The 60,948-nt window shown below is 32.6% G+C and overlaps 2 protein-coding genes and 1 long non-coding RNA gene across 3 annotated transcripts; 2 read left to right on the top strand and 1 right to left on the bottom strand.

The window, feature by feature from the left end:
* Positions 1-14,748: 14,748 nt before the first annotated feature.
* On the top strand, positions 14,749-29,715 carry LOC115874914. Its single transcript, XM_030890212.1, has 3 exons — positions 14,749-14,919; positions 27,489-27,591; positions 27,799-29,715. Exons 2-3 carry the CDS (start codon positions 27,492-27,494, stop codon positions 29,640-29,642), a joined length of 1,944 nt encoding a protein of 647 aa, XP_030746072.1. The 5' UTR covers positions 14,749-14,919; positions 27,489-27,491; the 3' UTR covers positions 29,643-29,715.
* Positions 29,716-32,552: 2,837 nt separating this feature from the next.
* Positions 32,553-50,775, bottom strand: LOC115874884 (gustatory and odorant receptor 22). Its single transcript, XM_030890183.1, has 7 exons — positions 50,723-50,775; positions 50,180-50,311; positions 49,877-50,114; positions 47,438-47,780; positions 40,409-40,622; positions 39,895-40,039; positions 32,553-32,682 (listed from the first exon to the last, which is right to left on the bottom strand). The coding sequence occupies exons 1-7, from the start codon at positions 50,773-50,775 to the stop codon at positions 32,560-32,562; spliced, it is 1,248 nt and encodes a 415-aa protein (XP_030746043.1). The 3' UTR covers positions 32,553-32,559.
* A 637-nt stretch (positions 50,776-51,412) lies between these two features.
* On the top strand, positions 51,413-52,692 carry LOC115874915. The gene is made up of 3 exons (XR_004048924.1): positions 51,413-51,701; positions 51,753-51,860; positions 51,913-52,692. It is a non-coding gene; the product is annotated as an uncharacterized LOC115874915 (long non-coding RNA).
* The last annotated feature ends 8,256 nt before the right edge of the window (positions 52,693-60,948 follow it).

Raw genomic sequence — 60,948 nt, forward strand, 5'->3', positions numbered from 1 at the left:
CTGCCGCGCCACCGCTCGATTGAGGAGGCCCAAAAGATGGTAAAATTATTTTTATTTTAAGGAGTCATGTAACTTTTTGGAGACACCCTGTATAATTCTATATATTTTTATAAAATGCTTTCAGTTAACCTACATATGCTGCCAAAATTTCATTTTGATATAAACTACCGTTCTCCTTGGAGCTTCCGCGGCGTATGACAGGCACCACCCTGTACTATTAAATATACAGGGTGGCGCACCTCAATGGCCTCGGTTGATTATACCAAAACGGAAAAATGTTGAAACAAAATATTTTATGGGGATATGTGAGAAGGCAATGTGCGCAATTTAAAATTATTTTGAAATGTACAGGGTGTGTCAGAACTAACATCCATGCCAAAGTTATATTTTTTCTTATGGAACACCCGGTATTTTATTTTATTTTTTGGATTCCTGGGCCCAAAAAAGCCATTTATTATAAGGGTTAAATATGTTTAAAATCATTGGTTTTTGAGATTGTTATACTTAATTTTCGCCGAGATTTTCGCTTAAAATTAAAAAATCACCAAATGGAGGAAAATATACGCTATTGAATAAAGTTTATATAAATCACTTTACCATAACAAAAATCATGGCGCAAGATATTCAGGTGGCATTTCACACATTTATCTATTAAAATCGAGATTAAATAATAAACTTGCGTAACATGTTATACGAGATAGCGTTTCAGAATTATTAATACGCAATACGCTACGCAGTCAACTTATTCCTATCGCGCGGATGAGCGTCTTCTTCACTCTTCCTTCGGCCAGGGTCTAGCGACGCCGCCGAAGAGGAATCGGCCTACGTTTGGCTTAAACAGGTTGGACACGGTGGAGTACGATATTGGCGAGTCTTGAATATTTATAAAAATTTGCAAAGTAAAATATGTTGGAAAAATAATTAATCCCATACATATATAAAGCTCAAAGGGTTTTTTGTTGCATCCATCCCGCCGGAAACCGCTCTACCAATCTTGATGATTCTTTTTTAAATGAAAGGTATATATGTGTAGATTTATTAAGTGAAGATGTTTTTATAGTACTTAATGGCTATTTCTTTGTGTAAAACGACTAAATACTAAAACATACTCTGAAAACACCTACACAATACCTCAGAAATAAATTATTTGTCATTGTCAGTGGTGTGTCAGTTAGATTTATATATTACGTTTTTAGATATTTTAGAGTGACATCATGCAGCCAGCTTGGATACATAAATATTAGCACAAAGGTTCGTTTAAACGACATTAATGAATTTGAGCTACAAAGCGATTTTAGAAATTCATCCTCTTTATAGAGTAAAATTATCTCGGAACAGTTTGTTGTATGAAAATTCCTTACTATTTGGTCTAGAAGAATGAAATCCTACAAAAAGAATTAGAAGAAATTTTTGAAATTCATCAACCAAATGGGTAAAGTTAGTAAAAATTTATATAAAACTTGGTGACCTCTGGATTATACACATATATACACATAAAAATTGGCACAAAGGTAAAGCGAATTTATGAAATTTATACCCTTAGGGAGTAGAATAGGAAATGAAAGTTGGCTGTACGAAAATGCAATATTATAACATTATAAACCAGACAGTATAAAATTTTATACAAGGGTTTATTTAGTGACATCATAACGAAATATATCTTCCTCAATTATCCTTCAAAGAATAAAAAATAACCTATAAAGAGAGTATTAGTGCTCTTAATAAATAAAAAAAGATGAAAAATAAAAAACATCTATGCTCACTAGCTCTCTATAAAGAAGTAAAAAATTACATTTGATGATTAAGGTTTTGTTTTTGTTAGGACACTTCTTAGAGTAGTCCCAGACTTAAAAACAGTTTTAATTTTATATTGCTTAGCTATTCGCCTAACCTTCTCCGATGTTCCTGTTACATATGGAATCGTCAAGAGAGAGAGAGAGAGCATCCTCCTCAGGCTGGCGTATCAATGAGTCGGACCTGCAATTGGATATAATTTTGTCTGGGGATTTTGCAGATTAACCATTCTGAAGCAAATCGGTTCGGTTTTAATATTATTTAGTTCAGAATTCAGAGATTCTTGGTCACTGCATATTATAGCGATTGCTCTATGACATAGTGTTTTAATTATACCTCTTTTGGTTGCTTCAGAATGGTTCGACTGATAATTTAAATATTGTCCCGTATGTCTTGGTTTTCTATATACAGCGGTGCTAATGGATCCATCGCTTCTACTGACAAGAACATCCAAAAATGACGGGCAGAAGTTTTTCTCTTTCTCAGTCGTGAATCTGATTGAGTTATTTCGTGAATTAAGATGATTAAGAAAGGAATCCAACTGAAACGTTTAAAACTCTTTTAGTTTTAACTAGAGCAAACTATATTAAACTTTAAAATACATCAAAATTTTAAGGTGTCCGTTTTTTATAAGCCAAACTGCCATCTTTCCGCTCACACACATACCTACTAAAATAGTAAAATAATCGTTTATTGTTAAACGATTAATTTGCTCTGCGAAAAAAATACGTAACTTTCAAACTTGAACCATGATCGAAAGGAGTCGCTGCAAGCGGATAGAACACGAACTATTTACCTTTAAAAGGCCATTGTTTTATTCTAGGTTTTTAGGTAATTAGATTTGCGAGAGAAAAAGAATCGAAGAATAAATATTTTGCCTATTTGGGGGCTGCAATTATAGTACGGCGAGCTGTTTCGATACGGGGTAGGAAGCACCAGCAACAAAGTTAGACCGCTTCAGATAAAATCTAGATTTCTACTTTTTTTTCGACTGGAAAGCCAGTTACCGGTAGCGGCTAGAAAGCTAACTTTAGATCCATAAGGATATTTTGAGGTTTTTCATTTTTTCCTTTGGTTACAAGCTTAAAGCTCCCTAAAATTGGAAATTTGTAGTTTGTATCACATCTAGAAATACCCTCATCTAGAAGTACCTCTCTAGAAGTACCTTAGAATTTTTATGATCTGTCAGTGAGTCAACGTCTAAATTAAAGAAATTTAACAAGGGCTAATTCATACTATGTGGGGTAATATTACTAGATATTTTGGTTACCTAGCGAGCTATAGTATGTCTTCTAGTGTAGTGAAAATTAATGTTCTTGCTTTATCCACAACGAAGTTACAGGGTGGTCAAAAGTACCGCTAATGCCTGATGAGAAAAGGATGGTATGTAAAAGGTATAAACAAAAGGATGTATGGGATGCCTTTATTATTTGAAATAGTTGAAGTTGTTGGCATTTTGAAATGTTGATCTAATAACAATTTGACGTTTATACTATTACGTCAAAAGCAACTTTTTTCCAAAGCCTACCATGACATCACCGAATCATCGTTTCTTGTTCACTTTTATTAATATCTTAATTATTAGATATTAATACCTCTGGTATTATGGTATTTGGTATTTCGTCGATTTTAAAATAAACTAACTGTTTCTATCTTATTTTTTTGTTAGAATGGGCATAATTAAGAGGGCTACTGATACCGTGTTGTAAAAATAAGGTAATTAAGGGCTTATTATTTGGTATTTATAATGCAATTTTTGGATATCTTCGGTTTGAAAGAAGATATCAAAAATGCGGTTTTCGCTGAGTTTTTAAGCTTTTACTACTCTTTAGTATCAGCTAAAATTTAATTGCATATACTATTGCATTTATTTTTTTGAAAAAATATTATTACAATGTTTGTTAAATTGTAAGACAACGCCCCCCTTGCGTCTACGTTCAAAAGCTTATTATTATTGTTTATATGGTACAATATAGAGTAAGCAACGCTCTTTTTTAAACGAGCCCTCGCTTGTTGGATTCCGATCATCCAGTCCAGAGTTATTAATTTTTTAAATAAAAACAGATCTAACCTTTCCCCACCACTTTATTTTTGGTAGATAGGGGAAAATGGCTTTAACAATAAATATTCAAAATTTACTGAAGATTATGAAGCTATTACTTATAGTACACCTTTATCTAGGCAAAATCGTGTAACCATTTTCTTATTTTTTTGTTGCAGTTACGCCCCCTAGCGGTCGTTCTACAAACTTGAAAATAATTTCCGGCAATTTCCCATAGCCTCTTTAGTTATAAATATTTTTTTCCGCAGCCCCGACGGCTAATACTTTCCGAGATACAGTCGAGAGCTATTCTTAGTGGGACACCCTGTACAATCAAAAGTATGGAACTAATACGGAACGTAAGCTTACGTATAGCGTCAATACAATAAAAAATACGGAACGGATATGGATGGATATGGAATGGAAACGGAAGATATAGTGAGAATCAAACTTTATGGTAACTACCCGGCCGGACACTGGCAATCACTGTCCGACTACTGACAAAACAGCACTTTTATCATATAAAAAAATTATTAAAATTATTGGTAGTTTTATGAAAAGAACTGTTATATTTAACGTGAAGCCCAATAACCACACTACCTATTTCATAAAATGTCATTTCCATGCTTCCAATAAAGAAAATTTAATCAACAATTTAAACTCAGCTTTTTTCTAAATTGTCCGATCACTGGCATATTCACCCTATACATTCATTCAATTCCGTTCTGTAGTATGATTAAAATCGGCAGTTGAAAAATGGCAATATTTACCCATTTTGATGAAAAATGCATTAAAGCTACATTCAGTCGTTCGTCACATAGAATCATTCTAATAAAAAAAAATTGTTTGTGCTCCTTTTTAAAATAAAAAAATATGCTCCTTTAATCAGTTTCTGCAAAGTATTTTAGATAATCTTTGTACCAATTCTTTAGAGGAGAAAGGCCTAATATTCTCCTTAGTGAAATTCGTTACATACTAAAATAGTAAAATAATCGTTTATTGTTAAACGATTAATTTGCTCTGCGAAAAAAATACGTAACTTTCGAACTTGAACCATGATCGAAAGGAGTCGCTGCAAGCGGATAGAACACGAACTATTTACCTTTAAAAGGCCATTGTTTTATTCTAGGTTTTTAGGTAATTAGATTTGCGAGAGAAAAAGAATCGAAGAATAAATATTTTGCCCATTTGGGGGCTGCAATTAAAGTACGGCGAGCCGTTTCAGTACGGGGAAGGAAGCAGCGACAACAAAGTTAGGAATGAAAAAGAAAGTTGGTACGAGACTGGTGGCATGCGTGCGTGCTAATTGCTTTTCGGTTGTTAGAATGCGACCGTACGTGATCTATGAATATATAGACTGGTTTCCGTTCGATTAATTCATAGCTTGATTTGTTTTCCGATTTTTGACGAAAATGTGTATTATCAAAAACATGACACATTACACTCCATACGATTGAAAAAAACGGCGTCAGGACGGATAGGGAATAGAAATCGATGGTAATTTTGGCGAGGTCATTCCCTAGACTTACTTATTTGGCCCGTGCTCTAGAAATCAATTATTTTGCCCCTGTTAGACGTAATGGCTCCAAGCAAACGAGTGCCATATTATGACTTACACTCGCCGAAAAAATCTGAAATATTAGATTATGCTGATTCAGAAAAAAAAGCTCGTCAAATTGAGGAGCAGATTATGGTTTCAAAATCTACGCTGTTTGACATAAACAAAAAGAAGGATAATATACAGGGTACTACAAATTTGTGGTACGAGCATTGGTATCTCGGAAACCGTAATAGATACCAAGATGGTTAAATTGGGGCAAAGTTGCGCCTTGGGATGTTCACCAAGATGCCATCAAAAAAATTTTATTTTTTCCTGTCATTACTTTTTAGAGAATCAAAAAACTAATTGGACATTCTCATAGCCACTTTATCAGAGCTATCTGATAGTATTTTTAGTTTTTCAAATTAGCTGATAATTTGTGAGATACAGAGGCCAACTTAATTTTTTTAAATACGGACCTGCATTTTTTATTTCAGGTTTTGAAAGAACTCCGTCTCCTGAGTACAGTGATATGCCACACTTGATACTTTTTTTGTTTTGGGTACCTTAACAATAACGAAACTAATTGTTATTTAAAATAATTTAAAATCCGACTCTCATTTTTTAATTTATTTTATCTAATTATATTCATCGCAACAATATTGATCAGCTCTAATTTAGATTGAATAAGGAAAATCGAGCCAATTGAAAGATTCACATCAATTATATCCAGGTCAGCAATTTAAAGATATTATTTTTTATATTTTTATTTTTTTTAAAAAGATAAACTGTTTTTATTGTGAATTTGAAATCTCAGTAAACGATCTAATAATATGTAAAAACTAATTTCTAATGCTAAACTAATTTCTAATGCTCTACATGTTCAAAATGGTTACCATCCTCCCTAATCCCTAATACATAAATTTATTTTTTGTTCAATCTTATTGAACATATCTTCTTATACTCCCGAATGCATTTTGTACTCTTTATTGTAAATATTGAAATGTATTGATTTCACTTTTATAAAAGACGTCAATTATTGACCCCCCGTCCCTTGGCGATAGGTCCAGGAACCCTGCTGGCCATTATACTGCTCTACCATTTCCAATCCATCTTCCGGGGAAATTATTGGCTTATTTATATTATATTTATTTTATATTATTTCTTATTATTTTATTGCATTTGATTTTCCGTATTTAATGTTTTACCCCACGACATTGTTAAGTTTGAAAGCTTATCAATATTGTAACGACGAATAGATTAAATATAAAAAACAGAGCCGGACTTACGGATTTACAGAATTATTTAAATAAATTATGTTCAAATGTCCGAAACAAAAAAAAATGTTAAGTGTGGCATATCATTGTACTCAGGAGACCGAATTCTTTCAAAACCTGAAATAAAAAATGCAGGTCGAATGTGGAATGAGTTTTTCGATTTTCTAAAAAGTAACGACAGGAAAAAATAAAATTGATTTCCAAAAAAATCCGTTTTTTCCAAAAAACTCAGTAATCCTTGAAATTTTTAAACCTTTTTTGGTGGCATCTTGGTGATACCTGTATATATTAGTTAAAATAACATTTTAACATAATTTAATGTTTTCCAAATCCAAAAAAATCAAAACGCGTTTCTATTGTAATATAATATCGTTTTCAATCTTTGATAGATTGTTATTGATAGAATTTTAATTAACTTTCAATTTTTTGCTATTTTATACAGGGTGCTACAAATTCGAGGTACGAGCGTTGGTATCTCGGAAACCGTAAGAAATACGAAGATGGTTAAATTAGGGCAAAGTTGCACCTTGGTGTGTTCACCAAGATGCCATCAAAAAAGTTTTGAAAATTTCAAGGATTGCTGAGTTTTTTGGAAAAAACGGATATTTTTGAAAATCAATTTTATTTTTCCCTGTCGATACTTTTTAGAAAATCAAAAAACTAATTGCACATTCTCATAGCCACTTTATTAGGGCTATCTGATAGTATTCTTAGATTTTCAAATCAGCTGAGAATTTGTGAGATACAGAGGCCAACTAATTTTTTTTAAATACGGACCTGCATTTTTTATTTCAGATTTTGAAAGATCTCGCTCTCCTGAGTACAATGGCATGCCACACTTAATGTTTTTTTTTTTGTTTTGGAAATTTGGACACAATTTATTTAAACTAATTTCAAGTCCGGCTCTGTTTTTTTTAATATTTAAAATATTCATCGTTGCAATATTGATAAGCTTTCAAACTTAACAGTGACGTGGGTTGAGTACGGAAAATCAAATGCAATAAAATAATAAAAAATAATAAAAATAAACTGTAATATAAACAATCAAATCATTTCCCCGGAAGATGGATTGGTAATGGTAGAGCAGTATAATGGCCAGCGAGGTACCTGGATCGTCTGATTACGTCAAGTAATTCGACAGGTCCAAATTTTACAAAAAAGTGAAATCAACACATCTCGGCAGTTACAATAAAGAGTACAAAATGCATTCGAAAGTATAAGAAGAAGATATGTTCAAAGAGCTATAAATAAGATTGAACGAAAAATAAATTTGTGCATTAAAGAGGGTGGTAACCCTTTCGAACATGTAGACTATGCAATGCATGAAAAACTAGTTTGTAGAAGTAAATTTATTCATAATAACTACGATTAATATTATGAAAATTATTAGATCGTACACTGAGAATTTCAAATTCACAATAAGAAAAGTTAAAAATTAATATCTTTAAATTGCTGATCTGGATTTTATTTATTTAAATCTTTCAATTGGCTCAATTTTCCTTATTCAGTATTAATTAGCACTGATCAATATTGTTGCGATGAATATAATCAGATTAAATAATTTAAAAAACAGAGTCGGACTTGAAATTTTTTTAAATAATAATTAAATAGTTTTGTTGCTGTTAAGGTGCCCAAAACAAAAAAAGTATAAAGTGTGGCATATCATTGTACTCAGGAGACTGAGTTCTTTCAAAATCTGAAACAAAAAATGCAGGTCCGTATTTAAAAATATTAAGTTGGCCTCTGTATCTCACAAATTATCAGCTAATTTAAAAATCTAAAAATACTACCAGATAGCCCTAATAAGGTAGCTATGAGAATGTAGAATTAGTTTTTTGGTTGGTAATTATTGGGAAAAGTGGAAATCGTCCGATTTTCACCAAAATTGGTATACAGCCTATTTTGAGGTCGTAGATTACGAATCTGAACTTGTTTCCTGGCGGTCTCTTACCGTTTTTCATAAAAACGGAAAATTATGTCAACATTGAATTTTTCTTAATTTCCGCTGTATAAAGTAGTAATATCACTATATTTTCATTATATTATAGTTTATCTAAGAGCTGTTCTTGATTGTGGATAGAAAATATCCAAAATTTTACTGAAAAACACTTTTCTTAATAAAATAAACAAAGAAAATTTTCGCCAAAACTGACAAGATTGACACTTGACCGTTCATATATCCTTCTTTCTCTCTCCTATGCAACGAGAGAGACAAATATAATCTAGACCTGATCTAGAAATCTGAAATTTTGCAACGTTGCCATGTCTTGTATTTTTTCGGGGGATTAGGAAGTTTGAATAAAATACGTTTTATTTAATATACTTTTTAATAAAATAAGTATATATTTAATTAAACTGCAATAATAATCCAACATTCAATGCAGGTTTTGTCCAACTTCGTCAACAACATTTTTCTAAGAAGTTTATCAATATATAATATTCAAGCTTACATTAATGTTAACATTAGAATTGGAGGTGTCTGTTAAGTAGATATCTTAATTAATTAATAGTAATTATGTCAAATAGAGGCTTGACAAATCTCTGCCAGGAAAGGGATGAGGGTGGGATCATTTCGCTCGCCATTTTCTACGATATATATGAGTAGTTGTGGATAGAATAATAAATTGGGTTTGGTTAAGGTTAAGTTGGTTTGTGTTTTGGTACAGATTTTTTTTTGTTTTTTTTTGTTTTTTTTTTGTTTTTTTTGTAAATCATCATTCAATCGTCCACTCTCACAATAAAATAGAGGCACAGTAATCCACCTAAGCGTTTTGCTACATATTGGTAGAGGGGGGATAGACATTTGAGATATATTTAAAAAAATTCATGGTACATCTCCTGATGTTTGGGTGTTCGAAATTTCCTCCGAAATAAATGTTCCGCCAAATAACCGGGAAAATGATCTTTTGCCTGGCCATATTTAGGAACATTTCTGCGCAGATCCCTCCATGCTCTCTCAATATTTTGCATGTGTACTCCAGTGTCTGGATCGACAAAATTTTGGGAGTGGTTTACCGTCAGATGTTAGAAACCTTCATCTGCCAAGCAGTTGTACGATTTCCAACAATCCGATATTATTGTAGTACCCGGTAGTACCCATTCTTGAATAACCGCCAGCAGATGCTCCTTCGACCGTTCTTCAACGGGTAACAAAAGAGCTTTTTGATTCCCGTTCGATTCCTCCGAATCCATTGACCGTCGATTACTTTACCTCTATTATATTTTCGTTTGCCCATCTTGCATTCGTCGATCTCTACAATAACCCCTGGGCCCCCACAATTTTTGGGAGTTATCAACCAGAACAAATTAAGCAAACTTCCCTGCAGAAATTTGTCTAGTTGACAACAGTAATCGGACGCCAATTGCAGCTCGACCATCATCCACTCCTGCCCGTGATTATGGGCTAACCAGTAAAACACGAACTTACAAATTGTCTGGATGTCTCAATGCGCCTTCTCAAAAAAGTTCCCCTCTATGCCCCAATTTTAAACGTACATTTAGTCCCCTTTTTTGACAAATACACTGTATTAGTGCAATGAAATGTAAATTTATCGCGTGCGTAAAATTTGCAGGGTACATGGCATCTCGGACAATTTATAGGTTCGATAGAAAATACCCAATGAGAAAATAAAAAATTATTTAGTTTACCCTCATCAATGACTATATTATACATACCTCCGACGTCCAAAGTGCATCCATTGCAGGGCTCCATTGCTAAATACTTACTTGTCTTCAGTCGCAGAAAAAAGCTCTAACTGCACCTCGTGCACATTAATCAATAAAAATCAGTTGCAAATATCGTTAGAATCTAACGGTTTTTGCCTTGGAATGTAGGGGAAAATATTTCCCTTTCCATGAATCTGGTAATCCCAGAGAGGGCGAAAAAGACGCGCTAAATTTAGGTTTAGCATTGGCAACGTCGCTTTAAATGTCAGAAACGCATAACCCAACATTTTCAGATTGTTTACAAATTTATTTTAGCAAATTTTCCTCTATTATGCATAGAATTGGTTAAAAAAGTAACAGAAAATAGCAAACACCTGATCGTTTATTGAATACCTAACAAAATATGTGCGAAAAAACCTTAAAAATACGAGAAATTAAGAAAAATTCAATGTTGACATAATTTTCCGTTTTTCTGAAAAACGGTAAGAGACCTCCAGGAAACAAGTTCAGATTCGTAATCTACGACCTCAAAATAGGGTGTATACCAATTTTGGTGAAAATCGGACGATTTCCACTTTTCCCAATAATTACCTTTTGGTTTTCTAAAAAGTAACGACAGGAAAAAATAAAATTAGTTTTCAAAAAAATCCGTTTTTTCCAAAAAACTCAGCAATCCTTGAAATTTTTAAAACTTTTTTGATGGAATCTTGGTGAACAGCCCAAGGCGCAACTTTGCCCCAATTTAACCATCTTCGTATCTATTACGGTTTCCGAGATACCAATGCTCGTACCTCGAATTTGTAGCACCCTGTATAATGTTAAAGAAAATTTATTTAGTTCGGTACTACGGAAAGGGTGATAATAGTTATCGGAAAATGTAATACTTTAACAACAGTAAAAAATATGACGTTAATCAAAATTAATAATAACCATCAATCAAGGAATGAAATCGAAATTATATTACCCTAGAAAGGACTTTTGATTTTTATGAAAAAATTCAACTGTATTTTCACGATTTTTAATTTTCTCTGTGATTCTCGATATGATTAATAAAGATGTTTTATGTTTTTATTCTATTTTTTAATCAACGTTTTGAAAAATATAGTTGAGGTTGTAACCCTTGGTGTTAAAGAGTAAAATATAACACTGCTCCGGCACAATAATATACCAAAGCATTTTACTCTGAATTCTGGACAAAGTTCTCTAGCGTTTCGCTAACTATCTTGGCATTCGGCATCATCAATAGATGATTAAAACTTAAGTTTTTATTATCTGCTAATGATATTTTTCGTGTAATTGTAGTGAATTAGTGTTTTGTTTTGCTTTGTTCGAACTTCTTGAAAGTTTTATGGTAGTATTTTACTTTTTTACATTCATACAGCATTGGAACCTTCCAAACTAAGGTAAAATCATAGTAGTGTGTCGTATTTTTTTTGTTAATCTTAATAAATAGATAAATAATACTTGACAATATATGTGTATCAAACGCTGGTCGTATTAAAGAGGATTTACTTTTACCGCCGAGCCAAAGTTTGGACACACGAGTTGAATCGCTAATTTGCTAGAAAGTAAAGTTACCTATTTTTTGACAAACGATGTCTGAATCGAAAATGTATTTGTAGGGTAATGTACTATTGCAAAGATTATATGTATGTAATGTAATATGTTTAGTTGCACAATGATTAAACAGACATATAAACGTGTATACGAGAACAATTTGTTTTATTGAAATTTATTTAATCCATGTTCTGTATGTTAAAGAGAATGAATGAGTGAAGACATAATGCTTTTTTCGACATATAGATGATGTGTCTTAAATAAGTGCAAATATTTTCGTGGCTGGTATATCTCGATATAATAAATACCGTATGATCGAAAAAAACGCGGCATTCGGTTGGCTTGGAAATGACGATCGATGACATTCTCCATATAATTTTACATATAACATAACAGCAGCAATACTCATTTCAAAGCCATCTCGATTATACTGTATATTTTTCTTTTGTAGTTTTTTCAAATAAGTCCAAAATTGCCGAGTTAATGTACTTTGAAAATTTAAAAAAAAACATATTTTTGAGAAGCACATTTTTTTCTGTTTTTTCGTTTCTCCCAATTTAATCTACACTCAGATGCAAAAAAAAACGCAAGGGAGAAATTTTTGGTCAAATTCACATATAAAATAATTTTTCTTTGTTTTTTTTAATGGAACACCCTGTATATTATTTTTTCAATAGATGGAGAATTAAAAAATAAACATTTTTTTTATTTATAGTATTTCAAAACTTTTAACGGTTTCGCAGATATTCGCGGTTTTGTATTTCATATGGAATTTTCCATATGTAAATTTTTATCAAAGCCACCCAATGATTTTTCTCTCGTATTTTACTGTTGAAAGCGCCATATAAAATAACTAGCGTGTACCCGCGACTTCGTTCGCGTCGAATTAATCATTCGTAATGGTGATGATAAAGCAAAGCAAGAATTTCCTTTAACATACAATCTGGATAAAATGTTCTCACATTTATGTCAGCATGAGAAAAAATAATATGGCGATATTATTATATAACTTGGTAATATTTGAGGAGTAGTTTCATCTCGTTGGAATTTGACCTTCGAAAAATCCGTTTGCCAAAAATAAGCTTTTTACGTCCAAGCAGTTTAAGCAGAATCGTGGTTAATCAATTACCCAACTTTTCGGAACACCCTGTATGATTTTTTAAAAAATTTCAAAATAGGTGAAAAACAAAATAAATTATGCGTGTCCAAGCGTTTTCCCGAAAGACTAACCGTTTTTTAAATAACAAATATTGGAATATTTGAGGGGCGTTTTCACCCTCTTGAAATTTGAGATTCAAGCAACCCCTCCTTATCGAACCTCTACACCCCACAGTCAATCCGTTTTCCAAAATCAGCTTTAAACGTCAAGCAGTTTAAGCAGAATCGTGATTACTCAATGGTCATATTTTATGAAACACCTGTATAAATTTTTAAAAAATCTTAAAATATGTAAAACAACAAAATAAAATATACGTGTTTAAGAATTTTTCCGAAAAACTCACCGGTTTTTAAATAAAAAATATTTTAATATTTGAGGAATGGAATTTTACCCCCTTAGAATTCGAGTTTCGAAAAATCCCTTCTTATCGAACCTCTACACCCTAAAGTCAATCTGTTTTCCAAAAATCAGCTTTTTACGTCAAGCGCTTTAAGCAGGATCGTGATTAATCAATGACCAGATTTTTCGAAACACCCTGTATACATTTTTAAAAAAATCTTAAAATATGTAAAAAAACAAATAAAATATACGTGTTTAAGCTTTTTTTGGGAAACTTGACCATTTTTTAAATAAAAATATTGTATTAGTATAGATTAGTATAGATTTTTACTCAGTCGCCATTAAAAAATAAAGAAGAGCACGAGCCAAATAAATGGCATCTAGGGCCTGACCTCGCCAAAATTATCACCGATTGTCATTCTCCAGCGGTCTTTGACGCCGTTTTTTTTTTCGATCGTATGGTACTAATTTTTAGAGATATTATTTTATTTTTAAACAACTAACACATATTTAATATGTGTTACTAAAATAACAAAAATAATGTGTTTAAGTAATAAAATAGTGTTTAAATATGTTTTGTTTTTTCCATAGCAACTATTAAAATTGCCTTATATCTATCAAAAATAGTAGATAAAATAGTACTTTAACCGCAAGGATAGATTAAATGATACTTTAACAGCGAGGATAGGTTAAAAACTTTATTTCTTCTAGCACGTTTTTTAATTGCTTCCATTTTTGAAAATTTTTGTATTCCTTTTCATAAGTTGTTCGGGATTGAAATGGAAGTAGTTTGGATATGGCGTTTGTCGCCTCGGACTGAATATCTGTTGGTAATTTACTTATTTCGTTTTGAGCCATTTCTGGCTCCAATTCAATCAGCAATCGACACGAAAGAGAATTAAAAAATATTGACTCAAAACTGACAACTAAAGAGACAGCTTTATTTATTTGTCAAATTACATTGTCAAATTACACGCCAACCCGGCACAATATTTTTTCTACTCGTAATAAATTCCTTGAAATAATAATTTCTGAATATTTTTTATTAAACGTAACTCGCTATGGAAAAAAATATTGTTTTATACACGACGATAAAATTCCATTATCGTCTCCCGAAATTAATTCTATTCCAGTCGACGATAAAATACCATTTTATCGTCTTGTAGAAAAAATAACTATTATTATTTATGTATTTTGTTTCAGTACATTATTTCCAAAAAAATACTTTAATAGACATTACTTGATATAATGTTATGTCTTCCCGATACGGAACGAGAAAAAAATCAGTGAAAACGTTAGAGGGGATTGAAATTATGATCGCGAAGACAAAAGTTTTGTTTTAGTTTCTTAACAACACCCAATAGCGGCAGTAATGTCGAAAGTTTGGTTGATGATTATTGTTTACAAGTTCAGAACAGTGGTTTGAATTGCTAGTGTAATTTTTTTGTCCTGTGTATTTGAACAATGTTTTGATAAGACAGACTGCTAACTATAAATATTAAAAAAAGGATTTTTATAAGCAACATATTTATTATTCGAAATTAAGGTAAGTGCAATATGTATTTATACAGTAAAATCTGTTTTAACGAATACTCTTTTAAAAAGGACATCGGTGGCAACGAACAGTTTCAAATATATCTGGAAATAAACTGGAAATTTTTAGATTACATTAAATTACGGACATCCTTAATAAAGAAACGTGGATATTTTTCAAGCAAAGCTATACAGGATGTCCCAGAAATAAGTGCAAGTTTTTTAACTGGTAGTATAGTTTAACCCCAGAAAAAGGCTTATGAGGTTTTTTTCGCGAAAAAAAAATTTTGAAAATTCGAAATTGTTTGAAAAATTTTTCGGAATTTTTTTTAGTTTTTAGTTAAAAAACATAATTTCTTGATAATATTGCAACATAGGTATTAGATTAAATTTACAAGAAAGAAAATCCAAAAAAGATCAGTGGTTCTCAAAATTTTATCAAAAAATCATTTTTTTTGGAAATTTTCGAAGTAAAGTAACTCCGTTATTTTGGACTTATTTGAAAAACGATAAAGAGAAAATATGTTTCTTTTATCGAGATCTACCACCCCTTAAAATACTTGCACTTATTCCTGAAACACCCTATATACTCGCTGAAGTCTTTGACCAGAATATTCAGTTTTTTACCTATTTATTTGGACTATTTATTTTATTTTATGACTTATTTATTAAAAGTGGCATTCCAATTTATATTTTTTTTAAATTATAAGGTACAGGGTAGTTTTTGAAATGCGACAAATTTTATAATATTTATTTTACACATCTAAAATTCTCTCAAAATTGCTAAATAGCAAATTCTGGATGGTTTTTAACTGGTTCTATTTTATGATAGTCTTTTTAAAACTAATCATTCTAAAACAGTGTAAATCAATCCGAGAGATATTAGTTTGTTATGTATTTTTTTATACTAAATTCATATTTGTTGATTAATTTCGGGATTTTTCAAATTAAAACACGTAACTTAAAATATACAGTGTGTTTCAAAAAACATGTGCCATCTCTTGTGGGGAGATTCCTCACGTAAAAATAAGATTTATTTATCATATCAATATAGGTCCGATTCTGCTTTGTTTCGTAGCTAAAGGGTGTTAAAATTTTAATATTTTTTCGATTTATTATAATTTTCTTCCAAGTACGTTTAGCGTTTTGAATGAAATTTTGAGAGTAAAAGTTACTATAAATGCGGCATATTTTAAAGCTAAAAAAGTGTCGACATATTTACCAGCGACGTGCATATGGGTTTTTTTGGGATTTTTTTTTCATTGGAATATTTTTCTAAAAATAGCATGTACGCCCCTGACTTTTTTCTCTTGTTAGCAAAATAATGTAAGAAGTTTAATGCCGATTAAAAGATGTCTCTTGATATTTTGTCGATATCGGCCTCCTTGATGAGATAAACGCAATTTTATTAATTACATTTAATAAAATAATAAAATTAACAAATTGAATATTTTCCCTAATTGATTATTAAATATTATTACCATTAGTTATTATTACTATTAGTCCAACCTAGAGTAATTATTTAAAATAAAAAAATAATGGTATTTAAGATAATTAGGTACACAAAACCTAATTTTAAAAATCTTTAACATCCTGTAACTCTAAAACTATGCATTTCCATACCCATGTTTATAGGAACTTTTTTTCATATTTTTTGATGAGGAATCAACGAGTACTTTTCAAAATTTTTGCAAGCTAATGATATTAAAATTTTTTGAAGGTTGCTATTAGACTTGATCAAGGCAAATTAATAAGATTGCGTTTATCTCATCAAGAAGGCTGAAATCGACAAAATATCAAGAGACAACTTTTAATCGGCATTAAATTGTTTAAATTATTTCGCTAACAAGCGAAAAAAGTCAGTGACGTACATGCCTTTTTTAGAAAAATATTCCACTGATAACCCATATGCACGTCCCTGGTGAATATATCGACACTGTTTTAGCATTAAAATATGTCGCTTTTATAGTAACTTTTACCCTCAAAATTTCATTCTAAACACTAAAAGTACTTGGAAGGAAATTATAATAAATCGAAAATATATTAAATCTTTAACACCCTGTAGCTACGAAACAAAGCAGAATCGGACCTATGTTGATATGAAAAATAAATCTTATTTTTACATGAGGAATCTCCCTACGAGAGATGGCACATGTATTTTGAAACTCCCTGTATAAAAAGAAAATGTTCTTTTTTTTAGTAGTCATTTGTCATTTAACTACAACAAAAATTAAGAATTACATAGTTGACAAAGTCATAATTAATTTCACCAATGGCGACTGGTCCTAAAGGGCCCAGGGACACGTGCCCAGCCAGCCACAAAACTAAACTATGTACTAGGATGTATTTTGGGGAAATATTTTAACTTCTACAGGGTGGCTCAAAAAAGTGTGAGTGGATCGGGATGATTTTTTTTTAAGTGGAACACCCTGTATTCAATCATCCATTATTGTATTTTTGGCTTCCTTTCTGATCACTTTACATAATCCTAGGATATTATTAAATAAGATTTGATAGTTTCAGAGATATCAATAAATAAATAAAAAATATATATTTTTGAACCTTCCTTAAAAAAATTATTAAAAATACAAGAACTGTCCTGCAATCAAAACTCTTAGATATTTACTAAAGATGGTCTCGCATCTTATCTTGGTCCAGAGCCAGTACTGGGAATACCCAAATGTATGGCCCGTAGTGCATTAAAACTCTGGATCAGGGAAAAGCAGAATGTCCACTGGAGAAACAGACAGGGGCACAGGCACAGCAAGGCTTTTATCCAAGGACCTAGCTCCAAAACCGCAAAAGAACTGCTAATGCTTAGCAGGAATAAATTGCGGATTACAACAGGCCTCTTTGACAGGACATATGGCTGTCAAGTGTTACCTGAACAAGCTCAATCTGTATCAAGGAAGTCTTTGCTGCAGACTCTGCGATAAAGATCCTGAAACAGCGGAGCACATAATATGTCACTGAGAGGCTCTGGATCGCAAGCGACACTTTTATTTGGGAAAGCTAGGCTAGAACCGGAGGAACTATGCTCCCATCCTATCAAGGACCTGCATAAGTTAGTGCAGGGCACAGGGATAGGAGAATGGGTGCAGATATAGAAAGGGGACAAACACAATAGACCTCACAGGTCGCAGTGTTTCCGGCAGAGGACGGCCCCTTATTGTGGAAAAAAAAAAAAAAAGATGGTCTGTATTTACTTTGCTATAAATAACGTAATCTTAAATCATACAGAGTGTTCAAAATTATACGCCAAAGTTTCTAAAATATAAAATTAATTATCTTCGTTTTTTTAAATAGAACATCCTGTGTATAATTTTTTTATTAGATGGAGACTTAAAACATGAACATTTTTTGTATTTTAAAATATTTCAAAATGTTTAACGGTTTCGCAGATATTCGCAGTACTATAGTACAGTTTGACAAATATAGGAAGAGACTTGGGGATAGCACCGGTCGCGCACACGATAGAGAGAGAACGCATTCGGCGAAAAAGAGATGCAATTACGCTACGACAAATCTGATTGAAGCAAATTTGCGGGCTGTCCACTGCTCATCGAGGGGCGTCTCTTATTTTATATTTCTCACGTCTCTAGCTATACTTGTTAAGTTGTACATATGACATTTTCCACAGTAAATTTTTATCAAAGCCACCTAATGATATTTTATGGTATTTTGCCGTTGAAAGAGCCATATAGCTATGTAATAATACCACAAATATCTGCGAAACCGTGAAAAATTTTGAAATAATTTAAATACAAAAAATATTCATTTTTTAATTCTCCATCTAACGAAGAAATACGTGAAACACCCCGTATAGTGTTTCATTTAAAAAAAAAAACGAAGAAAATTTTATTTTATATTTTAGAAAGTTAGGCGTAGAATTTTGAATACCCGCCTGCATGATTTCTGATTTACGATATTTATACTAAAGTAAGTAAAGACCAGTTATAGAAAGTAACTAGCATATTTTTAATTTCAGGACACATCTTATATTTTTAATATATTTTTTTAAAAGGGCTAAAAATATATTTTATTAATTTATTTACTTATATCTCTGAAGTTATAAAACAAAATTTAATAATATCTTAGGACTATGTAAAGTGATCAGAAAGGAAGCCAAAAATGCAATAATATACAGAGTATTCCATTTAAAAAAGTTATCCCGATCCACTCACACTTTTTTGAGCCACCCTGTAGAAGTTAGAATATTTTCCTGAAATACATCATAGTACATAGTTTAGACTTGCACCTAAACAAAATTCTCAAGTTTTTTATTCCAGAAGCTACAGATGCCCGACGCACTATTGTCGGACCCTGTATACTAAAAATAGTAGATAATGTGTTTTTTTGTGGAGAGTGAATTTCACAAAGCATTTTTAATTTGACTAATTAATCAATAACGATTTTTGTGCTGATGCAAGTGAAAAAAAAAATTGCAAATAAACGTTGACTTTGGGTATAAAAGATGTTTTCATTTGAAATAATAGGAGAAAAATACTGAAAATATTAATAGTAACAGCCTAAATAAAAAATAGTAATAACTAATATAAATGTATAAATAGAAATATATAAACAAGGGTAGATAATACTAATAATATTAATAATAGCCTTTATTTCCAACAGGCAATTAGAGCCCACTTACAGGAAATACAATCTAAACAATAGGTTGTTACTAAACATTAAATATCAAATTTACAAAAACCAAGAAAAAAAAAATACAAAAAGAGAAAACTAAACCTAAATCTAAACCTAAATGAATCAATCATAATAATAACAACAATAACAAATTATTAATTATAAATTACTATTATAAACAATAGTTAACCATTAATGCCCCCCACCCACCAGTGAGACCAAATGACCCACAGAGCAGTCAAACACATCACAGTCAACGGAGACAGAGTTAAGGTTGCTCACATGGTGAAAATCGGATCCTGAAACCTAACGTTAGTTCTAGCTCGAGGAAGCGCAAAAGTGGTATTCGCTCTGGAGGTAGGTCGTTGCACCCGGAATGGTATCGTTTCCAAAAGAGTTAGGGAATCTACAAGACCATTCAGCAGTTTCCACAGGAAAGTTACTGAGTGAATGATCCTTCTCAAGGAAAGTGGTTGCACATCGAACCGAGACAACAGCTCAATGTGATCCACACCTCTAACAGGGTAAACCCCCTTCTCCCTGAACACCAGTTGCTTTAAGAAACGCCTCTGTACTGAATCAAGGGATGCAACATGACACTCATAGATTGGACACCATACCAAAGATCCATACTCCAGCCTTGACCTGACCAACGAAAAATAGAGCAGCTTGAGAGGTTCAGAACCTACGAAGAGTTTACAGTTACGAATAATAAAGCCAAGAAGTCTTGACGAACTCGCAACAATTTGATCAATATGAGTTTATAAAGTTTAGTCGGTCGTCAAATACGACACCCAGATCCCTAAACGTTGTCCTTCTAGACAGTATATTGTTGGCAATACTGTAATCAAACTGCACGGGAACCTGGGTTCTATGATATGACATGACACAGCATTTCGAGACGTTGAGGTTCAATCGATTCTGAGTACATACCACTGGTTAATTCTATCAATATTGCTTGCAAGAAAAGACAGTCCTCATGCCCGTCAATCTGCCAGTAGATCTTCAGATCATCGGCATAAGCCAGTTTTAAGCTGGAAATGCTTGTTAAGAGGTCATTTATGAATAAATTGAATAGTAGTGGGCCGGAGATTGGACCCCTGGGGAACTCCGGAAGTTGGAGTAAATGTGTCCGAGAGCGGTAACCCTCGACCTCAACAAACTGAAGACGATCAATGAGATATGAGGACATGAGTGCTGTCAGTCTGTCAGAAAATTGAATTGACCACTTAACTTCACTAGCAAGTCTGATGATCGATTTGATCAAATGCTTTGCTGAAGTCAGTATACACCACATCAACCTGACCCCTTTCATCAAGAACTGAACTAACAACGTGTGACAAGGCACAGAGATTAGTAATACATGATCTTTTAGAATAGAAACCATGTTGGTCATTAGATATTCTGGATCTACACTGCGAGAACAAGGACTTATAAACGATAATTTCAAACAACTTGGAAAAATTACAGAGTATGGAAATAGGCCGATAATTGTCAACTCTCTGGAGGTCGTCCTTTTTATGAACCGGTAGAACTTTAGCTGATTTCCAGGCAACCGGAAAACAGCCATTCTTCAGAATTAAATTAAAGATGTGGCATAGTGGAAGGCATTGAACAAACGCGCAATCTTTTACAATGAAGCTGGGAATGCCATCCGGGCCCGCAGTCATTTTGTTCTTAAGGGATCTACTCGCTGTGATAACTTCGTCGGCGGTTATTGTTGGGGAGACATCAACAAGATCAGAGAAGGACAACGAAGGAAAAACATCGTCTGCTTGAGCAGAATTCCTATACGCACTCTGGAAAAAGTTTGCAAACGCTGATACAATTACCTCTGGGCCCCGAAATGAAGCACCAAGGGGGCCGTACATAGTGGCCGGCAGCAATGATTGACCACGTTTAGCCTTAATAAAGGACCAGAAGGACGAGGGATCAGTGGACGAGGGATCAGTGGTTAAACAATACTAATATAATTTTAACTCTCCCTGTACATATCATGTAATATAACATGTTTTACTCGTAGTCTAGTTAGTTTTATAAAGAATTTGCTAATTTTGTGAAAGCTTTAAATTAACTAAATTTAAAACAGATGCAGCATTTTATTTGAAAACCTTGAACTTTAGTACCTATATAAAATATATTTGAGTCATTGTATCTTGTCATATATTATCTACTTAGAGAGTTATTTAGAGATTATTATACAAGGTGTCCCAGAAATAAGTGCAAGTATTTTAACTGGTAGTATAGTTCAACCCCAGAAACAAGCCTATGAGGTTTTTTTCACGAATTTTTTTTTTGAAAATTCGAAATTTTTTGAAAAATTTTTTGGAAATTTTTTTAGTTTTTAGTTAAAAAATATAATTTCTTGATAATATGACAACATAGTAGATTAAATTTACAAGAAAGAAAATCCAGAAAAGATCCAGTGGTTCTCAAAATTTGAGCAAAAAATCATTTTTTTTGGAAATTTTCAAAGTAAGATAATTTAGTTATTTTAGACTTATTTGAAAAACGATAAAGAGAAAATATGTTTCTTTTATCAAGCTCTACCACCCCTTAAAATACTTGCACTTATTTCTAGGACACCCTATATAGAGATTTTTAGAAACCCCGAGTCACGCTGTATACAAAAAATGTAAAGAAAACAACAAATAATAAAAATTTAATAAAATGTATAAAAGGTATAATTACAACAATAATAATATTTGTCAAAACAATTTAAAGAGGATATTTAGAAATTATGTTGATAATATTACTTTATCCACGACTCGTCTATAATTTGATTATTATACATGAGTTTATGAAATAATAATAATATTCATTACTCACTAGTGAATAATGGTTTCATTATTCACCGCTTCCACGGATATCTCGATCCAAACTCCAAACAAGAGCTGTCAAACATTAAAATTAATGTAAATAAATAATTTTTGTTTTAATTAGTTAAAGCGACATTAGTTAGCTACCTAGTTAAAGAAAATTTCAATGTTTTGTTTCCATGTTACTTACTCGTTATACTCGTTCAATATTTTTTTGACATTAAAAATAAAAACTTATATTAATATTATCTAAATTTTTTTGATAGTCCTGGATAAAGTATAGTATTGTTACGTTTTTCGTCGGTTCCGTGTGGATAGAAAGTCACAATTTATTTAAACACAATTTATTTAACACTAATTAACAAAAACAATAACGATTAAAAGACTTAAAGAACTATTTATAACTTATTTACAATTTATCTAACAGAAATTTATTTTGAATTAGCGCGGCGATTGTAACTCTACGCGTCGATCAGTTATTTATCTCTATCTCTCTTAGGCCCCGGCGTCTTCTTATAGACTGATCGAGAGAAACAGACAATCCAGATTTGTCTAGTCAATTCTTATTCGTTCTTAGAACGTCGGCATTGCTGGGCGTATGAGTCATAGGCGAGTGGCCAGGCCTAAGGCTGAGTTCAAACGGCACGGGTCCGCAGCAGTATTCTACTCGCATATAATGGCTGCTATTCACTTGGATGATTTATGACTTCATCCGCGTGAATAACAGCTACCATTATATGCTCGTTGAATAATATACTATTATACACATGGCGTATGACACAACATATACATTGTATTTTTTGTTATCTAAATGTTTTATTATGCTGGAATATAAGAACTTATTCAACAAGTAAATTCAACATTAATTTGTCCCTTTCTTTACTAACAGACTATAATCATTAAAAGTACCATACCTCTTTGCAATAAAAATTGAGCTTTAGTTGAGAACATTAATTTAATTAATTTTGGCTGTAATGATTTAAGCACGTGACGAATTAACAAATAAGATTTATTTTATTGCTGTGACTGATAATAACCTATTAACGGAATATAAGTCGATAAATACCTATTTTGGTAAAAGAAACCAATTGCCACAACGTAAAGTTTATTAAAAACGGTGTTCATTTATTTTATAAAATACAGGGTGTATAATTTGAAAGAAGCCAAGAAAAATACTGATCTAGTTTTGACTCTCCTCATATATCAAAGATTAAAAAGTATATTAGTTCTATTTATGATTAGTTTTGAATAATTGTTTTTAGATTTGGAGGTTTCTAGCATCTTTTTGGAGCTATTCCAGGCTCTTACCCACCGGTTTCCCTTTCAGAACTATGCTTGGCAGCCTGTTTCCTTCCATTTACACTCTCTTTTTTTGTCTACCACTAGAGATGGGCAAAAGTAACCGGTTTTTTGAATAACCGGTATTTTCCTCTAAAATAACCGGTTATTTAAAGGTAGTTTTTTTTTCACCAGTTAACCTAATAACCTTGCATTACGTTCAATAATCTATAGCCGGTTATTTTTTAAAAAATCGTACTTGTTTAAAACAAGTAACAATTAAATATTAGCTGTTTGAATCGTAAATTTCGAAGAAGCGAACGGCACGGATCTTCCAGCTATTACGACGATAACGGGAGATCCCGCTCCCGCTCCCAAAACGAAAATATATGACATCAAACATCAAATGTCAAAATTAAATCAGGCATCAGGCGAACCCTGATGATAATAATCAAAACAACGGCCGAATGGCCCTGACAGGTCAGGCCGTAAAACAAAGTACTAATGGCATAGACTACTACTAGCCACCAGCTAGCCAAGTGATACAAACCTAACTTCAAATAGATTCTCTAAATTCTATATTTAAATTTTAACCCACTTTAACGGATTTTCAACGGTTCTTCAAAAGTTTTCCATGGTTTCGCCTAGTTTCACCCACGTTTCACCGTAAATATATTTTATTTGTAGTTTGAAGTCTCTCTTGAAGCTTAGACTAAAGAATACAAAATTGAAGTTCAAGTAATGAATGAAGATAATCTTTCATTATCTATTCATTCAGTCTCCTTATTTTTTTTTTGGTATTTGATTAAAATAACTTGGTTGTAGATTGTAGAACTTGTGAGTTGTGTGGTTTATTTGAACGTTAAGTAATTACTAGTTTTAATATCATATACATGTCTACTCAAAAAAGTGAGGTTAGCATTTTTATTTAAATTCATTTTGTACATTACATACTTACATTGCTACAATCTCTATTTAATCATGCGATTTAACTAAGTTTATTATCTAAATTTGAAGTAGATCTATGGAGTGTAGAGGTAAGTAAACCTATAGGAAAACTAAATATTTAGTTTTGCTAGGTTAGGTTATTTGAATAACCGGTTAATTTGTGTCGGTTAATTTTGTCAAGTCATTATTTTTTAAAGATAATCCCGGTTAACCTATAACCGGTTTTTTACCAATAACCGCCCATCTCTATCTACCACATCTTATTAAGTCCTATATTCCACATTGTTAACTAATATCTGTGTTCCTAATTTGGTCTCTTTTAGTCTTTTCCATTATGGTTCTTAAGTGCTCTTCATTTCAGCCACCCTTAACATGCTTTTGGTTTTATCTGTTTCCACTCGTATTTCTATTCCATATGTCTTGTTATTGGTCTGATGCCGGTCTTATAAATTTTAATTTTGCTATCTGTTCTCATGGAAGAGGTTTGTCCATACTATTTGGCTTCTCAGATCCTTCTCTAGATCGTGGTAGAACCACATAACAAAATGATTGAGAAGAATGAAATTATTGGTCAAACCCACAGTATCATTAGCCATGAAACATGACTAAAACATGACTAGCCGCAGACACTTAGTGTTTCTGCCTTCCGGGCTTCATCGATACGGGAAGAATCAGCAACGATGAACTAGCGATCCTGAAAAAAGAGAAAAAGGGAAGCAAACGAAGTTCGAGGCACCATTTGCCACTTGCTTTTAAGCTAGATAAATAATTGTAATCGTTTTCAGGATCGCTAATTCATCGTTGTTAATTTCTCCCGTATTGATGAAGCCCGAAGGCAGAAACACTAAGTGTCTGCGGGTAGTCATGTTGCATGGCTAATCTTACTGTAGGTTTGCCCAATAATTTCATTCTTCTTTTTTATTAGTCCCCACGATAACAACTTTTGTTTAAACTGTGATACTTGCTCAATCATTTTGTTTTCTTAAAAACCAGATGTAAACTGTTACCGGGTCTTTGGAAAAAGTTGAGCGATTAGATTTTTCTGTGGAGATAATCATGTTTACTTCAGTTATGGCTTACATGGTAGAATTTATGAAGCTATGTCTCATTATCGTTCTCTGATCATTAAATTACTTTCTTTATATCTTTTGCAGAAATTCACTAGATTCACCGCGACCTTAAAGATCTATTGTGTCTCCCTTTCTTGAATTATAACTCATCACACATGGGGATTTTCCTGTTATAGGGGGGACGGTATATCCTCCTCTGACAACAACTGTTCATCCTCCAAAGAGTGGACATCTACCTCCTACGAGGGATACACACTTTCACGCTTGGGGTTTAGCCCTCCGTGCCATTTACAGTCGAAGAGCTTGTCTTCGGCTCAGCTACCATTGAGGTGGAGGCTGGAGGATCTGTCTCCATTTTCTCCACCTCTTTAACTTGGTCACTTCTTAGACCTGATACCGGTGTTGTCCCGGATCTATAATAGAGTATATTACTCTCTTTGCCTATTGCCTCTATGGATTTGAGGTAAATTCTTATTGTAAGAATCTAACCAGGGCCCTCCTCCCTGGAGTTGATGACTCGCCAACTCGATGTCTTTACAATGGAGTTCTGGTAAGTAGAAGTAGAGCCCCGCATGTAGAAGTAAAGGGGACGAGAATACAATGGGTTGCCGCCTGGTGCCCGAAGGTTGAGACCAATAGAGGCTAGTTTTCTACATTGCCACGCATCACTTTGGCTTGGTCCCGGTGTCATAGGATTTAGGTCCTTGGTTTGACGGACAGGGCAGTCCCATCCGGCATCATTATTTGATCGTGCGTATTTTGTCTTTGTGCTATTACTACTGCACGTCTTGATGCAATTCCCAGGCCACGACACTACAGCCAGGGACAAGACAATGAGAAAAAAAAGAAGGCGTTAAAGAAGAAAGTAAAGTAACTTAGGCACCGATCATTTCATATAGCTTTTTTTCAGTAGCTTATCATCCCATTAGCTACCTGGCAAATAGCCCAGTAAACTGCACAGTTGCTGGGCTATTTGCCAGGTAGCTAATTGATAGATTTTTTAATCTCATAAAAACATTAGCTTTAAAAAATCTATTCAGTTTGCAAAGCCCTTTTCGTAGACTGACCACAGTTTTGACAGGCTTCCTGTCCGATTTTAGGGGGCCCATTCCTATGCCGGAAACAATAAGATTTGTATGGCCCAATCTCTTTCTATGTCTGCACACAGTACCCACGGATTGGATCGGACACTCAGAATAATTTAATTCTATTCCTTTCTGCCAGAGTGCCAAGTTCATCCAGACGTTTCTAGATAAGTCTTGAGTCGGCCTTTGGACTCATCAGTGCCTTAAGTGCCTCACGCCTCTCGCGCATATTAAAGTGGCGAAAACTTCTGTCTGGAGTATTTAAGGAAAAAGATGAACTTGTCCTTACTCTTTCCTCAAATACTCCAGCGTCTACTCCGTCAACTATAATTAAACTATCTGAATAGCAGGGTAATCCCTCCTGAAAGAATGTTCTTTGTATCTGTCCACATTTTTTGATCTATTTTACTCACCTCGAATGGTTTGTGGTAGTAATAAAGGGAAGTTATTTGGTCCAGTCTCATTTAATTTAGTCTTATCTAGAACACGTACACAATCCCATACCAGTCTAGAATTAATCTTTAGACAATTAAGTGCCTTTGTAATATTTCTTTTCTTATCATTATATTTAATTATAAAGTCAACAAATTAATGGCATAATAAACTTCGAATCTAAAATACTTTTGTTACTTTTTTAGCCTTTTTTGTGTATTGATCTAGACCCTTCTCTTGTATTTTTGTATTTTTTTGTCATATCTGTTTTTTCTATTTATTTCTAATCAAGAATGGTATTTTCAGATCATGAGGCAGAGATGCAGATGGAAGATATACATTTTCTTTATAGCGTATTATGTAACACCAGCCTTTAGCAATGAAGATGATTCACAATATAACAAAAGAGGTAATGGTAACTTTAGATTGATATAAAAATTATTTAAATTTTAATATTCTATTCATGTAAACAGAAAAATTTCAAATCTTAATACGATAATTTTAAAAATACGTCACATTTTAATATGACCTAAATTTGTTGCTTGATAGAGTAAAATATTAAAAATTTAAATTAAAAATTAGTTTAGATAAAATTATTTTTAAAACATTTTTTTAGGTTATAGACCATTTTTCTCACCTCGCATGGACTATGATCAATGGAGGCCACTGGGAAGAGGAGACCCTTTAAAAAATGATCCAACGTTCGACTATGTTCCACCTGTCTTGGATAATGTCCAATATTGGGTGGATTCTAATGCAAGATCCAGTAGTTCAGAAGAAAGCAGAACCACAAATGGTCAAAAAACCGAAATGCTACTGTTAGGAGTACCATCTAAAAAGCCGGCTATACAGACTCTTGAAAATGTTGCACAATCAAGACATGACAACATTTATGAGTCCGAACCGAAATATCAAGATAAAACCTTCAACGTAAACCAGAAAAACTCCCAACCAAATTTTTTATCTTCAATGACGTCTCAAATTTTACCAACAATTATGTCTTTCGCAAACAGGATATTAGACAAAACAATTAACTCAAAAGGGGAATATATAAAACCGCCTTACAGTGTATTAACACCTCCTCAATTGGTAACGAGACCTCCAGAAAATCACTTTTCAGCTCCATCTTTAAGATTTCCCATTAGCCAAAAACCGGTGCTTCCAAATCAGTTTTTGTCTTCCAAACCTTTCAACAGAAATACAAGACCAAATAATGTGAATGGTGTAACTGTATTACCGTCTAACTTAATATATCAGTCAAGCAGTGTGGGTAGTCACAAAGAATTCGAGTCTGTCCCATCTATAAATTGGCAGCTGCCTTCTACGACTGAACAGCATAAATTCAAATTTAACGATCAAAAGCTATCACTTCCTAACACTGTAGCTAGAATCCAATTTTCATCAAAAAATAATCTATCAAACAGTATACTAGATGCTTCGAACAGTAATCATAATTTCAATTTTGTAACTCCACCTTCTTTGGATGAAAACGAGATGATGTTTAAAGGCCACATAAGTGACGATAATGACATATCTAATAGTTACGTAAAAATTGACAAACCTGAAGCTCAAATGCACCATGTAGGCATTGAAACTAGTAATGTCGCCTCTATGCCTAGTTTTTATTCACTGGCTTCAAAAAACTCACCGCTAATGAATTCTAAAACCATTCATAATATGGAAATGATGAAGCAATCAATGGATGTACTAAAACCTTCTCCAGCATCTGCAGTGACTGATTATAGTAAACCCAATTTCTTAGCCAATCTTTTACAAAAAGAAAAAACATCGTTTGAAAATGCAAATTTTATTGGAAGTAGCTCTTCGGTTAGTAACGCCATTATTACAAATCCGAACGTAAAGCCTTCTTCTGAAGTGCCATCCTCTGCTGGAATAATGGCCACAAATCCTATGGCATTTTCTCCTGTATCATTTGTGAGTGATTCGACCCAGAAAGCTATACCAGAGTCTTCTACCATGGTATCAATATTAACAACAGATCCATTGTTTAAACACTATAAACAGCCAGTAGAGCAAGTCACAGGTCCGGCTTATGTTATAATACAAGGTCATTCGAAAGTTAAAACTTACAAACCCACTAAACAACGCAACGGAATATTAGTAGAAGAAAGCAACTCCATACCGTATATATTAGAAAAGAAATATGATTACAAAATTAAACATCTTCACGGCTTTGAAAACAAGAAAGATTTACTGGATATTTCTGATAAAATATCTCAAAACAGACAAGCACGAGCTGGAAATCTACATACCCTGAAGCATATAGTTGAAACAGGGTACGGTGCTATTAATATCCAAGACACTGATATTGATAGGAAGGATCATGATGTTCAAGAAGCAGAATTGTCGGCTAAATATAAAGTACATGACGGGGAATATGACGTGATGGAGGAATATCATAAAGGAACAGTTGAAGAAATTGACACGGATATTGATTAGTATGTGAAATAGTTAAGAATAAAATGTGTGCCTTATATAATTATTTATTTGATTGTTGAAATTTGTGGAATTTGTATATATCTAGTTGTATTTTTAAATCACAATAAAGCTTTCTTTATTTGTTTATTAATAGTTTTTGTTTTTGAGTTTAATTGAATTTTGAGTTTAATTGAATTTTGAACTATTTCTCGTTTCCAGATAAAATAACTATGAAAATAATAATGTTTAGCTTATTTTATAAAAAAATAATATACACTACAGACTTAACTGAAAACTGTGGACAATCGAGGCATGAAATTTTTTAATCAGAACCAAAATATCAAGATAAAACCTTTAACGTAAACCAGAAAAACGTCCAACCAAACATTATTTATTTATGATGTCTCAAATTTTACCAATAATGATGTCTTTTGCAAACAGGATATTATACAAAACAATTAACTGAAATCGGGATATATAAAACCTCCATACAGTGTATTAACACCTCCTCAATTGCTAACGGGACCTCCAGAAAATCACTTTTCAACCCCATCTTTAAGATTTTCCATTAGCCAGAAACCGGTGCTCCCAAGTCAGTTTTTGTCTTCCAAACCTTTCAACAGAAATACAAGACCAAACCTAAGCAATGTGGGTAGTCACAAAGAATTCGAATATGTTCCATCTATTAATTGGCAACTGCCTTCTACGACTGAACAACATAAATTCAAATTTAATGGTCAAAAGCTATCACTTCCTAGCACTGTACCTAGAATTCAATTTTCGCCAATGAACAATTTATCAAACAGTATACTAGATGCTTCAAACAGTAATCATAATTTCAAATTTGTAACTCCGCATTCTTTAGATGAAAACGAGGTGATGTTTAAGTGCCACGTAAATAAAATTGGTTACCTATTTATTATAGGACCTACAGATGCCCGACGCACTATTGCCGGACCAGGGCAATACAGGGTGTCTCAGATTTTGATCGAGAAAATTTAGTAGACGATAGAACTTGCAAAAATAAAACAAAAAGTTCATATCAACTTGTAAGATTTAAAGCTTCCTTTTCGAAATACAGTTGTAACCATGTTGTAACTAACCATTATTATTTAATTTATTGTCCAGAGTGGAGTGAATAAATTAATTTTTATCGCAAGAAGTAAGCAAGATAGACAAAAAAGTCAGGAGACAAAAAAATAATATTTTTAATTACTAAATCCAAAAATAATATTAAACTTCTAAAAAACCAGTGGCGTGCCTATTTTTGCCTTTAAAGTAATTTAAAAATGATGCCCCACCGCCGCCCCTGACCATTAAACTTATATCTAATTACATCAAATTAAGTCCCATAGTAAGTATTATGAACGGGTCAAGTTATATCAAAATCGATTAAATAGTTTTTCAAATATCTTAATTTTTTTTTTCTTTTTTAAGTAACTTTAACACCCTGTATCTCGAAAAGGAAGCTTTAAATTTTACAAGTTGATATAAACTTTTTGTTTTATTTTTGCAAGTTCTATCGTCTATTAAATTTTCCCAATTAAAATCTGAGACACTCTGTATATACCAAATATACAGAGTGTTCCTTAATGACATGCTAATATTTAAGGAGGTGATTCTTGAACCTATTCTAAGAAAAAAACTTCATTATGAATATATGTCCTAAACATCTTAATTTTTTAGATACAGGGTGGTAAAATTTTCTAATTTTTTTTTTCTATATATCTCTAATGTTACATTTAATACACGTCTTCCATGCATGAAAATGCATATTATAATTACAAAAAAAAATATTTTATTTCTTAATTTCCTTCCAGTCGATGTAGAAATGATTTCCACACAACAGTCACCCCTTCAGATTTTCAGCGATTAGACCCTAAAATGAACTGATTTTAAATTGTTTAAGCAAAAATTATACGTCGGACGAAAAAAATTAAGAAGTAAAAAGTATTTGGAAATGAATGGAGATTGTGAAGATAATTTTTATTTTAAGAGAGGTCAGTGGTGTATCACTTTTTCTCCAAAAATATTCAATGTAAAACCCGTCTGGACGTCACTGGTTTAAATAAATAAAATTCTTTGCATACCAAAAAAGGTATTTTGATGCATAGAAGATGTGTATTAAGTTTCATAAAGATATCTGTAATAAAATCAGAGTTATTGTGAAAAATTTTTTTTAGAAAATTTTACCACCCTGTATCTCAGAAATTAAGATGTTTAAGGCATACATTCATGTGAAGTTTTTCCCTTAGAATAGGACCAAGAATCGCTCCCTTAAATGTTAGCATGTCATTAAAAGGAACACCCTGTAAAATTTGCAGTACTAATGTAACATAGAACGTTCTACATCTACCTATAAAAAATATGTTATTAATTAAACTATTTTTGTTGTCATAACATTTCTAATTGGGAAGTAACACAGATTTTTTTGTACTAAAAAACAATAATTTGATCTAATTTTGTATAATAAAAATAGAAGCAAAATAAATTATGCTTTTGGAAGAATTAAACACGATTTTTTAATTGCTGATTTATATTTTCATTTTCATATTATAAATCAAACTAAAATCACATAGAGTAAATCTACAAATGTGTAGTATAAGCGTGCACAATTTTTTATTAACCTTTTGAACAAGAATCTTGCTTTTCAGTAAGCCCCAATGTATCTACAAAATGTGAATAAACTTTTGTTATTTTAGTCATTCATTATCAGTACATTTTTTTTAACAGCTTATATTACACAAAAACTTGCAGAAACAACTATAAAATACCTTTTTTAGGTATTAATATATTTTAAATAAGACAGTAACACCGACCATTCCTTACATCGATAGAAAAACTAATTATTTAATAGGAAAAAAATTATACAAAATATTTTATAATCTATATTACGATATGTACATTATAATTGAAACTAAAATCACAATGCGCCAATCTATAGCAATTGAGCTTCAGTAATCATTGTTTTATTAGCTCTCTGGGAAAGTACACTGTTTCTCATTAGGGTCATTCGGAATTGCATTAGTATCACCAAATAAGTAGCCACTGATGTAGCTGTCTGCAAAAATATAAATATTTGGTCATTTTATGTTGTATATTAGTATAAAAACTACAAAAATAGAATACAACTTATAAAAAGATCATCATCAGATGATTCAAACTAAGTTTTTATCACCTGCTAATGATGCTAGCATGGTTAGTGACACGCACATCCATCAGTGTTTAAAGCAAAATAAAACACTAAATCACCACAATACACCAAAACACTTTTACTTTTACACTGGACGCGCGTTTTGCTAACCACGTTAGCATCATCAGCAGATGATTATAAGCTAAAATACAATCTACAATTGGAGCGTATATATATAGTCGCTCAGTGGGCACAGAGTGGGCGTGGCAAGATCTAGCCAACCGAGTCAGAACCCACCGAGCGTAACAGTTAGATTTCCGCCACTAGAATAGTAGGAACAAAGAACTTGAAGGAATTGGACCGTTGTCTCTGTTCATACTATCTTTACATTTATTAATTCTGATGCTTTCATATGCATCTAATTGCCTGTAATTTGAGACTTATTTAATTAATTTCAAGTTATTAAGATCTATACAATGTTCTTTATCAACAATATGTTCGGCAACGCAAGATTTATCCGGTCTACCATATCTTATCTGAGCTAAATGTTCTTTAAATCTAGTTAATATTGATCTTCTAGTTTGCCCAACATATTTCTGATTACAATCTTTACAAGAAATTTCATAAATACCCGACCTTTCCAGTAGAGGTGTTTTATCCTTTAGATTACCTAATAATTGTTGTAATTTATTATTAGCACTATACACAAGTTTATAATTGACATTCTTAAAAATTCCTTTTAGACCACGGGATAACTGTCTATCAAACGGTATTGAAAAATATTTTGACGTATCTTTCTCCACTTGAAAAGTCGAATTTTCAGAAATCATTAACCTATACCTACGTTTTCTAATTATTTTATCAACTAGTGAAGGAGAATATCCTCGAGAATATCCATTACACTCAGCTACATTCCTAATGTAATCTCTTTCTATTTCATATCTTTCATGGGAAAGTGGAAAACTAAGTAATCTATGCACTAAGAAATTTAAACTAGCCATTTTATGTTCAATACTATGATATGATTCATTAGAAATATATCTGCGTGTACTGGTATTTTTCCCATAGATATCAAATTCCAGGCAATTATTAGTATTTCTAATAACTAATACATCTAGAAATGGTAATCTGTTGTTGTTCTCAATTTCATGTGTAAATTTAATGGAAGGAAAACGATTATTTAACTTAGTAATAAAATTATCTATGGTGTCTGAATGTGTGTCAGTGCGCGTCCAGTGTAAAAGTAAAAGTGTTTTGGTGTATTGTGGTGATTTAGTGTTTTATTTTGCTGTGTAACACCAAAGGTTCCAACCCTCAACTGTAATCAGTGTTTAAAAGTAAAGTGTTTTGGTATATTGTAGTAAATTTAGTGTTTTATTTTGCTGTTTCTTTTTAAATTAAATAAAGTCTGATTATTTGTAAACAGACTAGGATAAAAATGTTACTGTTTACTACATTTCATGCAAGCAATCAACGGACAAAACATTACTAATATAACACTAAGTGCAGAAAAGCCACTTCAAGACATGGAAAATGGCAAAGCGGCAGGAAACGACGGAATAACAGCTGAAATATTTAAGTACGCCTGTAGAACTTCAAAAAGGCTAGCAAATATATACACCAGCTGTCTAAGAAGAAAACATATACAGCAATACTGGAATAGCCCCAACATTACTCTTATTCATAAGAAAGGCAAAAAAGAAAACATCAGAAACTATAGACCAATAAGCCTACTACCAGTAACATACAAGATATTCTCAAAAAAAATAAACAACAGAATACAAAACACGCCAGACGCCGAGCAACCACGAGAACAAGCAGGCTTTAGAAGCACGATTAATCACATACATACACTAAGAGGAACAAAGAGCAAAAGAACACGAACTTCCACTAGCCATAGCTTTTATAGACTTTGCGAAGGCTTTCGTCTCGACATATCCTAAAGCAATAACAGAAGCCCTAACAAAACAAGGTGTTGACAAGTCTTATATAGAAAATACAAATTATCTCGCCAATATATACAAAGAAGCCAAAGCAAGAGTAATGATATACAAAACAACCCTAGAGTTCCCAACTGACAAAGGAGTACGACAAAGGGACGCGGTATCCTCAAAGCTGTTTATAGCAACACTAGAAGAAATCTTGCGTCAACTGAACTGGAAGAACAAAGGATTAAAAATTGATGGAAAATACCTTAACCAAGATTTGCTGATCACATAGTCCTAATGGCCAATAGTCCTGAAGAACTACAAGCACAAATTAACAAACTAAATAAAGCCAGCAATAAAGTAGGTATAATAGTTCTGTTTTCCAAACGGGAACCAACTAAAGGCGGAACTGAAGAATCTGGAAAACTCCAGCCGTAACTTGGAATGGGTGTCTTCCAACGGTCTAAGACACGCGAAAAAGTTCCTTAGAACTTATGACCGAGAAAAATCAAAGGTTTTCCTTGATTTAAGTATAAACAATCTTCTAATTGTCACGGGGTTTCTAAAGCTCTGTCACGTTGGAACCCGCTTTATAGTAAACTTTTCGATTTTTGGCTTATTATCAACTACAAACGATGCAATTGATTGTAGTAAATTCAATTTTTTTGTAGTACTAATAATTAGCCAGAAAAAGTGAACAATTGTGCGCAATGTAATAAAGAATAAAAATATTGTTTTAACAAATGTCTAAAAATCTTCAAAATCGTTTGTAGTTTTATGTAGTAGCGAAAAAACTCAACGAAAGTTTCTTGAAATTAGAGAATTATAGTAAAATTTGGAAATTAACATAGTTTGACATAATGTTTTTAGTTGTATACAAACTACAAACGATGCAATTGATTGTAGTAAATTCAATTTTTTTGTAGTACTAATAATTAGCCAGAAAAAGTAAACAATTGTGCGCAATGTAATAAAGAATAAAAATATTGTTTTAACAAATGTCTAAAAATCTTCAAAATCGTTTGTAGTTTTATGTGGTAGCAAAAAAACTCAAAGAAAGTATAAAGTACAAAAAATAGGATCCAAATTTATTGCTATCATTATATTTTTTAGATAATTCCCTCAGAACGAAATATATGGCTTGTAACATAATTTTGTGATAAATTCGATAATTTCATCTACATTGATCCATAATTTCATTTCCGACACCTGGCAACGCTGTGCAGTATTATTTCATTTTTATAAATCAGTAGCCCTTTATTCTTGCTAGAAGCAGCATTATTTCATAGCGCCAATTCGCATTTTTATTTTAACAAATTTTCAAGTTCTGTTCCAAAATTTATTGGAATTACTCCTCCCACATTAATATTTTTAATCAATTTTAATATTTGTTATTGTGAAGAGTTATTTATAATATAATAAATAAAGTAGTGATTTCAATTTGTGGGTTTATTCTCGAGTGGTCCTTCGACGTTGGTTTTTCTTTGGGAATCGAAGCAGTCCATTGTCAGTCCATCGGATAAATTATTACCACGAGCTAACAAATATTTTTATTCTTTATTACATTGCGCAAAATTGTTTACTTTTTCTGGCTACTTATTAGTACTACAAAAAAATTGAATTTACTACAATCAATTGCATCGTTTGTAGTTTGTATACAACTAAAGACATTATGTCAAACTATGTTAATTTCCAAATTTATTGATAATAAGCCAAAAATCGAAAAGTTTACTATAAAGCGGGTTCCAACGTGACAGAGCTGGTTTCTAACAGGACACTGTCACCTCAAGGAACAGTAGGCTGAAACTGAGAAACAACGGCGAATGCAGATTTTGTGGGGAAAATGGGGAAACACCAGAACACCTTATCAATGAGTGCGCAGAGACGACGACCATTCGTGCCATGAACCTTGGTACGTCTGATGTCGAGGATGGAGAGCTGGCCTCTGTGGAGCCGTCTCAGATACTGACTTTTCTTAAAGCCCTGAGACTGTATGATGAGTTATAACTCAAGAAAGGGGAACACACAATAGAGATCTATAAGGTCGCGGTGATTAACTCCCCTCCTAAACATTCTACATTCTACAAAGTAGATATCGAAATTAATTTAGCAAAAACTAAAAGTAATGTACAACGAACTAGTAGACAGAAAGGACATTTTAAAAAGAGAACACTGGAAAGAGTAGAAAAATATACAGGGTGGTCCGAACTGTATTCCGGAAACTTCTGGAGCATATTCTGCAGATAAAAATAAGTAAAAAAGTTCGTATAAATGTATGCCCTAAAATACTTTGTTTCGGAGATACAGGGTGTAGAAATTTCATTTTTATTTCGATTTTTTTTAAATAATTTCTGAAGTAACGTCAATATTTGGATAAAAATTGGTGTCTGGGAGTTTTGCGATACGAGAAATTTGATTTTGATGTCAAAATGACTCCTATTTGTAGGGGGCGCCACCTACATGCATTTTGACTGTTTTGAAGAGTAATAAATTTTCGTCCGTACCTGTATATAACTACTGACTAAAAAAATATACATTTCCATTACTTTTTACGTAAAAAATGTTTTTTGGTAAAAATCGCTACGAGCAACCGTTCTCAATATATTTAGAATGGAAATAGTCAATACATGTCATTATTGACAAAAAATAAGCACACGCGTTGAGTATAGTTATTTGACTGAAATAATAAATTTTTATTTTTTTTAATTAATCATAAATTTTTCTGCGAAAAAATGATGATTAAACAGTTTCTGTTGAACTTTTGGCACAAAAAAATCAAATTTATGATTTCAATATAACAACGATTTAGTCAACATGTTTAATTTGTCAATGATGACAGGTATTGATAATTTTAATTCCAAATATCTCGAGAACCATTACTCGTACCGATTTTTACTAAGAGACCTTTTTTATGTAAAAAAAGTTGTAAATGTATATTTTTTTACTCAATAGTTTTATAAAGGTATCGACAAAAAGTTATTACTCTTCAAACCAGTTAAAACATATGTAGGTGGTGCCCTCTACAAGTAGGAGTCATATTGACATGAAAATCAAATTTCTCATGTCAAAAAACTCCCAGACACCAATTTTCATTGAAATATTGATGTTACTTCATAAATTATTTGAAAAAAGAAACGAAATAAAAATGAAACTTCTACACCCTGTATCTCCGAAACTAAGCATTTTAGGACATACATTTATACGGACTTTTTATTTATTTTTTTCTGCAGAATATGCTGCCAAAGTTCCGGGAATACAGTTCCGACCACCCTGTATACACGGTGTTTCAAAAAACATGTGTCATCTCTCGTGGGGAGATTTCTCGCGTAAAAATAAGATTTATTTTTTATATCAACATAGGTCCGATTCTGCTTTGTTTTGTAGCCACAGAGTGTTAAAGTCTCAATATTTTTTTGATTTATTTTAATTTTCTTCCAAGTACTTTTAGCATTTCGAATGAAATTTTGAGGGTAAAAGTTACTATAAATGAGACATACTTTAAAGCTAGAAAAGTGTCAACATATTGTTACGTTTTTCGCCGGTTCCGTGTGGATAGAAAGTCACAATTTATTTAAACACAATTTATTTAACACTAATTAACAAAAACAATAACGATTAAAAGACTTAAAGAACTATTTATAACTTATTTACAATTTATCTAACTATTTATCTAACAGGAATTTATTTTGAATTTAGCGCGGCGATTGTAACTGTACGCGTCGACCGGTTGTTTTTCTGTGTCTTCTTCAGGCTTCAGGTGCCGACTTATATAGGAGAGAAACAGACAATCCAGATTTGTCTCGAGAATTCTTAGCCGCGTTCTTAGAACGTCGTCGAACGTATGAGTCATATCAGAGTGGCCAGGCCTAAGGCCGAGTTCACACGGGTCCGCAACAATATTAACCAGGGACGTGCATACGGGTTATCAATGGAATATTTTTGTAAAAAAAAACATATGCGCCACTGGCTTTTTTTTCTTTTGTGAACGAAATAATGTAAGCAGTTTAATGCCGATTAAAAGTTGTCTCTCGATATTTTGTCGATTTCGGCCTCTTTGATGAGATAAACGCAATTTTATTTAATTTGCTTTGATCCAAGTCTAATAGCAACCTATAAAAAATTTTAATATCATTAACTAATAATATCGAAAATTTTAAATAAGTACTCATTAATTCCTCACCAAAAAATATGAAAAAATGTTCCTATAAACATCGATATGGAAATGCTTAGTTTTAGAATTACAGGATGATAAAACTTTTTTAAATTTGAAGTTTTTTTGTACGTTGGACTAACAGTAAAAATGACTAATAGTAATAAAATTTAATAATAAATTAATTTATTAATTATAAATAATTTATGAAAATAAATAATTTATTAAAATAAATGATTTATTAATTTTATTTTTATTTTAATTGTATTAATTGCGATTAATAAAATTGCGTTTATCTCATGAAGGAGGCCGAATTCGAGAAAATATCAAGAGATAACTTTTAATTGGCATTAAAGAGCCAACACAATTTTGATATCAAAAGAAAAAAGTCAGTGGCGCACATGTTTTTTTTTTTAAATATTCCAGTGATAACCCATAAGCACGTCCCTTTTCCCCACTTTTTTAGCATTAAAATATGCAGCACTTATAGTATTTTTTACTTTCAAAATTTCATTCCAATCACTAAAAGTACTTGGAAGAAAATTATAATAAATCTAAAGATTATTAAGATTTTAACACGCTATAGCTACGTAACAAAGCAGAATCGGACTTATGTTGATATGAAAAATAAATCTTATTTTTACGTGAGGAATCTCCACACGAGAAATGTCACATGTTTTTTGAAACACCCTGTATATTTGGGACAACTAATACACAATCAAATTTCTCGAGTGGCAATGGGCAGGACACCTGGCAAGAAGGAGGGACAACAGATGGACCACAAAAATTACAGTATGGTGCCTATGAGGACTTAAGAGACCTAGAAGAAGACCAAACTTGAGATGGGACCATGATGATATATTAGGAAATTAGCAGGGATAACTTGGACCCGCATAGCCAACGATAGACAACAATGGGCCCAACTATAAAGAGAGTATCTAAATATGTGAAGGAGGCTACACACAATTGGAAATGGTTGAATAAGCTGAAAATGATGATAATGATGATACTGAGTATTGCAATTTCTATGTAAAGAAATATTAAAATGTCGAAATAACTTACTGTAGAAAGAAGCTTCCTGTTGATATTAGTGTATCCATTTAAGTTCATGATGGGAGGATTTTTCTGTATAGCTATGAGGAACATATTTACTTCCTGGACAATTCTGTTGTCAACGGTGTTTAGATCAATACTCATTAATATATCCCTAAACAAATTAAAAAGTAGAAGTAATTTTAAAACTAATTAAAATACGTATTAATAAAAAACAGAAAATAAATTTTTCAATTTGGAATCTTACAAAGTTTTATTATAGTAAATGAACCTATGGTTAGATTTTTTTAGGAAATTAGTAATACGAAAAAAGCCAGCTAGCTCTGAACGACTTAACTTAAAACTTACATTTATTTGAAGTATTGTGAGTGAGGCAATAATGCCAAACAAGTAAGAAAAAATAATACAAGTGTCACAGAATTTACATGTCGGTGAAATTTAACTCATAAATAAATTGGTAATATTATGCTTTGAGTATTCGATAAACATACAATTTTTTCTATTACTCATAAAATTAATTTACCTAAAATCTGATCCCATTTTATTTGATGCTCTGTAAGCTTCGTTGCAAAATATGAATAAAAGTATGCAACAATATATAGCAATAATAAATAGTCCAGCTTCCTTTAGTGAGAGACCGTGATCCAATATTTCCGTAACACATCCAAACGTGGCTACTATGGTTGTTACAGGTACCAGCAAATACATGCAAGCATACAAACCGCTGTATGCTTTACCTAAAATGAAACTTTGTTCAAAAATTAATCAAATAAAACTGCCTTAAGAAATGTTTAAATCAGAACCAAGCATAATCTATATTGTCGTGCTTTTTCATGATATGATGAAATTTTATTTATGCTAGAAGAAAAATAACAAAGACTTCTCTAATTCAAACATACAGGATCTAAAAAAATAGTTGGGATTATTATCTACACATTGCATTGGCATATTTCCTTCCAATAATATGAATTTAAAAAATGATCAAATCAGCAGTAACGCGATCGTGGCATTAACAGACCAATAATGCTGATTGGATGATTTGACACGTCAAACAATAAATACGAAAATGCCATTCATTGATAAACATTCAATGCTTAAGGGTCGACGTCAATATTCAGTTGTTTGTCACCTGGTGACACTACTCCCCACCTAGCGACTATGCACATCTTACATCATTGTTTGGAAATTAAATAGACTAAGCTTCATTCAGAACCCCCCAATTATTGGAATAAAATAGTGGTTTCCTTTAAGCTTCATTCAGAACCTCGTAATTAGTGGAATAAATTAGTGTTTCAATTAGCGTAGAAGTTTGTTCCTTAAATTTCAATGTAAGCATTCAGAACATCAAAATTGGTGGTAGGAATTTTTAAATAGTGGAAAAAGATACCAAACCTTTAACTTTTCCACTAATTATACTTCAAAATTTGCTAGGAATGTCATTTTGGACTTTGATTATCATCCGTCAAGAGAAAATGTGGTTAGAAATCAAAAGTTTATTGTTTTATAAGCTAAATATTAGGCTTTCTCTATCTATGGATACAACTGATTACCCCAAGCTGTTACTAGGATATTCTATTAATATTAATTGTGTTTTTTTGATTTGGTTTGGTGTGAATTATCGTAAACTAAAAAGTATAAAGTGTAATTAAACACTGATTTATTCCACTAATTGCGAGGTTCTGAATGAAGCTTTACACTTTTCAGTTTACGATCATATACGATGTCTAAAAACACAATTAAAATTAATAGAATATCCTAGCAACAGCTTGCGTTAGGCATTTTTGTTGTATCCATAGAGAGAGCCTAATATTTAGCTTATAAAACAATCAACTTTCGATTGACTGCGGCTCTTCTTCCAAGAATGAGAACTTTATCATTGCCTGGAGCAGATCAATTAAACGATTCACCCGAAAAATGTTTTAAGAGGAAGCGCGTGGACTTTGAGAGTAGTCAGCATTCAAACAAGGATGGAGAAGTTTTTACAAAAACAATGGAGAAACTATTGAAGGATATAGCCGGACTAGAAAAGCTCGTCCGAGATATGTATAAACCGTGGCAGGAAATTAAGGAAATAAGCAGTCGCTTGACATTTTATGCCGAAAAGTTAAGGAGCAAAGCACTAACAAGTTGGTTAAAGCAAGCTGCAGATGACACCGTAGAAAACATTGGAGAACTCGTGCAAGAAAATGAAAAACTAAAATATATTATGGAAGGGCAGACAAAGAGAATACACGAACTTATGAACATTGACGAAAAAGATCGTTGCCAAAAATGTAGGGAAGAAGCGACGAAAAGTTCTAGAAGAAAAGCGTTGCTGAAAAGTGAGTGCTATAGAGATTTTACAGAAATATCTGAACAAGACTGGGATGATAAAGTTTTATCATTATATTTGGGATGTACCGACGGGCATTATATTACCATGGTGTTATATTACCATGTAATGAGAATATTGAGTCTAGCACCAGATCCACTGCTGAAGCGATAAAAAGGTTTGGTGGAAAAAGTGGCCTGAAAGAACAGAAGAAAAAAACAGGAGAGGTAGCTATCATGACGCATACTGTAGGATTCCCTGATGAAGAAGGAAATATGAAATATCGAGCTACCGAAATCTTTTGTCCTATAATTAAAGATGGTAAGATTGATGAACCTAGGGATGAAATGGTACTTCGTTGTATACAAAATCTCAAGTCCCACGTTATTCAACGTAAGTTAACTAGTCTTGCTATTCCTCAAATGCCAGGTATATGCGGACTAACCATATTCAGAATGCTAGAATTTTTATTCTCCAATACAGATGTTCAAATTAAAATGTATAAAGAGATGCCGGTCCAAAAAAAGGATATGACAAGATGGCACAAGGGAGAAGATTCTCAAGAACAAATAGCACAAATTTATTTGAAGAAACCACCAACGCGAGGCCTAAACTTGAATCCGTTGTTATCCACGGTGATGGATGTTCCTATGCAGACCTTTTAAAAACAGTGAAATCGGAAATAAATCCAAAAGAACTAGGCGTAGATATCAAGAACATAAGAAAAACAAAAAAAGGTGACATTTTACTTACAATACAAAACGGTCGCGACAGGGTTGAGACTTTAAAAAGAGAAATCAGCGAAAAACTACCACAAATAAAAACGGTAATTATCCAAAATAGACGCACCCTACATATTCAAGGAATGAATGAAATCACCACGCCCGAAGAAATAAAAGCAGCTGTCATGAAATTAATACCTGATTCGCTCGGGGGCTTCGAAGTTAAATCCATGAGACCTGCGTTTGGAGGCAAACAAAATGCTACGATTATAATGGAAGAAAATCATGCCAGAATTCTAATACAATTAGGCAAAGTCAACGTCGGTTGGTCTACTTGTAAGATTGTGGAAAGGAAAAGCGAGAGCAAGTGCCATAAATGTTGGGAATTGGGCCATACCAAAGTACATTGTTCCGGGCCGGATAGAGAGAACCTGTGTATGAAGTGTGGAAAAGGTGGACATAAAGCAATTGAGTGCAAAAATAAACCATTCTGCCTTAATTGTAACGAAGAAGGACACCAAACCGGCAGCAAATGCGGGAAAGCTGAAAAGACGCCAGAGGTAATACAAAACCATGATCCGGGCCCTTCAAATCAATTTGAATAGAAGTCGACCAGCACATGACTTGGCTCTTGCCACAGCAAGAGAAATGAACATCAGCGTCCTACTCGTTAGCGAACCTAATTTAAATGCCATCAAACAACGTAAATATTGGATTTTTGATAATAAGTTAGACACAGCAATAAAAGTACTCGATAAAAAGGTAACAATAAAAAAGACAGGGCAAGGCAACGGATTCTCATACATTGTTACCAACATGATGGTAGTAATTAGCTGTTATCTGACGGGAAACACAAGTATAGCTAACCTAGAGCAATCGCTATTTGAAATCGAGAATGTCTTTCGGGCAAGCACCCAGCCTGTATAATTGGAGGTGACTTCAATGCAAAGTTGCCCCAGCGGGGTATGTCCTTTACAGACAAGAGAGGTCATGTATAAGTGAATGGATAGCAGCTAACGGCCTGATTATCGCAAACAAAGGCGAAAATCCTACTTTTCAGCGGCAGTCATATCACTCAATCTTGGATCTGACAATTTCTACAGAAAACGTCAATATTAAAAACTGGGAAGTCAGTGAAAGGGAAACTCTCAGCGATCATAATTACGTATTGTTTGAAATTGAGAGCACTCAAACCATAAAAAATCGTAATGACATTTATAAAAAATGGCAGCATAGGAAAATAGACCAAAATAAATTACAAGAAGCCATGAATGATATAGATCTGAGTGCCAATGCCACCACGTTAAAAGGTTTCTCTTTTAACTTAAATAAAACTTGTGACAAATCGATGCCAAAGAAAAAAACCCTGTAAGAGAGGTCCTCCTGCTTACTGGTGGAGCGAAGAAATCGCCAATCTCCGCACTACCTGTATTAAGAGAAGACGCGCTTATACTAGGCAGTGCTCTGCCGATCTGATTATACGTAATAGGCTGTGGGAGGAATATCTGGAAACTAAGAAGATACTCAGAGACTCCATAAAAGAGGCGAAAAGACAGAAGTGGAAAGCATAATGTGACACAATAAACTGTGATATTTTTGGAAACGGGTACAAAATTGCTATGAAGTGCATAAATGGGTTTCCTTCTAAATCAAAGCTGAGCGTTGAAGCAATGGCAGAGGAAGCTAAAAAGCTATTCCCTGTTCATCCAAACGTGATATTTAACTGTAATATTAGAGATAGTTTTGTAGATTTTAGTGTAAATGAATTGAAACAAGCCTGTGATAAATTAAAAACGGAAAAGCCCCTGGACCTGGAAACGTGCCTGTCGAAATACTTAAGCAATTAATAGACAAAAAACCAGAGTATATTTTGAAGGTTTATAATCGCCTAGCAAGAGACTTGCTCTTTCCTCCCGAGTGGAAGAAAGCCGCACTGGTACTGATTCCTAAAAACTCTAACTCAGAAGATGGATCAGCGGCATACCGACCGATATGTCTTTTAGATATAGAAGGAAAACTATATGAACACCTTATCCTTATTAGACTAAATGAAGAACTCGATCGAATAGGAACTCTTTCAGCGCGCCAATATGGTTTTCGAAAAGGTAGACAAACAATACATGCGATCGAACATGTACCTCTTATTGCCAGACAAGCAGCAGATTATGCACCAAATAATAGAAAATTATGCGCAGTAATCACTCTAGATGTGCAAAATGCGTTCAACAGTGCTTCGTGGCAGATCATTCTGGACGAAATGCAAAAATGGGGTATAAGTTCGTCTCTGACTAACATGGTGGCATCTTATCTCTGAAAGGACAATTTTAATTGAAGACGATACTGCTAAAAGGCAGATTAACGTAACCAGTGGAGTGCCACAGGGGTCAGTACTTGGCCCAACACTATGGAACATCCAGTACAACGACCTACTGGAAACGGCAATGCCCGAAGGAGTAACACTAATCGGCTTTGCCGATGACGTAGCGATGGTGGTAACGGCCAAAAACGAAAAGACACTCATGAGTGTTGCTAATGCAGGGCTACAAAGAGTGGCCAACTGGATCGAGCGCAAAGGTTTAAAACTAGCACCGAACAAAACTGAAGCGGTTTTATTAACCACCAAGAGGAAACTCTCTCATATATCATTTGAGCTTCTCGGTACAACAATTTCACCAAAGAATGCAATAAGATATCTTGGAGTTTGGCTCGATTCAAAGCTTACATTCGGCGAGCATATAAATCAAGTTATACGAAAGGCGGAACGAACTTTGACCGCACTGGGTAGGCTGATGCCTAATATGGGAGGGCCACTTGCTTCCAAACGTAGAATCCTAGCCTGTGTAGCACACTCTCAACTATTATATGCCGCCCAAGTGTGGCACTTCGCAATATCAAAGGGATATATAAGGCAAAAACTTAAAGCTATACACCGTAAACTGAACCTCAAGATCTGCAGTGCATATAGAACCGTCTCCGCTGAAGCATTAAATGTCATATCCGGGGTGCCGCCTATTCACCTACTTGTAGAGGAGAGAAGGGAGAGATACAAAGGGACATCAAAACTGGAGGCAAGAAGCATACTGATGATTGAATGGCAAAAGGAGTGGGATCTAGATAGATATGGTAGATGGACACATGATCTCATACCAGACATTAATATCTGGTTAGACAGAAGCTTTTGAGAGACGGACTATTTCCTAACTCAGGCATTGACAGGGCACGGATGCTTTAACAACTATTTGCATAGAAGGGAGAGATCCACCTCAAATTTGTGTATGTATTGCAAGGAAGTTGACAGTGTCGAACACACACTATTCCTCTGCAGTGAATGGAAGCAGTTTAGAGAGTCATTCCAACGGGACAGTGGTGGACAAGTCTTTAATGCCAAAAATATGATGCAAGGGCTACTAAGTGGTGAAACATCATGGAAAATTACATATAGATGCATTCGAGAAATAATAGAAACCAATGGAAATAGAATGCGGGGCCTAACCGCATAGACAGCCTTCCAGCTGAAGTAATGCGCAAGCGGTTTCTAGCTGGATAGAGCGATGGAATGCGAGGAGGGTTTTTTTAGTCGGTAGGAATCCGACACTACCCAACGGTGTCTTATGCAAGATTTTTCCCCTCCTCCTCAAAAAAAAATCAACTTTCGATTTTTAACCACAATTTTTGGGGTGTAATTAGTGGAAAAGTCAAAAGTTTGCTAACTTTTTCTACTAATTGAAGAACACTACCACCAATTTTGACGTTTTGAATGCCTACATTAAAATTAAAGGAACAAACTTCTACGCTAATTGAAACTACTAATTTATTCCACTAGTGGGCAAATACCACGTAATTTTTAACGGGCAAAAAATAGTGTAAAAATGTGAGAAAATCAGATTAATTTAAAAAAAGCATGATTCTAGACAAAAATATGTCGAAATCTCAAACAATTCTTCTGTATGTTAAAATCAATAAATAGATGTAAAGTTATTTAATATTGATGTATCGAAAAAATGTGGTCCTCAATTTCTTATTGGGTGAAAAGTTATTACGCGCAATTTAAATTTTACAAGATGAGCTACTGAACTTGGGCTACTACGCAAGTAAAAACGGTAAAGTGGCTAAATTAGAGCGAAGGAGCAGAAGATTTTATTGAAAATCGCATTGATTTGTTGGTACAAACAGTCACTCTTGAGACTGCACTAGTCTCCTTGGACTGAATTAGAATGAATGTTCCCTATTCATTATAGTAATCCTAATCTAAACAATCTCAAATACTAGTCTTAATAAAAATAATAAAGCAAATTGTGTTTATTTAAATAAATTTAACGCCTTTATAGACAAAATACAAATTTAGAAATATCTTAGGTGAAATTAAATAAGGGGGGTGGGGTCGAGACAAATCTCACATAACACCAGTGGGACAAGGTTTCAAAAATTGCTTCACATAAAGACATTCAGTTTTTTCAAGATTTATTTGGGTATGCTAATTTTGGTATTTTTATTTACGATGAACATAAGTTATACTTGCCAAATTGCTGAAGCATATGAGACAGGTCTACCCATATATCCCTGTAATCTTCCACCTTCTCAGCACTTCCCTCCAACAACGCTTCATTGAGTAATACAGCTAACCGACCTGCAACTTTTCCCATCGAGTTTGTATTGATGTACCACAAACTTACTAATCCATTTAGCATAGCTAAAATGTGGTAATATCCGAAAGTGTGCCATAACAACATATCTGGTTGTAAATAGTACTGAGCAATCATTATTACTACGCCTACCAACCATGAAACTAAGCAAAGGCTGTTACAAACGCATTCTAGATTATGGAACACTATTTGGTCACCTGTTACTTGGAGGTATTTTAACTAAAATAAAAATACAGTACATTAGTAACAGTACAGCTGTGGTAATAGTTTTGATATAAAGATTCAATTCAATGAATACTAGTGTACTACTATAAATATATAAAGTTTTAAAAATTTCAAGGATTGCTGAGTTTTTTGAAACATTTTTTTGAAAATCAATTTTATTTTTTTCCAGTCGTTATTTTTTAGAAAATCAAAAAAACTAATTGCACATTCTCATAGCCTTGATAATATTTTTAGATTTTCGAATTAACTGATAATTTGTGAGATACAGTAGGCTATTATTAAGATCGGCAAAAAAAAGTTTTTTTTAATTTCATTCAAAATGAGTTATTTGGGTCATAAATGACCTAAATACAAAATATTTTCATGCTATCTGTCTGTCTGTCCGTCTGTAACACGATAACTCAAAAACCGCTAAACCAATTTTAACCAGATTTGGCACAAAAATAATGTGGCACCCGAGAATCTGACCATTAGTTTTTGGTGGGGGTGGGGGGTTGGTAAGTGGGTATGGGAGAGGGTTAAAAATTTTAAAAAATCGTAACTCCAAAATTACAGTAGCTAGCGAAACGCGGTTTTCAATTTGAGATTAGGAATAATATTTGCAACAAAATTTGTAATAACATCAAAATCAGTCAAAGTCGCAGTTTTTGAGACAAAAAAAATTGGAAAAATTCCTATACTTTGAAACTAAAAAAACTGCCTACCAACTTTTTATTAACATATTTTAGTATGGGCGGCTATACGTGCCTCCCGGCGCCATTTTTTTATTTTAGGCTTTGAATCAACACTTTTGAAACTCGGTCTCCTGGGTAAAATGATATGCCACACTTAATATTTTTTGCATCGGACATTTAAACTTAAACACAGTTTATTTAAACTAATTTCCGGCTCTGTTTTTTTTTAAATTATTTAATCTATTCATCGTTACAATATTGATAAGCTTTCAAGCTTAACAATGACGTGGCGTAAAACATTGAATACGGAAAATCAAATGCAATAATATAATAAAGAATAATATAAAATAAATAATATAAAGAATCAAATCATTTCCCAGGAAAATGTATTGGATATAGTAGAGCAGTATAAGCCATCGATGGTTGCTGGATCTGTCGCCAAGGGGCGGGGAGGGGAACATTACTTGACGTCATTTATAAAAGTGAAATCAATACCTCTCAACATTTACAATAAAGGGTACAAAATGCATTCGGGAGTATAAGAAGAAAGTTCAAAGAGCTATATATAAAATTGAACGAAAAATAAATTTGTGCAATAGGGAGGGTGGTAACTCTTTCGAACATGTAGAGCATTATAAACTAGATTGTAGAAGTTGATTCATTTATAATAACTACGATTATGCATATTATTAGATCGCACACTGAAATTTTAAATTCACAGTAAAAAAGTTAAAAATATTATCTTTAAATTGCTGACCATGATGTTATTTATTTGAATCTTCCAATTGGGCTCGATTTTCCTTACTCAATGTTAATTAGCGCTGATCATTATTGTTGTGAATATGATCAGATTAAATAATTTAAAAACAAGAGTCGGGCTTCAAATTATTTTAAATAATAATAAAATAGTTTTGTTGTTGTTAAGGTACCCAAAAAAAAGTATAAAGTAAAAAAAGTATAAAGTGTGGCATATCATTGTACTCAAGAGACAGAGTTCTTTCAAAACCTGAAATAAAAAATGCAGATCCGTATTTAAAAAGATTACGTTGGCCTCTGTATGTCACAAATTATTAGCTAATTTGAAAATCTAAAAATACTATCAGATAGCCCTAATAAAGCGGCTATAGTTTTTTGATTTTCTAAAAACAAATGGCAGGAAAAAATAAATTTATTTTCAAAAAAATCCGTTTTTTTTTCAAAATACACAGTAATTCTTGAAAATTTTAAAACTTCATTGATGACATCATTTGATGACAATTGAACCATGTTCGTATCTATTACGGTTATCGAGATACCAATGCTCGTACCCTGAATTTGTAGCACCGTGTATATTTGTAACCAACGACGATATTAGACTTCCTCGAACTAATGGGTCACCTTGTATAAAGCTCGCAACATAGCACATATATTGCTCACCTGATATCTGGTCCACATATTTTTAAACTTAACTACTTCGGCACCATTGCTCCAAGCAACCAATGGCAGAAGAAAATGCGGAATCAATATGCTTAAAAATATAATACCGTAGACGTACTCATCAAAGGGTTTACCGGGTTGCATGATCAGGTCTAAGCGAGACTTGAAGACCAAACTCACAAATATCGTTTCACCGGTGAAGAGTAAATAAGACCAGAGAATTGCAGGAGAATGCCATCTAAAAAAATAATCCCAATTTATGAACGTTATAGCAGAAGCAAAATGCTTCATAGGTATTCTTACCTAAAAGTTGTATATCCCTTATTTCTCTCAATGGGCATTACTCCCATTACTTGAAAAAGAACTAACAGACTTTTAGTGGTATGGTAGAAACTGTCATAGTAATCGAGGAGGTTGTAATCTAATCCTTCATCTCTAAAATATAATATATTTTACTTTCAATTATTCTTTGACCTTATGAAACATATTTTAAGTAAATTTTATTCTAAATTTGAGATAATTTGATGTAAATAGTAATAGTAGTAATAGTAATAATAGTTTAAGATGATTGGTGTAAATAAATATTTTTAATTCATTAATAATATTTTATTGATTATTTATTGATAAAACAAAGTAATTTTATGACGTTTCGACCATTAACTTGGTCTTTTTCAAAATGAGTAACTTGAATTATTAAGTAAGAAGTTTCACTATAAATATGCGCACATAGTGCACACGCATTTTTTTACAATACAGGATAAAATAAGAAGTAACATTTTTTTACTAAAATTTAAATTGCAACACGTTTTTTTTGGGGTACGACTAAGAAACTAAGCAATTACATACCTACGATGGTAAAGATTAGCCTTTTCACTACATTTTCTTTTTTCGTTTATCATTTAATATTTAACAGTTTTAAAGTTATACCAGTTTTTTCAGAACATTACATTTTATGAAACAGCAAGTTTAGTCGTGACTAAGAAAAGTTACTAAGAAAACTACTAATTTTAGTAAGGATGCAGTCAATAATCACCAAATAAAAATATTCAAAATGCAAATACATCTAAATAGGTCCGTGGAAAAAACTTGATAAGCGCCAATTTCTTAATTTTAGGATTTTACAATATTATAGTTAGTAGGTCTAACTGGTCCACCACCATCTGCAGGGCAATAAGTTGTTAAATCCTCTGATATATGCCTGGTCAAAATATAGAATACACGGAAAGAACCTGATAACCGCCTAAGTTCAGTGTTCTACTGTAAAATTAGTAAAATGGGGCTTATCATGTATTTCCCCTAAACCCTTCAATTGCTAATATACAGGGTGGTCCGAATTGTATTCCGGAAACTTCGGCAGCATATTCTGCAGATAAAAATAAGTAAAAAAGTTCGTATAAATGTAGGTCCTAAAATGCTTAATTTCAGAGACACAGGGTGTAGAAGTTTCATTTTTATTTCATTTTTTTCTAAATAATTTCTGAAGTAGGTAACGTCAATATTTGGATGAAAATTGGTGTCTGGTAGTTTTTTGACATGAGAAATTTGATTTTGATGTCAATATGACTCCTACTAGTAGAGGGCGCTACCTACATGTGTTTGGTAAAGTCCCTAGATATATAAAGTACCGCAATTACCGCCATATTGGCGCCAAAACTAGCGGCAAATTTAAAAAGGAGGCCAACATTTCGCTGTTTCGGCTTTTTAAGCAGATGGTCGGTCCGGCGCCAATATGGCCGACCAACATTGACAGGCAAGCCGTAAAATAAAATATTTATTAATTGTAATAGAATTACGTTTATTATCTACAGTTTACCTTCATTTTAACGTAATATCAGGTGGTATATTAATATTCAATTTCATAAATTTAATTTTTTAGGCCTATATATGTTAAGAGGTTATAAACAAATGGTTTCCGTACAAGTGTTTTTCATTTGTATTAGCATTTATTTTATGTTACCTTTTAGTGCAAAGTACGCCAACAGAAGTAAGTTAATAGGTAAGAAGAAATAAAGTTGGAATAATATTTAGAATTTTAGTACTTAATTCAGTCGAAACAATTGGAAAAACTTTGTTTGTTGATGAGAACGGGATACCTATACCATAAGTAAACTTTCCCTATTATACCAGTTATGCTGGAGTTAGTTTTGACAAATAAGCATGATTTAACGAAAGTCTTTGGAACTATGAATAAGCTACAAATTTAAATTTGAAGGGCGGCTTTTATACGAGAAAATTTTGAACCATGGTTGAAACAAATAAATGTAATAATTAAATTGATATGATACATACCTGCTATTTTTGAAATATATTAATATATTGATAGAAAGATTGTTTCAATTAGTATTACTTCAGGTAGTTTCGGCATTTTAGGTATGTAATTGTGCACTTAATTTAAAAATAACTTAGAAAGAAGCTTGAAATGCATAAGAGCTCTTTATGTATGCTGTATAATTAAGGTTTGTTATGGAGTGGTTTTTATACAACAAATTTATTATTAGTTGAATAAAAGCAAGTTAATACCACATAATACAATTAAAATATATTTTACTCTGCAATTTAATGTTATATTTTTAAAACAACAAGTGTCATAATGTTTAAGTATCATTATAATAAAAAAGTTATACTGCTATAAATTTAACATTGAAATAACTGTAATTATTGTTATACATAAATTAAGTAGGAATAATTTTACCTCGACAATATGTAAAACTTCAAATGAATCTTAACAATTTTATGTCATGTATAAAAATCAAATTTAAATCACACACTTTTATTTATAACTGACAGTATAAGACCAAATTTTTAAATATAACTTTACATGCTTACATTATATTGTTTACTTTCTATTAGTAATTACAATATGAACCAAAAAATATTAATTACTATCAATAAATACATAAAAACTAATCTATTTAAGTCCATGAAAATAACTATATAGTTAGCATATGCATAAACAACATTCTTGTTATTAGGATCAAATTTATTTGAGCTTTTTTTCATTGTTTTGATTAATATCCCTGTTAGTCCTGACTGGTAAAACCACCTGAAGCGATGTCATCCAAATCTATATATGTATCATAACATAACTTATTCTTTTAAATAATTATCCTTCGTTTGGTCTGATGATAATATATTGTAGATTTATCTAAACTTCTTGCTGCAAAATGTTGAAAACTAAACTACACTAAACATTTTAGGGAATGATTACGTAGAGATTTCACTTACACTTAGCATCCTTTTTAAAAGATATGTATGGTAGTTTGCAAGTAAGGTCTTTGTCTTGTTCTAGATTAGATTTCTAGAGGTTGATTTCGGCCTGACCCACTGCGACCTTCTCAGATCTATTGTGGTCTTGTCTTGTTCTATAATGAAGTTTTATGTACCAGTAGGTTATACTACAAATAAGATTGTTAAAAATATTCACTGGAGCATAAATAAATTCAATCCACTACCTAACGTGTATTGAATATCGACGATGTTAGAAAACACATCAAATTTTTCACATCAAGCGGCCTTTTCGTGTAATACACATTTCTTCACTAAAGATATCGACGCCTATACATTATTAACTAATAAATTTGTAGCATTTTAGTGGCTTTATAATTATTTTAAAATATGTGGATAAATATTTTTATCCTGAAATTGACAGCCTCTCAACATTTGACATGACAAATTCAGACAAATGTGACATTTAAACAGTCCTACCACTACAGTTTTTCCAGAAATACCCCAAAAATCCGCCATTTTGGCGCCAATAACATTGAACAAACCAATTGTGGTACTTTATATATCTAGGGACTTTAGTGTTTGGTTTGCTAGCGTAACTGTTTTGAAGCGTAATAACTTTTTGTCCGTACCTGTATAGAACTACCGAGCGAAAAAATATACATCTCTGTGACTTTTTACGTAAAAGATATATCTTTGTAAAAATCGCTACGAACAACCATTCTTAAGATATTCAGAATGGAAATAGTCAATACATGTCATTATTGACGAAAAATAAACACGTTGAGTAGATAGTTATTTCACTGAAATAATAAATTTGAGAAATTTTTATTTTTTTTAATTAATCATAAATTTTTCTGCAAAAAATGATGATAAAACAGTTTCTGTTGAACTTTTGGCACAAAAATATTTCAAATTTATGCTTTCAGTCTAATAACTATTTAGTCAACATGTTTAATTAATGTCAATGATAACAGGTATTGATAATTTCGATTCCAAATATCTCGAAAACCATTACTCGTAGCGATTTTTATCAAGAGACCTTTTTTTACATAGAAAACGTCGTAAATATATATTTTTTACTCGGTAGTTATATACAGGTACGGACAAAAAGTTATTACTCTTCAAACCGGTTAAAAAATATTTAGGTGGCGCCCTCTACTAGTAGGAGCCATATTGACATCAAAATCAAATTTCTCATGTCAAAAGCCTCCCAGACACCAATTTTTATTCAAATATTGACTTTACTTCAGAAATTATTTGGAGAAAATCGAAATAAAAATGAAACTTCTACACCCTGTATCTCCGAAACTAAGCATTTTAGGACATACATTTATACGAACTTTTTTACTTATTTTTATCTGCAGAATATGCTGTCGAATATGTTTCCGGAATACAGTTCGGACCACCCTGTATACATTGTTATTTCGAACTTGATCAGACAGTAACTCAATCAATTACTGTCGACATATTCACCAGGAACGTGCATATGGGTCGTCACTGGAATATTTGCAAAAAAATATGTGCGCCACTAACTTTTTTCCCCTTATTCGCAAAAGTGTGGAGGTCATTTAATGAACTTTTAACCAGCCCATTAAAAGTTGTATCTTGATATTTTGTCCAATTCGATCTCCTCGATGATATAAACGCAATTTAATTAATTTATCTTAATCCAATAATTCTATTAAATTTAAAAAAAAACTTAATGTCATTAACTTCAATAGGACTTATTAAGCCTGGCAGAGATTGTAGGAACAGGAGAGTAGAGGTCCTTGGACTGCGTGACTGATTAAATCGGTGAAAACCTGGACACAAAGGCAGCAAGGGGAAATAAAATACTATTTGACCGAGTTTCTTAAGGTGCCCATTCACATACAGTTCGCCGGCAGTCCAGAACTGTCGAATTGCATATCGTCAGTTAAAATTTCTCCATATATATACAGGCTGTCGACAGGTCTGAATCTGCAGATTACTTAAATCTCACGGCAGACTGAAATGTATGGCGAAAAATCGACAGTTCTAATCTTACGTTCCCATCATTTGACAAGTTGTAAGTTTTGTACTATCAAGATGAGCGATTTCAGTAATAATACGATTTTTTAACCGATTTTATTGATTTCTATAGGCAATTTCCCTGTCTATAGAAAGTTAAAAGTAAAGTTTATTCAACAGACAGGAAAAGGCTAAAGCTTATGAAAAATTGCTGGAATTTTATAAAACTGTTGATACAAATACTACTAGACCTATTGATTCTGTAAAGAAAAAATAAACAATTTGCAAAGTGCTTTCCTAAAGAACTTAAAACGCGCGAAAGAACTATCAAAGCGTTGCACTAGTTCTTAATTTTCGCACTTCATATGAGATAATGTATCATGTTGTAACAACCAATCTTTCACCCAGAAATGCTTTTTTGTCTTTGTAATTGGCTCTTGAAGTAACAAAAGCACGAGAAGTGTATTTTTTGTATTTAAAAACATTTTTCACTTCAATATCAATCGATTAAAACTGATGACATGTTTGTGTGTGTGTGTAGTGAAAGCACAGTTTTTCTTAAAGTTCAAAAACTGACAGTCCCAAAAATGAAGATCGCATCATTCGACGTAACTACATTGTGTGTGGCCTGACAAACTTAGATCTTCAGTTCAGACCGTACAGTCCTAGAACCGCCGGCGAACTGTAATAGAATGATAAACTTTAGCGGCTACTACGACTATTTTCTGTCATACTTAGAAAAAATGAGAAAGGTAGCATCACCAGTATGCCTTTACTGCGAAGGTTATGACGACGCAGAACACATACGTTTTTTTACATGCGACAGGTGGAACATATGCAGAAGGAACATCGAGGAGGAAATGGAAGAACAATCCCATATAGCACGTCCAAATGAAATTACATTTCTACAAGGGAGACACATAAGAAACAACATATGTTAAAGTGAGCCTAAGTCTTCATCTAGTTCTAACATATACATATGAGATACACGCAGATTTATATTGATAGAATTGTGTGATACAGTGTTTACTAGTTGTATACCTTATGCACTCAAGATTCTAAAAAGTTTTTTGTAACGTAACAAATAATTATTAAAATGATGAAATCTGACGTCGGTATATGAGACATACAATGTATAAGTCATATGTATGTGTGATACTTCGTATCATATTTGTGCCTATAGTACACACCTTGTAAAAATGTGACGTATACACATAATATAAATATCTATATAGACACTTTGTAATAGTGTACTGTTGTGTCTACATTCTAGCATGAAATGAAGGTGTGCGCATGCGCGGATAGCCTCAGCGTAGATACACCGACCAAGTGTATCTTATGTGTCCTCTCTCCTTTCTCCTTTCTAGGAGTGGTATGTGTTTAGCAGCCATTATTGTTTTATCATTCGGAAGCTCTATATAAATGTTCTGTTTGTGTGTAATTTAAAAGAGATTTTAAGGTAAGTACAAGTTTTTAATTACCTTGTTACACCTTCCTAAGAGAAAATTAATATTATAGCAGCGACTCTTCCCTTACTCGATACCCAATTTACCAAATTTTGACTCCAATGAATGAAAACTCCAAATATTCTCGTATAATGAGCTGAGTTAGCTCTGCAATATAATTTTTTTTAATTTGGAAATAATAAAAATCTAAATGGACCAGAGAAAGAAAGATTTAAACACTTCAAAGAACTTCTTACACTGATATTCGGTAAGTTATTGATGGATAAATATACAGATATGTTTAATATTCAATAATCAGTTTCATATAAAATTTAAGGGTGAGATTGTTAATCTGGAAATAAAATACAACAAAGTCCAACAGAGTGCTCGATGAATGAGTATGCTAATAAACCAACTGCTTGGAGGGAAAAGAGGAGAAAAAAATGACTAAACGAGGTCCATCAAATCGTGGCGATATACCAATATTTACCATTTTAGTATGTTGTTATACTAGGTACTTATATTTTTAATACATTTTGATACAAATTCTGTTCTTTTACAGTGTTTTCTTACTTCTGGTTTCTGCAGTGTAAATAATTATTATTATTGTGTTATTTGCGCTATTGCGTTCCATGATATAAAGAAATATAAGAATTTTATTTTTTAACCTCTTAATCCATTTTATGGAAGAAAAATGGTACATTTAATACAAAACAAAAATGGAACAATTTTAGGGCTACTTCTCTTGAACTTACGATCGAGATACTTTTGGAAAATACAAAGTTTTGCCTTCCTAATTTTCGCTCTAAAAAGATATAATTGGTCATCATTGAATAAATATTTCTTAAAAAGAACGAAAAGTTAGGCATCAAAACTTGTATTCTTTCCTAAATTCGTTCATAAGAAGTAGTTTTATCTAGCACAAGATGTATATACGAAGCAAAATACATACGTATAAACGCGGTAGTCACAACTGCAATATGTAAACATAGTTTAAACGTAATACACAAGCACTGTGTATCCTACGGCACACTGTGTATCCCTTACTTTGTGTATACGTAAATGCTATACTGTGGCTACATTGTGAGGCGGACATTTAACCTTTGCGCATACGTGTTGAACTACAATGTGTAAACGTAGCATATTTACATCGGGGGACTTGTGTTACCCTGTGTCTACATCTAATAATGTAAACACATCGTAAATGTGATTTAATGTGCTGTATGGGATGAATCATCCCTTAATAACATCGTGCAAAAAATGCAACAGAGTTAAGAAAATTGGAATCGCAAAAGAAGGTATGTGGAAAAAATACTGAGGGAAAAGAAGAATGACTTGGACAATCGTTGATACTATAAACGAAAGCGAGCCCGAGGGCGATAAAAACGGACTTAGTCTCGAAGTAATGGATTAAACGGTCCCGAACTAGAGTCCAAGACGTAAAAGGAGGTGTTTTTAGTCCTTACCAAAATGTTAAAATGTTAAATAAGTACTCATTGATATCTTATCGAAAAAATAAAAAAAAGTTTCCATAAACATGGGTGCGGAAATGCATAGTTTTAATAGGCCTAAAAAATAGGCCTTTTTTAATTATCTTAAATACCATTATTTTTTGGAGGAATTTGCAAAGTAGCACTATACATCAGTGTGATAAATTTTAATAAAATTTAGTAGATAGTAGTATAATACATTAAATAGATAATTTATAATTTTATTTTAATTTTATTAATTGTGTAAATAAAATTGCGTATCTCATTGAAAAGATCAAAATGGACAAAATATCAAGATACAACTTTTAATCGGCATTAAATGGCCTACACACCTTTGCTAATAAGAGAAAAAATTATAATAAATAGAAAAAAATGAAAACCTTAATCTCCTGTAGCTACTATAAAGCAGAATCACGTATGAAGTTACGTGGAAAAATGATATGAAAAATAAATCTTATTTTTACGTAAGGATTCTCCCCACGAGAGACGGCACATATTTTTTGAAACACTCTGTATATGGTACTAGTTTTTAAGATATATTGTGGTTTTTGTAAAACACTACAATGAAGCACAATTTTAATAAGAGTACTGAGACAATACATTTTTAATTACTTTTTGCCGCTTCTTGCAGATTCTATTCCTATAGCCTCACTCCTTCTTCTTCTTGTTTGACCATTCGCAGTTTCTATATCAGGTCTAAAATAAATCGGTTGTGGAACTGTCAAACTATCTGTCCGCAAACGTGAATGCATATCTGTATTAGAAATACTAAATTATAAATTTTTAATAACAATATAATATCTACAACTGAGACGATGTATTCTCTCAGAAGTAAAGTTTCTGTGTATCTAAGTATAGAAAAATTCCAACCAACCCACAGATTATTTCTAATATCGGATACTGTCATTTTTTTGTATTGTGTTAGTGTATAACAGGTAGCTGGTATTAGAAAGTTTATAAAATATATACTGGGTTTTAATAGCACAGGTAATCAATCATAATTTGGAGACAGGCTGGACATTTACGGGAATGTAGCACATTAAAAATAAATTTACCTTAAAATAGATAAAATAAATAGTCCTGAAATTATTGTTAAGGTCGCTAGAAAATACTTCCTAGTGCCTGCTAGTATATTTATAGCTCAGGGAGACTTAACAACCTTACTAGAAGGTGCTAAATTTAAACTCATTAGATTCTAACATAAAATTATTATAATATAACTATAAATTTATAGAAGTACTTTACATCTATTTTGATGATAATCTTTTTCATCATTAATTTATATGATTTTTATCATTAATTTATATGTTTTTATTATTGATAAGTCACAAAATGTAATAAATCTAACAATATTCTCTATATTTAAGTTAATTTTTTTATTAATAAAAGAAATGACCATCACATACCAAAAAATTATGAACTGTTTTTGTATATAGTAATATTATATCCTCGCCTTCCACCCAAAGTTTCATAACTAACATTTTGAAAACTTTTACAGTAGAGCAGAAAAGCGACTTTAATGTGATCTAACAAACTCTTATGCTGTAGCAGACAAAATAAATGGCATATCTAATAAAAGTTAATTCTTAGATCGCACTAAATGACATTTTTTTCGCTATGCTGTAAAATTTTCAAAATTTCAGTTACGACACTGTGTGGAAGGCAACAATATATTCACTCTAATATTATAAATTTCAATCATAGATTATACAATTCCTATTTTCTTTCTAAATAAGACAATAACCAAAATTTTAAATCAAGACAGCTTTAGTTTTAGAAATGTTGAGACTCAGGTCATTTGATATAATCCTATGAAGTGCCGTGACGTCCTTGTTGCTCCAAGTGAAGCTAGTGTCGTCCGCAAAAGAACATATTTTACCACTGCTGTTTATGTTAGCAATGTCGTTAATAAAAAAAAGAAACAAAATAGGGCCTAGTACTGAGCCTTGAGGTACTCCACATTCTATTGGCTTGCTAGAAGACAACGTGGTATTAAGACAACGTCACAAGTTGACTTCTGTTGCTCAGGTACGACTTAAACCATTCGAGAGATGTTCCCCTGTACCCATAGTGCTGCAGTTTATTAATTAGGATCTTATGATTTACACAGTCGAGCGCCTTAGCAAAATCACAGAAAATTGTTGCTGTAGAGTGATGATGATTTAGGCTGGAGTAAACTTTATTAAGGAGGGAAAACAAAGCGTCATTTGTGGACTTGTTGCTTAGAAATCCAAATTGATGTTCAGTAAGTATTATGTACTTAAACAGAAAATATGCCAGCCTTCTTTTAACCAACCTTTCTATGATAGCGTTGGAAGGAGTGCAATTGGGCGATAGTTAGAAGCTTGATCTTTGTCTCCTCCTTTATGCAGAGGAATGATTATTGCCGTCTTAAGACATTTTGGAAAAATACTATTTTGGAATGACGTTTATTAAAGTAGTTAGGTGATTCAGAGTACCTTCTAGCAGATTCAAAGACATTTTTAAAGTTAGCCCTTCGGTCCCAGATGAGGATTTATTTTTAATGGTATTAATTGTACTGCGAAGTTTTTCTAAAACTACGGACGAAAAAAAGAAACTGTGTAAGTTTACATTATCATTAGAGAGATATGAAAGTGGATCATGAAAAGGACATATGGTATTAGTTAAATTTTTGGCTACATTTACAGAGTAATCGTTAAGGTTCTCAGGTGAGGTAGAGATATTGCTATATGAAGAAGCTTTGTTTCTCAAATATAAACATTCTTATGTGTCTCATGGGTCTTATGTGCCTCAGCTTATACTTGCGTAAAATAAGTTAGTCGCGTTCTTGCGTTTCAAGAAATATATAATATTAATAAATAATATTATTATTTCTTACTAAAAGAATTTAGCTTGTTCCATAAATGCATACGAAAAAAATAAATCAGCCTATAAACAA

The sequence above is a fragment of the Sitophilus oryzae genome, unplaced genomic scaffold (assembly GCF_002938485.1).
Source record: "Sitophilus oryzae breed Bouriz unplaced genomic scaffold, Soryzae_2.0 scaffold_1307_pilon_pilon, whole genome shotgun sequence".
In the NCBI taxonomy this organism is placed as follows: Eukaryota; Metazoa; Arthropoda; class Insecta; order Coleoptera; family Curculionidae; genus Sitophilus; species Sitophilus oryzae.

Coding starts and splice junctions, on each gene's coding strand:
- LOC115874914 (XM_030890212.1), top strand. CDS start 27,492: ATGAGGCAGAGATGCAGATGGAAGATATACATTTTCTTTATAGCGTAT. Junction 27,592..27,798: donor TTCACAATATAACAAAAGAG/GTAATGGTAACT, acceptor ACATTTTTTTAG/GTTATAGACCATTTTTCTCA.
- LOC115874884 (XM_030890183.1), bottom strand. CDS start 50,775: ATGATAAACGAAAAAAGAAAATGTAGTGAAAAGGCTAATCTTTACCAT. Junction 50,115..50,179: donor AAGGGATATACAACTTTTAG/GTAAGAATACCT, acceptor TTATTTTTTTAG/ATGGCATTCTCCTGCAATTC. Junction 40,623..47,437: donor TCATATGCTTCAGCAATTTG/GCAAGTATAACT, acceptor GTTTCATTTTAG/GTAAAGCATACAGCGGTTTG.